This window comes from Mya arenaria, chromosome 17 (assembly GCF_026914265.1).
Source record: "Mya arenaria isolate MELC-2E11 chromosome 17, ASM2691426v1".
Classification (NCBI taxonomy): domain Eukaryota; kingdom Metazoa; phylum Mollusca; class Bivalvia; order Myida; family Myidae; genus Mya; species Mya arenaria.
In genome coordinates, this window is record NC_069138.1 from 1,589,583 (window position 1) to 1,652,500 (window position 62,918).

General features: G+C 34.8%; 1 protein-coding gene, 2 long non-coding RNA genes and 4 other non-coding genes across 7 annotated transcripts; 5 read left to right on the plus strand and 2 right to left on the minus strand.

The window, feature by feature from the left end:
- Positions 1-2,592: 2,592 nt before the first annotated feature.
- On the plus strand, positions 2,593-4,623 carry LOC128223743 (collagen alpha-1(X) chain-like). Its single transcript, XM_052933106.1, has 3 exons — positions 2,593-2,789; positions 3,148-3,335; positions 3,944-4,623. The coding sequence occupies exons 1-3, from the start codon at positions 2,609-2,611 to the stop codon at positions 4,157-4,159; spliced, it is 585 nt and encodes a 194-aa protein (XP_052789066.1). The 5' UTR covers positions 2,593-2,608; the 3' UTR covers positions 4,160-4,623.
- A 7,403-nt stretch (positions 4,624-12,026) lies between these two features.
- LOC128223749 (uncharacterized) lies at positions 12,027-14,938 on the minus strand. Its single transcript, XR_008259343.1, has 5 exons — positions 14,863-14,938; positions 14,071-14,235; positions 13,076-13,194; positions 12,675-12,750; positions 12,027-12,348 (listed from the first exon to the last, which is right to left on the minus strand). It is a non-coding gene; the product is annotated as an uncharacterized LOC128223749 (long non-coding RNA).
- A 10,216-nt stretch (positions 14,939-25,154) lies between these two features.
- Positions 25,155-25,227, plus strand: Trnas-uga (transfer RNA serine (anticodon UGA)). Its single transcript has one exon. It is a non-coding gene; the product is annotated as a tRNA-Ser (tRNA).
- Positions 25,228-26,478: 1,251 nt separating this feature from the next.
- On the plus strand, positions 26,479-26,551 carry Trnas-uga (transfer RNA serine (anticodon UGA)). The gene has a single exon. It is a non-coding gene; the product is annotated as a tRNA-Ser (tRNA).
- A 16,464-nt stretch (positions 26,552-43,015) lies between these two features.
- LOC128223748 (uncharacterized) lies at positions 43,016-46,310 on the minus strand. Its single transcript, XR_008259342.1, has 5 exons — positions 46,234-46,310; positions 45,442-45,606; positions 44,446-44,564; positions 44,044-44,119; positions 43,016-43,717 (listed from the first exon to the last, which is right to left on the minus strand). It is a non-coding gene; the product is annotated as an uncharacterized LOC128223748 (long non-coding RNA).
- Positions 46,311-56,517: 10,207 nt separating this feature from the next.
- Trnas-uga (transfer RNA serine (anticodon UGA)) lies at positions 56,518-56,590 on the plus strand. The gene has a single exon. It is a non-coding gene; the product is annotated as a tRNA-Ser (tRNA).
- A 1,247-nt stretch (positions 56,591-57,837) lies between these two features.
- Positions 57,838-57,910, plus strand: Trnas-uga (transfer RNA serine (anticodon UGA)). The gene has a single exon. It is a non-coding gene; the product is annotated as a tRNA-Ser (tRNA).
- Positions 57,911-62,918: the final 5,008 nt, after the last annotated feature.

The following is a 62,918-nucleotide window of genomic DNA, read 5'->3' on the forward strand; positions in this document are numbered from 1 at the left end:
TTTTGCTTTAATGTACTGAGCATAGTTTACTTGATTGCTTTATTTTCGAAGAATAACTATACATTCTCATTACGTCACAATTAATAACACGACACGCAATAGATACTGACATTAGCCAGGCAGTATGAGACACCGTTTAACCAATCTGCTCCAAGATCTTTACAACATGCAGCACCGCTAAATTTCCCCTGAAAACAATAATTGTGTTATCAATTATTCATCCAGTGTAAATCGTGGCCTCATTTTTATGGAGCAGTAAATCATGAATACATATTTATTATGGCTTATTATATAATGGTATTACATATTTCGTATTTTCATTGAGTTACTTATACAACGAAATGTATGAAAATATTGCCATAAACATATTTTGAATCGTAAATATTTACTTAAAGACAAACTCATCACTCTCTGAATAATGTATAATCAATAACGTCGAACTCAAAAACAAACAAGCACACTCAAAAACACGGAACAACAACACGAAAATCCACAAACAACACACTACATATATAATATATAACACTAGGGGTGTTAATCAAGGATTGAAGTCTTCGCAATTTGTATACCCTATACATGTCTGTTTTTGAAAAGATGGTGTTGAAATTTAATATCTGAACTTGTTCCTCAATTGTCCGTCTTAATCTCATTCTTTCTCATTTTTTATTGAATTTCATTTTAACATATGCTTCGATGGTATTCACGTTTTGTTATTAGCAATGAGACCTTAAAGGCTTTCAAACCCTGTTAACATAGGTTATAAATTGCCATAGTACACCATCAGTGTTGTGTACACCAAGTAATAAATTTCGACATAAATGCGTCGAATGATGAATTAAAACATTTGTTTCTTTTTCTTGACTACTTTAAATAAAGGGCAGTCTATGCCTCTTAAAGAGCCCTGCCTTCGTTTTGTTACCGGGGATTGATTGGATGATTAGTTTTCTCGACAAATCTGCATTCAACATAATGTTTTGACAGTTCTCCATCAGGCGGCGGTTTTGTGAAGAGTTATTTTTTGCCGTGTTATAAGAAAATAAACTCTCAATCAAACGATGGCGGGGTATGTAAGGGGAGTAGACTGTGCCATAGTTCATTTAAAATGGTAAATAAATAGTTAAGTTATATTGGTTTAAAGTCTGCATTTGAAGTAAAATATTGCCTTTAAAAAGAGCATTTACGGCGTAATTTACCAAGCGGTATACACACACGAAATATACAGCCATCTAAATCCAGACAAATCTTATTGTATTCATTTTAGTTTAACATAATTGATTTCACATGGTTGTCGTCGATACAAACACTATGAAATTATCTTATATACTCTGTTGATCCTCAACAGTACGAAACAAGTTCACAGATAGTAACATTAACAATACATGTGTCTCACTTTTGCTTACATCACCTAACAATTATAAGCCAATTAAAATTAACACTGATATAAAAAAATAATATGTTATAATGTTAATATTTTTGAATTACAATATATGCTATTATGCGTTCAATGCAATGACTCAGTATTATTACACTAAGACACAAATTTTGTTTGAAAAAAATATTCAAGGAATATATTAAATGAACAAAATAGATACCAATTGTTATAACTCGACATTGAACTGAAACAGGTTGCAAATACATTCGAATTGCTATTATTAAAATAACGGTATAAAAAGCATGCGGAAAACACGAACCCTTTAGCGAAATTACATGCTCCCGTGTTTGAAATCTAGGAAAATTCATAAACTTACTGACCTCTTAGGTCAAAATATCAGGTCATATACACTAACTTATTTTCTAATTGATCGGTTTTCACTCTAAAACAAAAATTAACAAACATAAATATTATTTAAGTAATCCTGTATATAGCTCACGTTTTATTGTGATATTGTTCAAATAATAAGGGAATATAAGAATATTTCACATATATGCGGAGAAGATGAAAAACATCCGACTCGAGCGCACGCGCAGAAGCCGTGAACGAGGCTTATTAAGTGAATATTGAATGAAATGAACGAAAATCGTATTTAGTACAGAAAAAGTGACTACTCGGTTAATAAGCAAACTAATGTAAAAATAATTGATAAAGAAAGTGTGGACAATTATGTTTTATTATGTTTCAGGTATATACACATCTTCTGATATATTGAAATCTAAAAACCAACAAATTACAGAAATTGGTAAATGTAAACGGAAGAAAGAGGCAAAAAAACAAACAAACGGCAATAGTGTTTGAAATGTTTTGTGTTTCCTCATATCTGTATGAATATGGCATTCAGTCTGCAATGATGTTACTGCTAACGGAAATTTGATGTTTAAATATTGTTTCGTTCTTATAAATTTAAATTGTATTAAACAGAAAACGCGATTCAACACACTCTTAAAATGCATGTAATCTTAATTTATTTAATAAGAGATGGCAAACGTGCTTGTTATACGTAATTGTTTAATTATGCGGACCAAAGTTAATTATGTAAATATTGTGACCAAAGTTAATTGAAGTAATGAATATAAACTACAAACTCAATGAGTAAGATAAGGTTGAATGTAATTTGTTTCACAACGAATGTAAAGCTTTAAACACATTGCGTCAAAACCTAGTTAAGCAAGGATGGCTACAAAACCTGTGATAATCTGTTTATGTCATTTTCTGGTTTTACTGTTGCATTTTGCTCTCTGTCAGGAACCTGGAATATGTACGTCAAGGTTTGATTACGAATATAAAATACTTAAAAAGCTTCACGACTTAGAGGTGGAAATTGAAGCCGTCAAACAGACACTATATGACAGAGGTAAGACAAAGTTATATCCTTGGATACTCGTAATTAGTTTTTCGTACTTTTCGTCGAAGTCGTAATTCATCAAATTCAATTATTTAGAGGATAATTGTTTGTTTCAGTTTAAGATATGCAATACATTTTACCGAGTGAGCACCAAAAGTAGTATTTACCTTTGGTGTTCACGAGGTATTACATATTGCAATCTTACACTTTTTAGTTGATGTTTAAGCATATAAATTCACAGTTTTATTGATATTCAAAATAGGAAATTCTAACAAAATGATAGCATACCGGAGACGTTATTCAAGTCTAGCCTTACCCGAAAAGTTGCTCTTTAAATACACATGTTGGGAGAACACTATTGTTTTAGTTTCAGTCGCATTTATGGCAGAACTATCGCGCGATTTGACGTCATTCACCAAAGGCGCAACGGTCATTTTTGACCACACCATTCTCAACAACGGCAGTCGTTACAACCCCAGCAATGGCGTTTTTGTTGCAAAAGGTTCTGGTCTCTACGTCTTCCACCTCGTTGCCACGTCAAGGCCCGGGAGTAATGTAAATGATTCAATTGATTATACACTGCTCTTCCATTTTGACATAATTCGTTACTCTGTTTCGTAGGTTTTATACTCAATGTGTTCTCATTTTCTTATTCCCAAGTCGTTTCTCTTTATAAGTTAAGTTTATTAAAACCATTTAAATGTTTAGTCAATCAATGAGTTTGTCTTTGATTCTTCAAAGTCTTGTATGTCATTCGCACGTTTTCGCAATGTATGTTCAAGTTAACATTGCATGTTAAACGTTACGCCATTGATATAAAAGAAAATGCTCCATTATATTAGTATATGTATAGATAGACGACCGTTAATAAGCATCAGTACAATTTCATGACAATAAGTCGTTACATTCGTAACATCTACAGTCGAACTCCGATGGCTCGAACTCATAGGACCGGCTGAAAAACTCGAGAATTGGATATTCGTGCCAAGCGGGAATGCTTACGTTAAAAACAAGTAAATCGGTCTTTTACATCCAGTTCGAGCCAATGAGGAAATCGAGCCAATCGAGTTCGAGCCAGCAGGGTTAGACTGTATTTGTAAATGAATAAGCGTTTTATAGTTGCTATGGAAATCCAATAGTATGTGTTGTTATGTCAATTCCAGATTTTTCTTCACGTCATGAAGAACAATGAACAGGTGAACTATCTGTTTCTAGAGAACAACGTGGATTTCTACCACCATCGTTCCGTCCCGACTGTCCTTGAGATCGCCGCAGGGGATCAGGTCAAGGTCATTATCCATGGAAGTAGCGGATCACCTAACCTTGTGGGCTGTTGTTTTCATACACACTTTAGTGGATATTCGCTCATTCTCAAATAAACAGGTTATGCGCATTCGAAGCCACTTGCAACTTATATGGTTACTGTTTTGCTTTGACCGGCATTGAAGCTTTGTTCATATTAAATATTCTTTAAAACCTTATATTCTTAAAAAAACAAATGGTTTGAACAGGTTTGAGAATACGTAATGGTAAGGTGATGCATGGCTGAACAGCAGATATGGAATGTATGCGGGAAATGTGATAATAGAACTTTCTTAATTTCAACTTTCGAAGGCATTTTATAACTATACACATTATTCTGTGTCGATTGTATTAAAAAGTGCTTTAATTTAATAATTTGATCGTCTTTCAACCGGAATTTGGCATTAATGTTTGCATTGCTTTATTAAAACCCCATAAATGTTGCATTTTATTTTTTGTTTAAAATTATACGAAGAAAATATCAATATCTCTTTTGAATTGTTATATATCGCCATCTGTAAGAAATTGTTTGAACTTAATAGAAAATTGCAGATACAACATTGTCGGGCGATGCTTCATACTTGCCAATGACTTGTTATGAGATATTCTTTCACATGCGGGTAATTGTTTCCAGTCATGTTACCTGCGCTGTAAAAGCCTGCAAGACGTTTAATCAATATTAAAAATTAAAAATCATCAATTTGAACACGATTTTCAGAGGATCTATTTGACGTCAATTGTGATCTAAAATTTAATGCGCTTAATGAAGTCAGTATACACCGTTTCACTTTGGTGAAATATAAAAAAAACAATGCAAATTCTGAGTCATTTTTTTCCACAAATTGATAATTTTAGGTATGAAAGTAAAACAATTATCAATTATGTGTATGTCTGGTCTGGATCGAAAACTCCGACTCTCGGGCGCGCTACGTTACCAGTAACTCGGCAAGTCTCGTAACCGACTTACGCGCGTGCTTTTGAGTCTTATTATTATATCCAGACCGGACACCCATGACATACACTTAAAAAAACCCTAACCCATTCCGCGTCTGTATTCAAATTAACGCTTTAAAATTAAATCTCATCAACATCCATACTACGTCAGGCAGTACATCGTTATGACTTAATATCATAAAGTACCCGACGGCCTTAACCTTCTGCAGTTTAATATTGTGCTAAAGCCAAGGAGAGCAAACAAATGAATGTCCAATGAATGTTCAATGATTTGTAATCTGATAATCGTATTTCTAACTTGCTTGTTCCAGTGCTTATAATTTATTTCGCTGATGAATCATCTATCGCACCGTGTATGTATATTGGAAACCAGTTTGGTATGTACCTGTTTGTACGCAGAAATACACGTTATTGTGATGTGTACTTGAGGTACCATAAGTTATTATTAATGCAAAAAAACTAAAGAAACAAGCTGAATAGTCAAACGTCTAAACATAAACCCCGTTTAATGGCACAGGGTAAGTCTAAAAGGTCCAAATTTTCACTGAGTTAAAAATAAACTTGTTTTTAGTCACAATTCCTCAAACAACCTGGTGTCGGAGCATACCCATCCCGTCAATCATTTCAGTCACAATCGCTCAACTATCGGTTTGTTTGGCAGGAGGGGCAGGAGGGGAAACCGTCCAACCTTTTTTGTAACACAAACATAATATTGCATGGTAGGAGGGGGTGCACCACACTGTCAAACTGTTTAGTTACCATCTTCACGCAAGAAAAGTTTGCTTGGCAGCATTGGGCATTCCGCTTCGCTATCTCCGTCTATTCTTAAATTTAAATAAATAAATCTCAACCAGCCGGATGGTTGACAGGTTATCGTACGACTTCCTGTCCATCCTTTTTCAGTTTCAGCATATTTAACAAACGGAATCAATGTTTGTTAAAGTAAAGGTTATGAAGTGATCGATAACATATCGCTTATAAATCGGGTATGTCCCTTAATGTTTTGAGGTAAAAATTTCTGATTAAATAAAGTCTATTTGGAGGTGATATTAAAAAGACATAGACCTTCCAAACTTACTGTGCATCATCCTTTTTAGTTCTTTAAACTGGTGGTATTTTAAAAAAGACATTGAAGCACAGATTCACATGCATGCAGTTTATGTATTATCATTACTGTAACTGCATTCTGCTAAGCTTAACCGAATTACAACAAGAAATTATACCATAGGACACATATGCCCCCACGCTAGAACGACGGGCCATAAAACACGTTTCCCACATGATGATTTACGTTTCTGTTTCGACTCATATACTTTAGGAGATATGTGTGCCCCAATATGGCATGCCTTGTAGGCTATGTTATAACTGTAGGTCTAGGGCCATATCTTTATACTTACTTGGCACAACAAAACATAAGTCATAAGTTGCATAACAACGAAATCTGGTTAACACTTTTGTGAAGTATTGTTACTCTGGGAATATGCTTGAAACAGACAGACGGACGAATATAAACCAGGCGCAAACTTAAACATACTGGTGAACATTCCTGTAAAGATTGACAACTCTGGCTCATTAACTGTTGGCAATATGTGTAACACAATAGTTTGTGACTGGCTGAAGGCCGAACATGAGCAATCTCAGAGGGTGGCGTACAAATGTTTTACTGCAGTATACAAAATTTGTATGAAATCAAACAATTCATATTTTGAACAATGTATTCACATTTATGATATACAATTATTTTTTTCAAATGCATCATGATAAGTTAATTACAGTTTGTGCAATGAAATGTACATGTATTGTTTACGAGAAGAAAGATTATTACCGAGAAAATGATATACACATGTGATAGATACACCATCAGTTAAAATGAAGCTGGTTCAATGCGATTTTTATTTCTATCGTACACTTTTTATATATAATGATAATAAATCTATATGCACAAAAATGAACGATCTATTTCTGTAAATATTTAAACATTTAACACATGGCTTTGTCATTAATAAGGCATTATCTTGTCAAAAACACATAGAGTTATATGCTATTTACCAACAGCATACTTTGATCCTGAACACACATGGACACTGCTTTTCATTTTTTATTTCTTTTGAATTACTTCAAAATAATATCGGTGTAATAAATATTGAAATTAATATCTTACGTGATAAATATGAGCTTCATCATTATATCTCTTGTTCTTTTCAACACAAGCTAATGGCATTTAATTAACAAGTCAATGTTATCAATTAGCATATAAACGCGTTCTTAACATACCACAGGTGCAAATTTGCATACGTGGCATAAAAACGCAACATATCGTAACGAATAGATGATATAACTGTTTCATGATGTACTTCATACGGACAAAAAATACCACGTTTTTCAAAATGCAGATCAAAATCATCATTTGAATGTGAAAATGCAAATATGAACAATATCGGCAGCGCTGTTTTGATAAAATCTTCTTTTTATTTGATGTCATAACATAAATACAACCACAAAACAGCTAATACATATATATTATTTTGTCCCCATTTTAAAGTCAAGTCAACCATGCATTCAGTGCAAAACAAGCTACATATGTTAATATTATAGTAACAAACAACCCAATAAACATCTTTCCCAAGGTCGAAACAATATTTAGAAAGCAAAAACGTATTTCTTTAAGTCCACTAAATTCCTCAAACCGCATTAGGACGCAATTTCAAATTGTGTCTTGTAGATAAAATAGGTCTCCAGCAGCCCTCTGCATCCTTATTGCGATTACAGACAAGTCGACTCTGATCAAACAAGCCCCAGACGGGCTTTAAAAAGTCAAGCCAGGACTCATTTATCCTCATTAATTATGGCAAACATCATGATAACGGTGATTTTAAAAACGGTATACCGGCAAAAATACCTCGAGCCTCGGAAAATTTGAGCCAAACGGGAAACTTACGCTCAGTGTCAAGAGATCGGTCCTTAACATTCAATTCGAGCCAACGAGGAATTCGAGCCAAGCGAGTTCGAGCCAACGGGGTTCAACTGTATTGATACGCAAAAGTTCGTAACAATTAGTTTGTAAAAGTCAACTTCATATGAGAACATTCCCCTTGTGTTATTTTTTTTTTAAATGGTTGGTTGTTGTTATGAATAAGAAAGGCAACATTATTGCAGACTTTATAGGTACGATCTGGATCAGTAAACTATAATCTTCTGATTGCGGTTTTTTGACAAAAGAAAGCAAATGGGTAAATAAATATTAACATGAAATAAATATGCGTTATTGTTTATGCAAATACAATGTATGGACATCAAAGTGATTTACAAAAGTACTGCTTAAAGGCCTGGTTTAAACCTTCTATAAATGACCCCCACCCCAAAAAAATAAATAAATAAATAAAACCGTGAATTGAACACAATGTCTGTGTATTGATCTTATCTAAATGCCTAATTGTCTTATCAGATATCTGATCTGTATATCCTGTTGTGCAGTTTGGAGGTTTTATTATAAAAATGGACCCTAAATGACCCTGAACCAATGCACAAATAAACAGGAAATTGGTCCCTACTGTGACATCTGTGCAATTAGGATGAGATGCACAGCAGGGGATTGCCATGCCAAACATTCTTTAAACTAGGCCTTTAAAAGTTGGTAACTGCGTTTCATCAACTATCAGAGGGAATTCTTTTTTTTTCAATCTTTGAATTGTAAGATGCGTTATTTTTTTTTTAAAAGGTACACTTACTTTGAATGTATCCCCAATGTCAAGTTCACAATAAACCATTGGTCGCAATTTAAAAAAAAACACAAACAAAGTGTGTCGGTTGCTTATGTATACACTGTAACCGTTTAATCAAGGAATTGAAACAAGACCTACCATTACGACAACACTTTCAGCTTGCTGGTTTACTTGACAAACATTTTTCTTTGGACTAAAAACGAGTTAAGATGGCGGTAAAACAAAAAAAAAATACATTTAGTGTAAAGAAATCAAGTCAATTCAGTGCCCTGTAAATCTAAATTATGTTGCAATGAATTTTATCTAGTGTCAAACATACCACAGTAAGGCTCTTCTACATCCAACACGTTCAAAATAATCACAAATGCAGCTACATTTAAGTCCATCATGTGTCATGCCAACACCTAAGCAGCTTATCAATCGGTATTCTAAACCACATAAGGCTTCTACACGAACCCTTCTAGGGTATGACGATTCCTTTTGTGGATACAGTCAAGCACTTTCATAGATAAACAAACTTCAGAGGGTCTAAACGTAAGCCAGCCCAGTTCTCCATTATTTTCACTATGCCTACAATAAAGCACATTCAGGGCCAAACAAACGCATGACCTTAATGTTAGGAGCACGGATCTTGAGCGCGACACAACCTCGTGCTATCGTGTTCAGTTCTGCAAAAAATCAGAACATGAATGAAAAACATATAGAATCGACAAAAAACGGGACGGAGGGACCGACTGTTGTACGGACAGACGTGATACGCGAGCAATTCCTAAATAATTCCCACCTGACTGTGAAAAGGGAATATAATGAACACACTGTTTTCTGTGACAATATTATGATAACTTCAACAAATCAGGTACATTGGTTTGTAAAAAAGTGCAAACAAAAAATGCAGCAAAGTTATGCATATTCCACCCTTTTATTATAATATCAAACACAAAAACCGAAAAGAAAACATTGTGAGATCATGATCATCTTTAACTTTTAATTCTCCAATTTGTGTAGGCGAATTAGGTGTTAAATTGCCCTAAAAGGGTTTGTGTATATATGTTTTGTATACAAGCATGTACCTCTTTTTAAAGAACGTTTTTAGGCTTTGAGTTGAAAATCATACTCGAAAGTACCTAATTTCAATGAAAATCAGACTCTGAAACATTCCTGAACTAATGTTTGATTTACAAAATAAGTTCATGCACAAGTATGTAATATGTTGTGTATATTAACAGTAAACAATTTATACACTCGGATATGAATGGGAAGGAGAGGACATTCAGATGTACAATCCATAATTAATCCAGTGCTGGTTTCTCCCTTCTGCCTGCACTTTTCTAGAAGTGAAACAAGCTAAATATACCAAATTACATTCGTAAGCTGGGTCATTTTCCTCTGTTCATGTATGTTTTTGTGTGTAAGATCAAACAATATCTAGACTTGCGCGTTATCTCTAAAAAATGTAGTTGATAGGCATACTAGAATAACATACTAGTATAAAAGTTTAGTTAAATCTGAATATGTGGATGGGAATGGGAATATGATCATTCTGGCCCAAAAATGACATTTTGAGATATTGTAACCTTTATGATGCCAAGTATTTCAAGAACAAAAATCCAAAGTTTCAAGTCAAAATTCACAAAAACTAAAAAAATATAGTATTTTTCGTAACACAGGTGTAGAAATCGAAATGAACAAAATGTATGGTCTAATGTGTTTATTAAGAATGAAATATCCATGTCAGATAAGTATCATGTCAAGGACTATTTACATGTAACATATAAGTTTTAGCATAGAAACAATAAGCACTCATAGTTTGATTACAAAAGTTAACGAAAAGTTCATAAGTGCATTTGGTTGCTATGGTAACTATTGATAATGCCATTTTCACTCATTTTCTAAATGTTTCTCAAAAAATAATGTTTTTCATAAAGTTGTGTTTTAAGTTATTGACATTTTTATGATACCAAGCAATTGCAGAAATAAAATCTGAACTAGTCAGTCAAATATTAAAAAAACAACACTGGATATGGAACATTTCGTAACAGAGAGCTTTAACACAATTTGAACGAAATGTTCGCTAAATCTGTTCTTATTTTGAATGAAGTACACAAGTCAAAATATTAAAATATAAAACTATCTTTACTAGTATCACATTCACTACAAAAGGAAAATAACAAGTATACATTGCTAATGTCCATAATGATAAAGAAACTTACAACAAAGGTCAAAGCAAAATTCAGTTGCTATGGTTACTTATGAAAATGCTATTACCAATCATTTTTGAAAGTCCGCATAATTTTTTTTTATTTATAAGTTATTGACATCTTTATGATACTAAGTATTTACAGAAATTAACTCTAAAGTTTCACGTTAAATTTCACAAAAGTTATAAAACATATGAAACATTATGAAACACAGGGATAAAAAACAATGTGAACAAAACTGTTCTTATTTTAAATATTATATATATGTCAAGATACCTGTTTAAATATATCACTTATCTTTACTAGTGTTACATAAACTTCAACATTAAAATAGCAAGTACACATTACTAATGTCTATAATGACATAGAAATTGGCCACAAAGGTCAAAGCAAAAATCGGTTGCTATGGTTACTAATGAAAATGCTATTTCCAATCATTTTCAAAGTCTGCCACAAATAATGTGTTCTCAATATACAATGCGTTTTAAGTTATTGGCATGTAAATGATACCAAGTATCTTAGGTATAAAAACTAAAGTTTCTAGTCATTTTTGTACAAAGAAATCAAAAGATATGGATCATTCTGTTATACATTGGTAAGCCAGTTTGAAAACAATGTCCACTAAAAATGTTCTTATTTTAAATGCAGTGTCCATGCCGAAATACTAACTTAACTGTCTGTTATAGCTAACACATAAACTAATTCATAGACACAAAGAGTACACATTGCTCATTATATGTACAAAATGACATAAAAGAACTACATAAAACAACAGCCTGTTGCTATGGTTACATGTGATAATGCCATTTTTTACTCATTTCTTTCATATTTGCCACAAACATTTGATCTACAATCGACATTTCACCAACAAATGAGTAAACTTCGACTTTACACAGAGTTTGTTTAGGGCATACTGCAGATCTTGATGACTCAGATCTAAAGAATGGACCAAAAGAATATTGAAGGTACAATTGACGTTCAGCATCTAGGCACGTTGCGTGCTTTATTTCAGCCAAAAAACCACATTCTTGACTCATCCTCAAAAGAATAACTTCAATTTCTGAGGAATCTACAAACTCTTTGCATACTAAACTCCTGGTTTATGTTTTGATACATAGAAATGGTGGTATTTGGTAATATTCTTTAGAGTTTTGAAATATGTATCTAGGAATGATATCCAACTGTGAACTGTGATTGGCTGTTGAGGGTCATAAACCAAGTGTGGGATGTTGTGGCCGGACTTTGAAGAGGTGAAAACAGTGTGGGCAATTTCTTGAAGATTCTCGGCATTACAACATCGCCACTGGACCTTCCAGTTGCCGAAGTGACAGTCAGGAGCAAATTTGGTGTGCCCAGCCAACATAGTGTTTAGTGTTACACTCTCATGCAATCCTGAAAATTGTTGGAAGATCTGTTTAGTGTAAATAAAACTTATCTATATTCACAAAAAATATAACTAAGCAAATGATTTTAACTAGGGTATAATAAAGTTTTCAAGACATATAAATCTTACAATAATGGAGTGTTAACATATGTTTATTTAGTTAACATATTCCTCATATCAAATTACTGCCAACTACACTTTAACTTCATCCAGTTCTGCATCCGTTAAAATTAAAGCACCAATCGCAGATATCAATGATGTGATTGATTTCAAAAGACAGTGCATTTGTCCTAAAAAATCAGACAAACAATTATTAACAGATAAGAAAACTTACCTGTCATTACAGGTCACATGGCATACCAAAGCACAGCATTGTTCTTGTTTTGGCCGACAGCATTATCGAAATAAACCTGGAAAATTTAATACATTTTTTTTCTTTTTTAAGCTATATGCAGTACATGAAGAAAGCAATGTTATATTGATGGACACGTTTCATAAGCCATGGTTGAATCCAAATATCCAATCGTTATCAATCATCGAATGTGAAATGGAAAAAAAAATCTGAGTAAGAATGTGTTTCATGGTGTAAAATATGTTAAGTTTCATCATCTTTTATATTCACTATTGATTCTCATAATCTCTTCTCAGCAATAAGGATAAAGTTTGCATAAGCTGTTAGAACCTTTAATCCATTAAAATTCTATAGATAATTTTAATGGGTGAAGCATTAAATACCTCAGCATGTTTTTCACCGACACCATAGTGCTGAAAGTAGTGGTGGGCCAGGCTCACGACACTGTCACTTCCTTTCCCCGGCAATTCGGCCTCGTCCACCAGATAAAATGTCTACTTTCCTGTACAAATAAATGTTAACTATTGTTAAAGGGACTATACACCAGATTGGCACCAAAAACAGTTTTTTTTCTGTAACAAATCTCAGGACAATTATTTAATAAAATGTTTTACTCTTTGATATCATAATTGTAAAAAAAATACCAAAATGTAAATGTTCGATCCGGATTCACCAAAATTGCAGTCCAATGTTGTATCTACTGTGCTACGAAGGCTTACTCTAAACCTTTGGAATATCTAAGCTATATACCTAACTTGGTAACATCAGGTGATAACATCGACAAGCCAATCACGCATACAAATGAATTCTACTAGGTATACATACCTAGTAATCTTTTTTAATGGTACAATACGAAAAAACTGCAAATATATAATTGTAAACTATGTGGTACTTCAGTTACATGTAGTTAGTTTCAATGCATTGTACTCATTGATACCAAGTTTATGTCAGTTTTCGACAATTTTCTTCTTTTTTTCCCGCTATTTCATCATATGGTGTATAGCCCCTTTAATTGATTTCAAAAATAATAATAAAATTGTACTGAAATAGTCAGCAAGAAGATAATGTAGACAACCCAAAATGACACTAACAGATAGCTGTATTACTTTTACAGATCTTTATTTCTAATTAAAATTCATTTTTAAAACCCAAGCTAAGATCAAGAGTGTTTAACTTGTTTACGTTGAATCTTTTAAAAGGATTTCTAAGTATAGCCAAGGTAAAAGTTTTTGAACAGGAATACAAAACTGACAACATAAAAAATCTAACCTAAAAAAATTAATTCTGACTTGGAAAGACAATTTTTACAGGTACATCATTATTGTATAAGATCTGTCTTATTCTGTTACTCCATGTTTAATTCAGAGTGACATCTTACCATAAAAACATAGCTGAACCTAAGGCACACATGCGAAACACATGACATTTCTGTGGGGTGGCGAAATATATCGGCCCAACTTGTTGGCATGATGTGGATAGTGGACTTGCTGGGCAAAATCCCATGAGTAGTGGTAGTGCATATCTTGGCTACATGGTTCAGCACCTTCAAAGACAATAATGATAGCAAATAAAAAATCAAATAGTATTTTACTTTATGAAAACAGGTGATCCGAACCGTTATTCAGTAACATTCAAATGATAGTAGTATGCACACTGCAGTTTGTTAACATTTTGAATCTCCTTGACATCTTCAGTTCTCAGAGTACCATCATAATTATTTTACAAAGTAATAAATCATCGTTGAAATTAGTCTCAGAAACATCATGTCCACTATCAGACTCTTGTTCATTTCACAATCATTATTTATCAAACATAAAATTGACCTTTCATCTGAATCTTTTATATTTTGACTTTGAGAAGACTGCACAAATTCATTTATAATAAAGATTGTCAAGTTAAAGTTGTTCATTTGCAAAATCTGGATCATCATTTTGAATATATTCTTTTTCATAAGGTACCGTCGAGGCCTGTGACAACGTTAAACATTTAACCTTGGCGGTCATTATCGGTTGCTAACAACAAAACAATTCGCAGAATTCACTTCCGGATTTTGACAATTACTTTGATTGCCATGTGAAAGTACTGTCAAATTACTTATCAAGCTTGTAGATTGTGTTATACTGATTAAAAATAATCATTAATGATTAAATAACATTTTATTTGTACTTACCACTTGCAATTCCACAATTTAAACCAAGAAACGTTGAAGTTTAACACCGGATGTTCCTCGTGATAAACTGGGAAACGGTGTCTCGGTTACTACGTTATTTGTCAGAATGTAACAAATATCGGTTATAAACAACCATTTCATGATCAAGCATATTCTGATCAATGTTCTTTCGTTTCAAAAAAATAAAATAATACTGTTTTTATTTCAAAAACGCCTCACATCATCGACCAGAAATGTTTGCACCTTACCGTCATACAAACGTAGTTACCAAAGTCCAAAAGCCGAACAGCTGACCAACTCTTTCGGTAAATTAAACACACGTTAAAAGGTTATGATCAACTAAACGTCAATAAATAGTGTTGCAGAGGGTTTATTGCTGAAATTGACGTGTTTTTTTATGTTGACAACAAATAACTAAGTTTTAAGCTCGAAAATACCATGAAAAATCAAGGGGAAAAGAGTGCGCGATTTGATTCTCGCTTTTTCTCGTTATTCACGTTAGCGCCACAATGATCAAAATCGCGTTCCCATCCACATATAACCTTTTGCTATGATGCCCGTTTTATTCTACAGCTCATGGAATACACCGAATAAGTATGGTGGGTGGGGTGGGTTTTGAGTGGGTTTTGAGTTGTGAGTGAGTGAGTGGATGGGCCAGTGTGTCGAAAAGTTGGATGAGTGGGAGTGAGCGAGCGAGTGCCATGTTATCAGTCATATGTTGTTGTTTTTTTTATCTTATTATCACATAAAGGGAATCATCGTTCAAACCGTTCAGCACTATCAGTGCTTTGATTATACATACAATTACTTCATGACAAACTCAATGCGAACATACTGAAATTGGGCAGTACAAGAAACATCTGGGAATGCACACAGGGCATGTTCTAAAACCTGGCCTGGAATGTTATACATAATGAGAGTTCAAGCCCTGAATATACGCAAACACAATGATAGACCTTTATTTGAAAATTAATCTACATGTTCAATATAATATCTTTTTTGAGATTTATCTAGATAAACAATGTAGTTTATTTGAATGCATATTTAATTAATTTTCTTATACATTTTTTTTTTCAATTAAACTATGCATGTAGTTTTGAAAAACATGGTTGTTCAGCTATATATGAACTGTAAGATGGAATGTATACACCTTAAATAATAACAAACAAAAAAATCATCACAAATAAAATGTATAATTTGTTTATGTATGTGAAAAATAAATTATTATATATATATATATATGTATGGAAAACTTGAATTTGAACACATGTATTATAAGATTTGATTTGTAAACCAAGATCTATGCACTTATTTCTTTTAATCCGCTAAGTGTTTTAAATACAGTGCATTCCCATGCAGTCAATTAAACTAATGTTTTATCTAAATAAAACTCAGAAAAAAATCATAACATTAACATGCAGCTTTATTCCTAAATAAAGGTTTATCATTGTTTTCCTGTATATTTAGTGTTAATACTCTCAATGTGATCACATATGGACTGGCCTGGCCTGGCCCGGCCTGGCCCGACCCAAAATGCTGAGTCAGCAGGTCAGGTCGGGCCAGGCCAGGCACGGCCAGCTTTTAGAGCATGCCCTGTGGCATCTCTTCAAGTCTAACCAAAAGATAATATCTAACATTGCAGTAATACCTGATCATTCAAACCCCAATTTTTTCAGGATTTCACAGATTTCTTAATTGGAAATAAATAGTCTCTAGAGAAAATTAAAACAGTTTATGACCAAGAGCAAATCACCGAAAGCTAAACACAGGTCAATGGTGTAAATTAAAAGTTAATCTCCAGGAGAACCAATGTCGGTCAATGAAGAGAAGTAGCATTCAATACACAGATTATCTATACTTTCATAATTTCCAACAAAGACTTTTGTCAGTCATTCTAATTACAATTGCGTGTTTTGACATTAATGATAAGATTTTGACTTCTTCCTCTTCTTAATTATTATCAGTTAATTATCTCAGATCATAACCAGAAACTTTACTTTGAGAATTTGACACTTCTCAATTATCTCGGATTTAATCTAATTGTAAATTTTACTTTTTGACATTAACTTTTTTGAGTGACATTTCCTAAAATCTTCATTATCTTTTTATCACCTAATTTTTATTGGTAACTTCTACTCTTCAAGTTAGTACATAAATCTGTATATATATATATATATATATATATATACAGAGAGACAGAGAGAGATATAGAGAGAAAATTACCAGGAACTTTGTACTTCTTCTTTAACTAAGGAAATATCTTTGAACTACTTTTATTGTGACTGTATAATAAATTCACCTACTTTCATAACTTAATATATCACATGTACTATTGGATGTTTCTTGTTGAATAAGTCTTTGGATTTATCATTGTTAACTATTTAACTTAAATGAGGAATTAATAAAGGACCAACTTTTAAACATCTTAAATGGACTTGAGTTGTTAATCTAATTCAAAGTTTAAACGTGATTTGAAATAGAACGGCGACTCGCAGTTGTGCTAGCTAATTACCCAAATGAATGGCCACCGGTCACCACCGCTACTATACAGGAGTATATATTTTGGCACTTTCCCACGGGGTGCACGGTCCCATATCAATAAAGAAATCTGCCTTGGACAGTCCTGAGGCTCAATTAATATGTTTGGTGTTCAAAATTTAAGAAACATTAAAAACATACTGTTTTTTTTTTTACTAGTGATACAGTCGAAACCCGTTGGCTCGAACTAGCTTGGCTCGAATTCCTTGTTGGAATGAAATTGATTTATAGGACCGATTTCTTTATACTGAAGGTTAACGCTCCCGCTTGGCTCGAATTTTCCGACGCTCGAATTATTTTGCCGGTCCCTGGGAGTTCGAGCCAACGGGGTTTGACTGTATATGATGTAAATATATGTTTTCTATCTTAGACTAATCATAGTATTTACCCGTATCTCTAAGTTTTTATTTTTTTCATTTATCAATTTATTGAACGTTTTGTGATCTGCACGTTGAAAAGTTACAACTTTTACAGAAACAGTACACAAATAATGACTCAACAGTGAGTACCTGACACTTATATAATATATCTATAGTTCTTCACCATCAAGAGTTATCATTAATGTTTAAATACTCATGCCTGGTTTTGGACAGAGTAATAGCCAAATATTAAAACACCAAACGAATGAATGGCCAATGCTTTCTTGACGAATGATTTTAATTCAACACTGTTTAAAGATTTATATCGATTTTCAGTGAGTGGTGAATATGATTTAGTTGAAAAACACACGTTAATTCCAATTAATATTCGTTTACATTAAATAAAAATCAACACGTAATAAAACACAAATTCTGGCTAGCCTCAGCAATTCTTACTTTTAAATATGACGGCAACCTATTAAATAAAAGATTTACATTGAACTGCCATGGATTAAAAGTGTTTGCTCAAAATTTAAAATGTTTACTTTTTTGTTATTACATTTAGCTTAATGGTCTTATGTCATTGGTAATTATTAAACATTGAACAATAAGATAAATATGAAGGAAAATATTTTCAACATCAATATCAATAGAATGGACTCAAACTGAAACATATTTCGAAAGTTATCAACGTTTGAAATATATTTGCGAATGTAAATAAATACAATGTATGTTTATATGTGTCTAAGATTCAAACAGTTCATAAATGTCATAAAATTATTCTTTGTACATTTTTCATTTTTTGACAGATTAGCAAATGTCTTTTAGGTGACGTCAAAAACAAATTACTAGTATTTATTTTCAAGGCTATCACAAAGAGATGAAATAAATATTATTATTATAAAAAAAATCACGTTACATTCTGATCATCAAACTGTTGGTTTTTGTTTAAATCAAAATTTCTGGAAACGGGATATGACATAAGTGTTCTTTAATCAAATAATACATAATTTTAGTTAATTTAAAATAGTATTTAACACAGTTCGAAATATTCAAAAAGTTATTCAATCCGGGACTGCAGGTACACATTTTAAAATAAGCTAATATTGATGCGGTCATGAATCAAATGTTTTATAATATTATCACTTAAATAAATGCTTCGGTTCTTTGTGTATTTTAAGTTGATCGGTCCGTAAATCACTTTACTTGAATAAAAAATAAAATTATGACGTCAGTGGTCCATATCATTTTTGGCTGGTCCGGACATCGCCCAAAATATAAAAAGGACCGCTGACGTCATACTATATGGACTGCTGACGTAAAAAACCGGTGAGGACTGCTTCCGATTTTTAAACAGGCAAACACAATTCACTCACTCACTCACTCACTCACTCACTCACTCACTCACTCACTCACTCACTCACTCACTCACTCACTCACTCACTCACTCACTCACTCACTCACTCACTCACTCACTCACTCACTCACTCACTCACTCACTCACTCACTCACTCACTCACTCACTCACTCACTCACTCACTCACTCACTCACTCACTCACTCACTCACTCACTCACTCACTCACTCACTCACTCACTCACTCACTCACTCACTCACTCACTCACTCACTCACTCACTCACTCACTCACTCACTCACTCACTCACTCACTCACTCACTCACTCAGTCAACCCACCCACCCACCGCATATATTCCTACGCCAAAGCAAACAAGTCATTTTTTTTTCTTCAGGCAAAACCTTTAAGTCCTTTAACGTTTTCCGCTGTTTCTTGTGTAGCGTAAACGGTTTTCGCCCAAGCGTCCTAACAATACCGCTTACCCACCCTAACGCAAATTAGTGATACGCAATACAACGCCGTAACCATGCGAAACGCTATGTTCTTGGCAGTTTGCCACATTAGCTATAATACCAAAATAATGCGACGTCTACACAACAGAATACGATAAATTTATTTGTTTGCACCAGCGACATAACTGTTGGTTCGCTTTGCAGTACAGTGATCACTGCGAATGTAAATCACGTGATAACGTGATCATGATCATATGTCTTCATTTAAACAAACACTATTCTTAATTATTTCAATTAAATGCAAAATTGTAGCTTAAAAAACAACTGAATTTAATGGGACTAAATAAGTCATTGCATTAATGTGTTTACTTGTTTGTCAAAAGAGCTAATAATTTATATATGTCGGCAGGGTTATACTCTTCACGACTAAGGAGTTCACTGCTTAAAGGCCCAGTTTAAGTATTTTTGGCATGCTTATTCTCTGATATGCATCCCTTGTTTATTGCACTGGTCTCACAGCAGTTGTCAATTTTCTGTGTATTTGTTTATTGGCTTAGGCCATTTAGAGTTGACAAATTTAGAGCGGATAATCTCATTGTCTCACCAATACATCTCCAATTTTACATGTTTATGCAAAGCTAAAAGAATGTATGTACTAATTAGAAATAATAAACAACTCAGAGCCTACTAAATACATGGTCACTTTTGTAATATCCAAACTATAAAGCATCATGTATAATCATATTAATAGGCTATTATATATGGCATTACTCTTCTTCTAATTCTAAAGCATTCACTTTGTTATAATAATTGTACCATAATTTGATAAAGTAAACCAACACACTAGTATATGATCATTTGTTCATGTCTATAATAAAACTTTTAAAACTGCACAGACAACGGTGGGGTCATTTAAAGAAGGCTTACACAAAGCCTTTTAGACAATACATGAACACGTCACATTTATGCCACATAAAACACTCAATCATCTTTAATAATTCATCTCATTAATTTATTGCTAATTCGTTTTTACTATTGGTTAGGATATTCTGGGTCATTCTGTATGGAGACAAACGATTGTATCGACGAGGGCAACCTGGTTTGCGTGAAAAATATGTGAATATGGCTTGAACCGCAACGGAACAGACTGTGCGGGTAACCTAGGAATTTCTGTTTTATACATTTTATTGTGCATTATTAGGTGAAATTTAATTGATATGTCACAGTTTGAATAGAAACATCACTGGATAGAAATGAAGTGCACTGAAGGTTTTCACGATTATCTAATTATAATATGCAAGTATCATTTGATGCAAAGTACCACTTGAACTTGCTTGCTTCATATTTCTTTTACAAATTTAGGAGTTTTCTTAATCACTGGTTCGTCACGATACGCGGGAACTGTTGTTGGAGATACTGGAATCTTTTGTGCTCTTGGTTTTAGAAAGGAAGCGGCCAACGTAACCTGCACTAGTCTTGGATTAGGGTGAGCAATATGAAGATAAGTAAATGACCTAAATGACTTATTTCTATGTTATCTATAAAAGGCTTATAACACACCAGTTTGTCCAATCCGTAAACTCAAGTTATACTTCATTCCATATAATCGTTCGTTTTTGCAGGAATATATACGTATTTAAATTCATATAGGATCGCGCAAACGCCATAACGTACGCTAAGACATTTCTGAAACAGAGATAGACGGTTGTCAGCGAGACAATATTGTTGGCATTGCATGCAAATGTAAACCCATAAACTTTCCCAATATGTTCCAGTTAAACTTGTTCAAAATTAAGAAAATGGTACAATTGTACAATGGTACAACTTCACAGGACAAAACGATAAGGCACAATGCTAAGGCCTCACAATAAGTAAAGACAAAGTGCTGGGGCCCACAGCTACTAAAAGCAAAAATTCTTAGGCATAAATGCCCCAAAAGGTGGCAATTAACTGAGGCATATCAGGAAAGAGAACTTAAAAAAAATCTTAGGAAGGAGACATTGATTTCGAATGGCTAGTTGATTATTGCCTTTGTACAATATTTAGTTTGAAACACCGTTAATCTGATCTTTACTGCTTACTTACTTACTTACTTATTTAAGGAGTACGCTCTGACTGCTCCATTGAGAAACTATTTTATGCCTAGAGACACAATATGATTATAATACCAATTGAAGATATTTGAGTTTCAATTGCTTGCTCTGTAATTATATGGTAAAAACTGGACTGGACGACCAATGCTTTGCACGTAAATTCATTGCAGTTGGTATTTTTACTCATTGTTTAAACAAGCTCGGACGTGAAATGACCTTCTTTTCTAAACTAGTATGGTGTAATTTGTGCATATACTGTTTTGTAGACAATACCCTTTCAAATGAAACAGGAACTATAATGAGTCACTTTGCATATCGGACACCTTATACTATCTGAACAACGTAGAATGTTGAAAGTAAATTTAAAATTCCTTCATAAAAGTTTTGAATCTACAAATAATTGTGATCTTATCACTAAAGGCAAAATGCTTAGGCCTTACTGTCAAATTATTGGGGACATTTTCATTGATAATATTTTGTTTATAAAATTCTTGTAATGAAATGTGACATCGCACATATGTTTGCAAGTAGTGCAACAAAGCTCAAGAATTGTATGGATTATTTAATTTTGTTCATATTGCAAACTTTTGGTTTAACTAATTCAACTGACAGCTGGATCTATCATATTGAACTTCGACTCTAATGCAAAAGAAGGAGAGTTCCAATTTTTCTCAATTTCATAAAAATGAGTCAACTCAGGTTTTTGTCTACTCCCTAATATAGTATGTATATAAAAGAAGAGAGCTACAGTACGACACAAACTTTCACCTCTGGGAATTCGTGCGGTCGCCGTTTACCCTACACTAACGCTCAGTCTGTTTCTGCGGGATTTTGCCGCGGTCATCCTGTGCCTAAGCAGCTTGCAAACACGATACAATGCAAACTATTCTTAGATAACTTATAAAGAACGCTATACGGAGTACATATTTAAAATGTTATTGGTCGTTTTGGGTTTGTGGGATTAAATTTCGAGCAAGAGTACCTGCACATGGGCATATATTTTTTTCAGTGGATTGTAACGGAACTGAGACAGACATTTCACAATGTCAGTGGACAAAGAAAAATAATGACAGAGAATATCAAACGCTACACCTTTCCTGTTTGGGTATGAATTATTTCATATATTGGAAAGCTTTTGTGTATCAATATCTCTATTATGTTTATTTTCAGATGTTATTTAACATTTAACGTGGTAAGTAGTTTACATATAATTTTTGAATTGCTAACGTAATGGCTAGAACTGTAGGCGTCACAGAAAGTCCGTCGCCGCTTAGAGAAGGGGCAACAAAGAATGTTGACAATATGCCCTATGCATTACTAAAAACCAGCATTTAATAGGAAACATGAAATTGCTTAAGAATAAATCAACCTTATGTTAGCGTGTCTGTTATTCATAATTTAAACGTCGATATAGATTTACAATGATGTGGTTATAGGCGGTCGTCGATTAAAATGTTGTCATTCGATACGATAAAATGCTTTTTAAAATGTACCTCTTTTGCCATTTAAGACTATGAAATAAAGAATGTCCGCCTTATTGGTCAGTCTGATGACGTCGGGCTAGATGAAGTCTTTGTAAACAGCACAACTGGCAGACAGTTTGTAAGGCTGACTTTACTAATAACTCTGCAAAACTAATATGCCAAGAGCATGGATTCAGGTAAAATGTTCAAACAATCTGATATGCCAGAGCTTGGATTCAGGTAAATTGTTCAACCAATCTGATATACCAAGAGCATGGATTCAGGTAAAACGTTCAGCCAATCTGATATGCCAAGAGCTTGGATTCAGGTAAAATGTTCAACCAATCTTTTTGTACTCTAGCTGGTCATGTTATCCGTGTTATCCATGCATGAAGCTATCTACTGTACACTATTAAATAGTTTTCTCTTGTTTAAATCTTATGAACTTAGACAAAAGCATTATACTTTATAACGTAATTATCTGTGCCGACTACCGATTGGTATACATTTCGGACATATAAATATAGATTTTCGCAATCCGAGTTTTAATGACCTGATAAGGGCTTTATTTCTTCAAGTCGCATATCCTTTTGCTAAGCGTTGCTTTGTAAAACATGACACCTGTATATGTTTTCAGCAATTAAAAATGGTATACAACTATACTTTCAGTCGAACAGTGATACTAAAGTCGGGTCATTGATTTGCGACCAAAATTATATATTATTACGAGATTGTGAATTTATACCATTTGTATATTATACTTATGGATCTGGTGATTGCTCTGGCAACGGGGTATCTATCGCATGTTCGAAAGGTTTGTATCAGTGGCATCTGCACTATAAGTAACATTTTTGGGATATGCTCTTCGAATAAGCATTTGCTGTTGTTGTATTGAAACGTATAATAGCTACCAAAATATAAAATACTGCTATACGTCCGAGTAGTAGTTGATCTTACCTTGAAGTACTTTTTAAATATGTCAGGAAGTAAACATGTTTACTTTCCAGCAAGGATAACGTTGCTTACTTGAACTAGGACATGTATCTTTATTCATAATGTTTGCAGATCAGCCAACCAGCACCGTTTCGACAGTAACACAAACTAACAATGAAGGCCTGGATATGTATCTAGTTGTGATTTTGATGTCCGTCATTTTGGGTATTGTGCTATGTCTTCTTGTTGGAGGACTGTTCTATTGCAAGCTGACAGGTATGTATCATTGGTGAAAATATCGGTCAGCTGATGAAATTATGTTTTAATATGAATTTGTAATTGTATTCAAACATATGTGTAGTACGAAGGTATTCCGGACCGTGTTAACCACTTTCCTTAAAAAAAATAAAAAAACACTTAGTAAAAGCAATCGCATTCAACACGGTATGTTGTTTTGTATCTATTTTCACAAATAAGTTAAAGAATACGCTACTCCGTATGGACCGTAATATTTTATTCAATACAAATTTAAAAAAAATACTTTTCCAAGAAGGTAGACTTTGTTTTTCAAATAGAAACCAAAAGGCCAACGAGGAAAGGTATGATAACAATTCATTTATATTGATGTTTAGGGGATAATATACAAGTAAACACTCATCATTGACATGGTACATTACTAACATTTATGTATTGAGCAAATAAGCACAGTTAAAATGCCTTACGCAAATGCATTGGCTCCAAATTCAGTTACGTCTTGTGTATGGGATTGTGCGTCTAAACAGAGTTTATATTTGAATGTTCGACTTCAGGTCTTGTCTGGGTAGGTTTCATTGAGTCTCAACACTAAAAACTGTCATAATCGATGTTATTGTGATATTGTGAGTAGACACTAGCAAAACGTTGAAGGTGGCAATTGCTTAGTATGACATACACGAGCTCTATGGTGGTTTGTCAAAAGATAAGATAGCATATTGACGCCGTTTCAAAATATTTAAAAAATAATGATTCCGAATATCAAGACCCGAATCAATTCGTAAGTGTATACTTTCCCTGTGTCACGGTACCGATACCTACACATGTGGTGAGGAGGTGTGTAAGCGGTCCGGTAGCTCAGTCGGTAGAGCACTCGCCCTGATAGCGAGGGGTCCCGGGTTCGAGCCCCGGTCTGGCTGCACACTTTTCTCACCCTGTGACATTTGGCACATGTTATAGGTCTTCCGGGACGAGACCGGGAACCAGTGGTCAACAGTGAATGGTTGTAAACATCCGGTTTTAAATTGACAGACGATTTTGGTGACATTTCGTCTTATTTATATTTCATTTGACACTTATATAATAAGTGCGTGGTTGTGTTTGATAGATAAACGTGTCTTGTGAGAATATTGACACTATTTAGTGCATTATTTCATTGGAAGTGAAACTTAGACTGTTTAAATAGCAGTTTCCTTGATTTGACAGCTGATTAAATCAACATAAGCATTTCATCGGTGACATTCTACATTAATCAACATTACGCATTGGGACTTCAGACTTCATACTACATGGACAATTTATTTAGTGTTTTGAATATTTAATTAATTACTTTTGATTTTTTGATTGATTGCTTTATGAATTTATTTTTCAATTGTTTAAATTTTTGATGTATTGTTTCAGATAGTATTTTGAGTGAACATACCTGGGCACAGCACAGCATGCAGCTCTTACACATCCTGTTGCAGTTGTAGCATAACAAAGGTGTTGGTGAGCAATTAACATCGCATTTCATTCATTTACTTAACAACTTATTGGTAATATAAAGGCATTTGATTGACTTGAATAAATCCATTCTTCTCTTTCTTTCTACAAGTCCCTTGTGTCTGTTTTTCACTTTGTCTTTGAGTCCACCGGTATATTATAGCCCTATTATACCCCTGTGTTATTTATATATTTTGTAAAAAAAAAAAAAAAAAAAAAAGCATAAATCTTGGTCAGATTTACTAGGTTCTTTTTGTCTTACTTCATACAGATAGACACATAGTTGTTTAGCTTTTAGCAAAGTTTAGTGTTTACACTGTGTACGTAGAGGAGAGATTGCAGTTGAACATAGTAGCAGTAATGTATGTAGTATGTAGGTCTCTTTAGTAGTCATTTTTATTGCCATATTTTTCTAGGTAATGAATTTTGCGTTCGCACCGACAATAACCCCTTGACCTATGCGTTCAAATCAGCGAAACTTGACGCTTTGTCACACAGATGGTTAGCAGCGTTGTCAGCCTTCAATTTCAATATTGTCTACCGTTCAGGAAAAGAGAATATAGATGCAGATATTCTTTCCCGTCTTCCTGGTGTTTCGCGGAGTGAGGAGAACGTTATGTTTCCGGACGTCATCAAAGCTTTGTGTCACGGTACCGATACCTACACATGTGGTGAGGAGGTGTGTAAGCGGTCCGGTAGCTCAGTCGGTAGAGCACTCGCCCTGATAGCGAGGGGTCCCGGGTTCGAGCCCCGGTCTGGCTGCACACTTTTCTCACCCTGTGACATTTGGCGCCCAACGAGGGACCGTGGCAGCACTGTTTGGCAGCATAATGCGCTCTCAGTGTTAATTATGTGCATTCCTTAGCACTGGTGTTCCTCAAATTCGAGGACGGATTTCCAGTTTGCGTGGAAGTATTTGATTACCATCTAGTGAGAGTTTGTCCTATTATTGAGTGTTTGTCCTTCTCACAAACGGCAGCTCAGACACCAAGGGACGAGGTTGATCTTGACACTCCATTAGCTGATATTGATTGGAAGGTTGAACAGGCTCGGGATAGAGCTATCAGTAGGGTGGCAGAGATTTTGAAGTCAAGTTCTAGACTGACTCGGCGCCAGATGTGCTTAGAAGATGAGTCAGTCAGGAAGTTGCTGAGGGAGCGGAACATGTTATTCTTTCGGGATGGTTTGTTGTACCGTCATGATATGTCAAATGGTCATCCTGTAGACCAGTTGGTTGTTCCAGACGTATTTTACGATATTATATTTGCGGGTCTACATGATGAGGCAGGTCACCAGGGCAGAGAACGTACACTTTCTTTGATAAAATCTCGATTCTTTTGGCCAGGTCTCGACTCGTTTGTTGAAACACGTATCAGGCTTTGTGAAAGGTGCATTTGTCGTAAGACAAGAGAAAAGGTATCTGCAGAATTGGTTTCCATCGAAACCACGTACCCTCTCGAACTTGTATGCATTGACTTTCTTACCTTTGATATGTCCAAAGGAGGATTTGAGAAAGTGTTGGTCATCACAGACCATTTCACTCGGTATGCACAGGCCATACCAATGAGAAATGAAACAGCTCGGTCCACTGCCAAAGCGCTATTTGAGCAGTTCATTGTACATTACGGGTTCCCAAGTCGTCTACATAGTGACCAGGGACGCAACTTTGAGAGTGCTATTATAAGGGAACTTTGCGACATTGCAAAGCTCGAGAAAAGTCGTACGACCCCGTATCACCCGCAATGCAACGGCATGGCCGAACGTTTCAATCAAACACTTATGAACATGATTGGGACACTCGATGATGAGAGAAAACAGAACTGGAAAGCCCACTTACCAACATTGGTACACGCTTACAATGCTACTCGGCATGAGAGTACCGGCATGACGCCATACTTTTTGATGTTCGGGAGACATCCGAGACTAGCTATAGATGCGCTCTTGGGCATTGAGCCAGATTTTTCTTCTTCAGATAGGTCAGTTTTTATTCAGGGTATTCAGGAGCGTCTTGGGTTTGCCTACAAAGCTGCGACTCGCGAGGCTCGACGCCAAGCACGTCGTCACAAGAGACGTTACGATACAAGAGTACGGGAAGCGAAAGTAGCGGTTGGCGATAAGGTTCTTGTCAAGATGGTTGGTATCAGGGGTCGCCACAAGCTTGCGGATCGGTGGTGCAGGGACGTGTATGTCGTCATCAGTCAGCCGAATCCTGATATCCCCGTCTTTCGAGTGAGGAAAGAGTTTGCTAGAGGTCCAGTGCGAACCCTTCACAGGAACCTTATCCTGCCTTTGTCTGGCATTCCACTTCTTGCACCTCTTAGTTCCCCTGATTCAAGGGATCTGTCTGGCATCGATGTAACCGACGATACAGATTGTTCTGGCAATATAAGTGAGGCTCAGCAAGCGTTACCGTAGAGTTCATTGTCACCTACTGCAGCTGTAGCTAATACTGCCGTTCTATGCGACAACTTACCGGATATGACACATGCGGATGTATTACCTAGTTTGTCAACGCCATCGCCAAGGTATGTGATACCACAGCGGAGGACGAGACGCATCACTCAGCGCCCTGCTTGGATGCAGAGTGACACGTGGGTCACATAGTCACCATTTACCGTTACACCAACAATGAAATAAAATAGTGACATAAAAGGATTCACATCATTTACAATAAGAGTGTTTTTTTGTGCGGATTGAGATTTTTTTTAATACACTTGAAGAAATTTTGGTAAAATCTTCTGACAAGATTTTCCGTGATATGTTTTTATACAACTATTGTGCCAGTTGTATAATATATGATGATTACATTATGTGCATCATTCTGTTTAAGACATTGAGCATGTCTTAATTCAGACTACGCCATAAAGGCAGGGTCTGGTATTGCATGGAAATAGGCCTATTTCAGTTTTGTTTTTTTTGTATGATTATTTAGTTTGTATGTATATGTGTAGCTAGTGTTTAACAGTGCACTTAAGTATAGAATGTAGTAGTAGTTACTGTATGGAATGTTAAGGTATTCATTTAGCTTGCAGTTGCTAATTACGGTAAACCTAAGTAGACAAGCTTGTGCTCTGACAGCATTTGTTTTCATGTTAGTAACTATGGACAGTAAACTATGTACTGAATTTGATATGTCGGGACGCCATTTACCCGAAGGGGGAGGGTGTCGCGGGGTCAATTTGCCCTGCTCTATATGTTTGTGTTAGTGTCATATGTCTACATGTATGTTTATCCAGTACACGTACTTTCCAAGTCCATCTTTCTTGTGATAATCCATTTTCCTATTCTTCCATTCCTTTCAGTCATTCCTATCATTCACTAATTCATATACTAATTTCACTTTCATTTTCGCTTTCACTTTCTATATTTATTAAAGTAGTTCGCCTCGTGCACAGCTGGTGGCGGTATTTTCCTCGTGCACAGCGCACTCATATTTTGTCGATGGAGACGTAAACATCATTGGATAAATTTGGAAACTTTATTGTTTCATTTCTTTATAAAAGTGTATTTGGATAATTCCAGTCGCCCCGAGAGACGAACCATTTTCATTCGCGACACCTGGTCATATGAGCACCAGAAATGGTTAATATTTATCTCATCTTCATCATCATCATCATCATCAACATCATTATCATCAATATTATCATGTATCGCTTGATTCGAACCAGGGTGTTTATTTACCAACGCTCTGAGACTAAGTTTGAGATCTAGGACTCGAATGCAACCATCTTCATTTTCTTCTTAATCGGTGATAACAAAAGTGCTGTAAAGGTCAAATATATCATGCTTTTCTATTTTCAACTTTACGAATTCTTTATGTGTTTTCAAAATGCTAAAAAACATGATATAGCAGCTATATGGCATCGGTAATTCGTTACATAGACAGTTTTAATTATTTGATATTATTTTTGTTACAGTAGTTGGTTATCACTGTCGTATTACAGGATTATCAGTATTATATTTTAGGATTACTGTTCGAATTGGGTCTCAAGCACATGGAACAAGTCTTAGCCTGCCCTTGTTGTGAAACACACAATGTAACAAGAAGACATACCAAGGGCATAGGGCAAATCTTTTGTATCGTCTTCTATTTATCTATTTAGGATAGTATTTCACTAAGCACGTAATACCCTTAATGTTTGAATAAAATATCGTTGTCAATAAAAGATGGAGTTACGTCTAGAAACGGTAAAAAAAAAGCTTCTTGACCTAAAATATCAACTTCATGTTTTTAGTCCCCAACCGAATTTGCAGAATAAAACACAATCTGGAGGACGTTCGCCGGTGTCTGTTGTTAACAAAAGTGGTGAATGCAAAAGTGATGACGTAGAGTACACGACAATTGATGACTCTGATGAACTTGGAGAGAATCCCCAGAATGAATACTATCAACTCAGGTATACAAACGACGGTAAAGTACATACGAACGATTCGAGAACAAAAAACTTTTGATGATTATTTGCAACCGGTCATGGGGAAAATCACATCGGATGCAGATGACAAGCTTGATGACGACGGCTACTTGGAACTCGTTCCAAAAGTTCAAGCGGATGGCTATATTCTTGGAAAGTTTTCTGGTTGAACCCGGATACGGTTGTTAACTCATTAAACATGTGAAATTAGATTTTTAACAGAAATGCATGTATTTGACTTGCTTTAACAATTAATATGGAAAATAAGATTCATTTGCGCATACCCAGGCATGGAAAAACACAACTTATATTCAACAGTTAAGCATACCTTTACTATCAAAGCGGACACATGCTAAGCCTATATGTAATGGATATCTGTGCAGAAACAATAGTACGTCCTGTGCGCTTCTATGTTTATATAGTTTCATTGAAATATAGACACAAAAGAGATGAAACATCGCTTTATTCCAAAATGATATTGTTGACTAGTTTTGATTATTAATAAGTATCTTATTTTTTATATATACTAATGATTCTGTGCGTTTTAATATAACGTCTGTATTATGCTTATATATTGCTGTCTGGTTGTTTAGTTCATGTCAAATGCTCATCTATAGAGCCTTGATGTTGAATGTAACCTAATCTCTTAAGAACTGATAATGCAAAACATGTATATATTTTGTCTAACGACAGATCTGCGGAGCCATATTTAATCCCTGTTAGCTTGTCAAGTAAGTCACGTGCAATCCAATAAAAAACATGTACAAACTAGTATAAGTGGATGATGTTAGGTGAATCCAAACAAACATTAAACTAACAAAATCTAATTATTTTTATTTAGTTGTTGCCCTTGTATCATCAACATTTAGAAGTTGCCATGTATATCTTCTGTTTGATAATATTCCTGGGTGTTTAAATATTGAATAACTTCATTTCATATGCTCATATATAGAGCAATAAAAAAATGCTGAATAAAACTGGCGAACTTGCTTTCTTCAATTTATAGAGAATACAATGTTAGTGCCGTGGATGGAAGATATTTATCCGGCAAGGAGGAAGAATCGGGTGAGCCGAGGCATGAATTACCTTGAAATTATCAAGTATCTTTTAAACATAAGCAAGACAAATGATTTGCCTGTTGACATTGACACACTAGGTGTCTAAATACCCATGTTTAGATGTGTCCAAAAATATTTCTGAAAACTATTTATTTGTATTCAATACGTGTATAGTCACATTTATTGCATTTTAATACGTCAAGATCTATTCAAAACATTAACATTTTTGAAAGTGCATACATGTGGTTTAATCACGAAACATTATAAGATCATGTAACACTTATTCCTCAAGTCACAGGCTTGAACGTTCACGAGTGTTTAAAAGTAATCGCTACGTGTTCAATGAGACTGAGAAGAATGGTTTATGTTTTAAAAAAGGTCACCTGATATGATTAAATTATTCAAATAGAATCAAAAAGAAAGGGCTAATAAAGCGATCGGTTAATGTTGAGGTATTTCTTAAGAGCAGAAAAGATTGCCATTTGCTTATTATAACATATATACTACACAAAGGGACCTAAATAATGCATATTGTAAAAATACTTCAACTTTCTTTATCATTTTTGTTGGATTTGTTTGTTTAATTCTAATGCAATTCATATTTTGAATTAAACTTGTTTTTGATCATTTTATGGTGTTGTAATCAAAATATCGTAATTCGTGTATCTCTATAATCCAATATGGTCGTTGATAAAATGCCGAACTGTCAACTAAATAATCAATTTAGATGTAATCTCTTATGATAATCGTATATGTTCAGTTTATCTAGTAATCAATATTGAAAACATAATGATAAAACCATGTCTTTGTTATACAATATTTGTGGTTTTTATATATTTGTTAATTGGAGAGTTTTGCTCTATAAAGTCATTAAAAAATCTCATTTGTTAATAGCACAAACTTTTCGAGGCAATATCACTGCCCTTCTCTCACTATTTTTTTTAAACATTACACTACATTACTTTACAACTGTTAAAATCATATTTCGTCGCAGACTCAGCTAAGTTTACATTTTTAAAATTAGCGCTTAAGGGTTTCCTAGCTTATAGTGTGCCCATCTAGCATGTAAAAGTCGCGTTATACATAGCGATATTAGTTTTATGTCAGTTTTTGACAGCTTCTCTTCTCTTGCAAGTGTATCATCTTTTGACTTGTCCCTTTAAGCACTTCACCGCAAACAACTATACTGGTGAGAACCGATCACATTTCCTACTCCTGAAATATTCCTTTACAACATAACACCGCCTAGATAAGAACGTTAAAATGACCTATTTCTATAAACTACCCTTTTTAATTATACAACTTCTGGTTTTAAACGATAACATCGCCATTTTCCCATCCATCATCTGCTGGTTTGAACCGATAACATCGGTATTCCTAAAAATAATTACATATGCTGGTAACAAGAACATTAAGTGGTTGAACATAATATGATCCCCAAGGATCCGAAATCAGGTAATGGTCCACTTATATGTTGCCATCCTATTAAAAAGCTCACGTTTTTCAGTGCCCAATGATATCACCAATGGTCAATAAGGTGCACAATTGCATGCAGAGTATATAGTGTCATAATCTGTTTGGGATTTACTTGTGTACTAGTGGTATACATATATTTACTGAGACTGAACAATGGTGTTTGCAGAAAGGTAAAAGTTTAGTGTATTATTGCAGTAAAATGCTGCAACATTACTTAACTAATGAACATTTTAAATTTCAGAATACATCATTAATACAGGTCAGTATGCATCGGTAAGGTCTGCTTAAAATGTATACATCACTGGTATCGAAGTACACTAATGTCTGAAAATGATTTATTATTATGCAAAGTCATAATCAACGATGGTCAAAAATTCATTCAAATTGCAAGCTGTTTAAATTGTGTCACAAACAGATTTGGATTTACTTTTGCATCAGTTGTATATATATTTTAACAAGGGTGAACAATGATGTTGGCTGAAAGGTAACAGGTTAGTGTATTATTGGAGTAAAATGTTGTAACGCTGTTTTGTATATTATTTTGTGGTGTTTGACGACGTTAAAATTTATAAGTTTGGAGGTCAATTTTTGAAACATGTCTTTAAATACTAATTTTGAAAAATGACTTGAAATTAATTTATCCGTTTATATGTTAGTTTTACTTTGTTCTTCATTATTTTCAAGTTGATGCTAGCTCCTTATAATTTTAACCTTAATAATACATATAACTGTTTGGACAAGTATGAGGTTATGTGCGCCAATTTCTCTATGTAAATAGGAAATGACGTCCTGATCATATTACAAAATTATGAAGTCATTTAATTACTTATGTTGATGTTCTAACCTTTGATTATGTATACAACTGCAATATATTAGCGTTTATTTTTTTTTTGATAGACATTTAAAATAATCAATCATTCTTGTTTCATTAATTAAATAATCAGACAATAATTAAAAAATACGTTGACTAAGCTGTCTGAAAAAAAAAATTTTACAAGTCAGGAATACTTGTTTTAACCAGTCTACAATAAAACAAATACCTGTATGTAGTGCATGTTTCAAGGTCGAACGCGTCAGTTCTGAATACGAAACGACTATTTAATCTTCGTCCAAGATATAAGCCAAGCCAATTAATTCAAACGGATATCTGCTTTATCTAGTTATAGAATCGTTAAAATCAAACCAGGGGAGAAATATTTTTAATTAGATATAAATATTTATAATAACTTCTGGTCACGAAAAGTTTGATTGTATAAAAGGCCAGACCATTTTAATCTTTTCGTCCGACGGATTTACATAAGGAAAGAAATGGAGCTAGCAAGCGGGGAAAGGGTAAATTTTCCATTTCACTTAAAACAGTAGCCAGCGTAGGTGCACTCATTTACTTTCAATAAAATTAATACTAAGAAGGATGGTCATGAACAGTTACTACAGTATTGTCTCTCATAAGTATAAGTTAAATGAACCACCCAGATAAAAAACAAGTATGCATACAGCCTTTTGGAAGTTGTCAGTGGCATAACTAAGCATTCTTTTTGCAATGATACATAAAACATGGATTCACTTAAAATTAATATTAAAACGCTGGTCGTGAACAATTACAACATAATGCACCCTTAAAAGTATAAGTGAATTCCACCACCAAAGAAGCATTTATTTTTTACACGTACTTTAGTCTTGTGGAAGTCGCAGGGTTTTAACGAAGTATCTGCTTGCTTTACTACTAGCATGGCTTTATTTCGAAGCATTTTTAAAGAATTTGTGGAAGGAAAAAAGGATAGGTCGCTAAAACAAACTAATGATTTTTCTTCATGTTCTTAGTATGGTAAATACATAGAGAATACATTAATTTTGGTGTTACCAAATTCCATTCGTGTTGCACCTTGCTTATTAATTGCACAAATTGACCTTTGGCCATTATTAAAGTTGCAACAGTTTAGAAAAAAAACACAATGTGGGCCCAGTGTTCAAAAATTGAATTATACCCTGTTAAGGATAGAGGATAAGATAAGGTCAAAAAACTATTGGACGAACAAACACAAAAGAAAAATAACTCCACAAACAGAGTCAATTACAAATGCCAAAAAGAGAAACAGCGCAACAATAAACTCAAGCATCAATACCTCAAGCAAATTCAAAACAAGCGACACAGCACTGCAATAAAACACACTGATCAAGGTTAATCAAACACAAAACAAGAGATACAGCACCTCAATTCAACACAGGGATCAAGGTCTATCAGACACCAAACAAGAGAGAGAGAGAGAGAGAGAGAGAGAGAGAGAGAGAGAGAGAGAGAGAGAGAGAGAGAGAGAGAGAGAGAGAGAGAGAGAGAGAGAGAGAGAGAGAGAGAGAGAGAGAGAGAGAGAGAGAGAGAGAGAGAGAGAGAGAGAGAGAGAGAGAGAGAGAGAGAGAGAGAGAGAGAGAGAGAGCACAGCAATGCAATACAAGGATCAAAGCTTAGCTAATACCGCAACCAAGATACGCTGAGCTGCAATACAACACAAGGATCAGAGCCTAGCTAATACCGCAACCAAGATACACTGAGCTGCAATACAACACAAGGATCAGAGCCTAGCTAATACCGCAACCAAGATACACTGAGCTCCAATACAACACAAGGATCAGAGCCTAGCTAACACCGCAACCAAGATACACTGAGCTGCAAGACAACACAAGGATCAGAACCTAGCTTACACCGCAACCAAGATACACTGAGCTGCAAGACAACACAAGGATCAGAGCCTAGCTAACACCGAAACCAAGATACACTGATTCAAGACAACACAAGGATCATAGCCTAGCTAATACCGCAACCAAGATACACTGAGCTGCAAGACAACACAAGTAACAATGCCTTGCAGATACCATACAACAGATATAGCGCTTCAATACATACATATATGGGGATAAACCAGTTTCAGGGTGTTCACCATAGAAATATAAATACATTCAAACTGAACATTTAAGCCTCATGAAGCCCAAAATCAACCTTTTTTGTCATTGTGTCATTGTTATTTGCATGTTTTCTTCAGATGGCTTGTGTTTATATCTGCGTTTCTGGCGAACTTAATATCGCCGGGAGTAATTTTCTCCATGGGGACATTATTGTCACATATTTAGCTTGTTAATTAATAAACAATGACAATTATAACGTCACATCCAGTGGCCTTGGGGTTGCGTTTAAAGGCACAGTAATAACGTAATAACAGCCAAACAAGCATCCTGCAACAGCCTCTCATTATTCGTCATTGTTAAATAACACGATAACCTCATTGGCTCTCTTGATAATCAGAACTCAGAAATCTTGAGAAAAAACAGTAAAGCTTACGTCTTTTATGTTCCAGGCGTCTTCCACGGAGCTCTGCTTCAAAAGTTTGGTGTACGAAACGTTGCGCTGTGTCTTTCCTGTATCATATCTATAAGTTTTGGCATCAGCTTTTTTGCTACGTCAATAACATTTCTAGTGATATCAATTGGATTATTTGGAAGTAAGTACTGGAGAAAGGGAAAAATCGGGTAATAAGCTTCTTTCAATATTTGTTCATCCGTGTTCCGTATATATGTCAAGGACGGCATTGGTAAAGCGCTATTCAGTATTTAACACAAATACGATATCTATTTCATAGGTTCATCATCCATAAAAAGTAGAATTATTCCTTGTGGTGTCCAAACCTTGATACGATTAATATTAAAAAGTATTGCTAAAATATTTTAAAAGAAAACATGTAAATAACACATTCAGCTATTGCCAAGTGATCGTTTTAGATGTTTAAGTTATGTTTGCACATAGAATGGTTTAAAGAGACCCAAAAGTGTCTGGTTACTAGGCATAACATTTACATATGAATGGTCGGTTAAATACCTTAAAAATATGTGTAATTGCATTTCCTCTGCTTAATTGGTATAGGTATTCCAGTCAGTGGTATTTTCATATCAACTGCCGCCGCTACCGGTCGTCATTTCCATGGCAAACAGGGAATATTTCTCGTATCTATTGTCAATGTTGGATCAGGCCTTGGTGGAGTCATTTTCCCTTACGTCTTTAATTATATGACGTAAGTGTTTACGTATTCATAGTATGTTTTATTGGCTTGATTGGAATATGCAAAATCATTTTACCTATACACCTGTAATTAATTAAAGGAACAATAACAGGATTATAGTACAAGCATTATATGACATGACCTCACACAAATTACAATAGAATTTCTTTCAACTGGTTTATTTACATAAATATGTCATGTATAACAAAAGTCTTAAGGAATCCTAGTAATGGAAAGTATTAAAAAATACGAAAATCGGTGATTGCATTTTCCCCCCTTGCCACCCATGTTGAAAAGTGGGATTTTTGCATATCTGCATAAATGGTCCAGCACTATCCACAATCTACAAGACACTGATATGATATGATTTTGGATGCAGTACAGTGCATGTCCCGGTTTTATTTTTCCAGTCAGCTCCTTCTGTAACACTTGTCTGATTTATTAAAAATATATTAGCACGATACTAAAATGACTTGCATTGCATTTTGAATAGGCACCACTCTAAGTTCATAGCTTCTGTATTTTATACTATTAAATGTTGTTTCAATATGTTTCTAGCTTCTTGTCAATGCATTATGTTTAAAAGATAGATAAGTCTTTACGACATATTGTACTTTTGTATCCGTATATTTGGATATCCATACTTTTCGGATTATTTTTCTTATACATTCAATTAAACAGTTGGTTCATTTGTGTTTTAAATATGCAAATGATACTTGTTTGGTTCTTTATGATACATACTTCATGATTTTACTAGATTTTCATTCAAACCTTTTTACTTTGTGATCTTAATGACCTATCATTTTTGGATATTATGAAAGAAAAGTTAAATTGTCTTCTTTATACAAGTTTATATTTTTTATTGCAGCAATCACAAAATTGTCATTTTGGATGATGCCAGTACCTGGCAACTCAACTAAAAATTCGGAAAATAAACTTGGAATGTTCCAATGGCATTTTTGTTATCATATATTTTGAATAAGCATGTGTTTTATACGTAATCTACTCGGATCTATGTGCAGCAAATGTGCAAGCTTCAGGTGGAACATTCAAATGTCTACCAGAGTTTTGAATCGGGAAACCATGTTGTCAGAGGAAGTGATCACCTTTGGCTGACAGTAAATCTTATCATTGAGCTGGTGCTTATGAGGAGTATCAAGACCTGTTGTGGCATCACAAGAGGGATAACAGAGCAGCAGCGTCTTACATGTCTCTTTGCATTGCCAGCTTGTTTTGAAGTCAACGATGCCAGACAAGAACTAACAGGAGTAAACTTCAACACTGGTGAGAATAACAAGAACATGACAAATGCATGACAAGCACGTGACATGAAGGACACACACTTAGTTCTGAACCATCACCTTAAAAGAAACCCCTTCTGCCAAGATCCAAGCATGCTAAGTAGTGTCTAGACTGGGGTCCATGCACAAATTACTGTGAATGTTGACAAAGCGGAAACTATCGAGAACACCATCTTGGCCAGGATGGTTGGACAACCACTGCACAATCAGGATGAAGGATAAAGCAACCACCTTAAGCACTCAATTCTCAGTGAAGATTTTCGGCGAAGCAATACAGGTGGATCCCCGACCTCTTTTCCAGCGACTCACAGTTACTGCAAAAGCATCACAAGATCTGGCATTAGTGTTCAAGTATGAGCTATGCAGTCACCAACCAGCACTGTTTGATACTTCACTGCTGCTTCGATGGCCACAGAAACTACTGACTTTTGATGAGGACTGGCCTATTGCAATGAAGAAAGATAAGTTCCTCGGAAACAACACGAACAAGCAACAGTTCATCACATGCTCAGTTGGCTGCCTGAAGAATAAAACCTGTCGAACGTTTTATGCCCAAGGTGATGCTGATCTTCTCATATAGCTGTAAAGAGTAGAGTCTGCCACCTCAACAAACACTGTGCTCACTGGTGATGATACAGATCTGCTCATACTCCTCATCTAGCATACCAACCTCATTCACGTGACATTTTCTTCCAACCTTAGCTAAAGAAGAGCACGAATAATTCAGATGTATGGAACTTTACAGTTCTCAAGCAGTATCTCTGTCGCAGTGCGTGCACTCACATACTCTTCATGCATGCGATCCTTGAGTGTGACACGACTTCCCGCCTGTATGGTATTGGTAAAGAAGCCGCACTCAATAAAGTCATAACCAGTTATTACTTTCGTGAGGAAGTAACAGTGTTTGGCACACCGTCAGCATTAAAAGCAGATGTTATGGCAGTAGGAGATAATGCTTTGGTGCGTTTGTACAATGGGAAGCCGGGTGACTCAACTTTATACGGAAAACCGTTTTAATGGGGAGGTGGCTGCTACAATTTCTCATTAACAGCAACAGAGCCTAACACGTACCTCAGGAACATACTATCACAGTCTCCGTGTAACATAACAGGTATAGCAGAGGAAGGGAACCGTTGATGATCTTCTACCACAAAACTGGGAACGGAAAGAGAGTAATAGGGTACTTTTCCTGTCCGAACTGACTTACCACCAGCTCCAAAGTAACTCCTGCAGGTCATCAGATGCAGCTGCAAGGAAAGATTGCAGCAGTCTGAGGGGCACATACAAAAAAACCCATAAAATTGCGTGTTCTGCTGTATGTCGCTTCTGCAAGGGATCAGAGTGTGCTAATTTATTTCAAGAGGCTGAATGTGATTCCGGTGAATTTGACGATCATGAAAACAGTGACTTAGCAACCAGGCAATGTCTGACATTTTAACAATTTATGCTGCCATATTATTGAGTATAATAGTGATGTTTCTTTAATATATTGTTTTTGGATTACGACTCCTTATCGTTATGTATTATTATTTGTGTTGAACATCAGTGCATCCACTACGGAAGTATATAAGTCAGGCTTTTGTAAGTGGAAGTCATCTATAGGTCTTATCTGAAGTCAATGGTCACCTAGTTAAACCATCTTCCTCAGCAGCTATGTTTTTTAGCTATAGATATATTGTTAGAAAGTCGCTAAATATCCAATTATAATGTAGCAAAGAGTGGTACCGAAGTAGGGTTAAGAAACACTTTTTGAAATACTTTCATCCACTTGGATTCCGTGGGATTTTTTATTGGTTATAGATGACATATTGAGTTATAAACACATGCCAGATAGTCTGTTGCAATTTGTGGTAGGTTCAGCCCTTATTTGTAACAAAATGACTGTATTTTTATGGCTGTCGCATTATACGTCAAAAGGGAATGCAAATGATATAATTCTTACCCTTCTCTGAACGATAAATAATATGATAACTAATGTCAAAATCTGTTTGAAAACTTTGGAACACACAAATCCTTGTTTCAGGGACAACTTTGGGCTACGGGAAACATATCTCATCACTGGTGGGATTTTCCTGAATATAATACCATTGACATTGTTATGGAAGCCACCTATAACAACAAAATCGAGGCCGTCAGCTAATTTGAAAGATTTAACTGGTGTAGAAAATAAGGCTTATAAGGTCAGTAGCGGTGAACTTGATAATATACGAACGAACAAAGGCGACGTTATTGCTATTGAATTAAAAAAAGTAACATTTACTTCTGTAAAAAGCGAAAATAATACAGGCAAATGCGAAGAATATACGCTTTTCACAACAATGAAGAAACTTGTTACAGACAAAGCGTTTATGTGTTGTGCATTTGGACTTGCAGCAGCATACTCATGTAACACAGTGTTTTTGGTGTATGTGGTCGACGCACTTCAGGACTCGGGGCTATCTGAGACCAGTTCTACTCTAGGTCTACTTTTATTGAACCTGGCAGGCATTCTTGGACGTTTTCTTCCAGGCTCTTTGACACAAATTAAACATATAACTGTGTTGACAGTTCCAATAATTGCATGTATAATGATTATATTATCGCAGCTGGGATTAACAGTACTTAATAGTACTTATACACATTTCCTGTCGTGTATAATAGCGGGAACAGCAATTGGAATGTTTGTGTCTACTTTTGGTGTGGTTACTTTGAAACTGGTTGGTATTGAGCGACAATCAAATGCAATGGGACTATGTTTAAGTCTCTCGGGGATAACAAACGCCTTTTTGGGACCATTAGGAGGTATGTGCTATTATAGACCAGAGAGGGGTTTCTGATAAGCAATAAGACCGACTGTGAAATTGCTCCCCTTTTAATTCTACGTAAACGCAAAATGAAAAAAGCAATACTTAACAGTGTGTGTCTTTTACATTTTGGTTAACATTATATTATGTGAACATCTGATAATAATTAAAATACTATGTGTTTCCAGTCGGATTAGTTTCTTGTTAAGGTATTCTATGTAAAATAAAGTTCTGTGTCTGGTAATTCCATATTTTTTTAATAGCATTAGAAAGGCTAAAACGATGTCTATTTAACTATTGTTACAGTTGTGCTATACACATCATTATGTCGCTATTTTGGCCTAAAATATTGCCAACCCGTTCATTCACTTCAGTTCAGTTGAAACAAAGAACAACAAATGCAAATAGCCATAGTTTTATAATATTCTTTCGGTCATTTTTAATACTATAAATCAGTAATATATTTCGGTCATTGTATTTTTATACTAGAAATCAGTAAGCACTAGACATTCAATTGAAACCAATATTACCAAGCATCAAAATTGAACATTGCTGCCAATGGCTGGATATTACAAGAATATTTGAATATCTGCTATCATAAATGTAATCAAATTGGTTTTCAGGCTGGATCCGAGACAATTCAGGATCTTATACGATTCCCTTTCTACTTTCGGCCTCCATGGAAGTCCTGGCGATCATTCTACTGATTATGGCTCAGTTTTTCCGATCCAATGATCGAAATAAAAGGACAGTAAACAGAAAGAAGTTTGTGTTCTATAACACACGGATATGATATGCATTGTCACTAGTTTGACGTCCTTATTTGTGTTTTGAATAATCAAACGAACACTTAAACAAGGAAAATCTAACTAGCCAAACACTAACCAGACAAACTCGTGCAGCAAAGATATAAGTGATACGCAAACACATCATTTCATAACATTCATACATCGGTTATCACTTAATTTAATGTTAAACATACTTAACATGATACGTGTAATATCGTTTGAATGCCAATAAACGAGCTTGAATTAACTTCTTGTTCATTATTTAACTTCAGGACGGCGGAATGTGATTATTGTTAATACTTAGTCGGTCAAGAAATAACAACTGGACATTGATTGTCCGTTTACTAACAATTAATACATTACGTATTGTAACACGTACATATAATTTACATAGATTGTTTCTCAAAAAATAATGTTTTTCATAAAGTTGTGTTTTAAGTTATTGACATTTTTATGATACCAAGCAATTGCAGAAATAAAATCTGAACTAGTCAGTCAAATATTAAAAAAACAACACTGGATATGGAACATTTCGTAACAGAGAGCTTTAACACAATTTGAACGAAATGTTCGCTAAATCTGTTCTTATTTTGAATGAAGTACACAAGTCAAAATATTAAAATATAAAACTATCTTTACTAGTATCACATTCACTACAAAAGGAAAATAACAAGTATACATTGCTAATGTCCATAATGATAAAGAAACTTACAACAAAGGTCAAAGCAAAATTCAGTTGCTATGGTTACTTATGAAAATGCTATTACCAATCATTTTTGAAAGTCCGCATAATTTTTTTTTATTTATAAGTTATTGACATCTTTATGATACTAAGTATTTACAGAAATTAACTCTAAAGTTTCACGTTAAATTTCACAAAAGTTATAAAACATATGAAACATTATGAAACACAGGGATAAAAAACAATGTGAACAAAACTGTTCTTATTTTAAATATTATATATATGTCAAGATACCTGTTTAAATATATCACTTATCTTTACTAGTGTTACATAAACTTCAACATTAAAATAGCAAGTACACATTACTAATGTCTATAATGACATAGAAATTGGCCACAAAGGTCAAAGCAAAAATCGGTTGCTATGGTTACTAATGAAAATGCTATTTCCAATCATTTTCAAAGTCTGCCACAAATAATGTGTTCTCAATATACAATGCGTTTTAATTTATTGGCATGTAAATGATACCAAGTATCTTAGGTATAAAAACTAAAGTTTCTAGTCATTTTTGTACAAAGAAATCAAAAGATATGGATCATTCTGTTACACATTGGTAAGCCAGTTTGAAAACAATGTCCACTAAAAATGTTCTTATTTTAAATGCAGTGTCCATGCCGAAATACATAAACTAATTCATAGACACAAAGAGTACACATTGCTCATTATATGTACAAAATGACATAAAAGAACTACATAAAACAACAGCCTGTTGCTATGGTTACATGTGATAATGCCATTTTTTACTCATTTCTTTCATATTTGCCACAAACATTTGATCTACAATCGACATTTCACCAACAAATGAGTAAACTTCGACTTTACACAGAGTTTGTTTAGGGCATACTGCAGATCTTGATGACTCAGATCTAAAGAATGGACCAAAAGAATATTGAAGGTACAATTGACGTTCAGCATCTAGGCACGTTGCGTGCTTTATTTCAGCCAAAAAACCACATTCTTGACTCATCCTCAAAAGAATAACTTCAATTTCTGAGGAATCTACAAACTCTTTGCATACTAAACTCCTGGTTTATGTTTTGATACATAGAAATGGTGGTATTTGGTAATATTCTTTAGAGTTTTGAAATATGTATCTAGGAATGATATCCAACTGTGAACTGTGATTGGCTGTTGAGGGTCATAAACCAAGTGTGGGATGTTGTGGCCGGACTTTGAAGAGGTGAAAACAGTGTGGGCAATTTCTTGAAGATTCTCGGCATTACAACATCGCCACTGGACCTTCCAGTTGCCGAAGTGACAGTCAGGAGCAAATTTGGTGTGCCCAGCCAACATAGTGTTTAGTGTTACACTCTCATGCAATCCTGAAAATTGTTGGAAGATCTGTTTAGTGTAAATAAAACTTATCTATATTCACAAAAAATATAACTAAGCAAATGATTTTAACTAGGGTATAATAAAGTTTTCAAGACATATAAATCTTACAATAATGGAGTGTTAACATATGTTTATTTAGTTAACATATTCCTCATATCAAATTACTGCCAACTACACTTTAACTTCATCCAGTTCTGCATCCGTTAAAATTAAAGCACCAATCGCAGATATCAATGATGTGATTGATTTCAAAAGACAGTGCATTTGTCCTAAAAAATCAGACAAACAATTATTAACAGATAAGAAAACTTACCTGTCATTACAGGTCACATGGCATACCAAAGCACAGCATTGTTCTTGTTTTGGCCGACAGCATTATCGAAATAAACCTGGAAAATTTAATACATTTTTTTTTCTTTTTTAAGCTATATGCAGTACATGAAGAAAGCAATGTTATATTGATGGACACGTTTCATAAGCCATGGTTGAATCCAAATATCCAATCGTTATCAATCATCGAATGTGAAATGGAAAAAAAAATCTGAGTAAGAATGTGTTTCATGGTGTAAAATATGTTAAGTTTCATCATCTTTTATATTCACTATTGATTCTCATAATCTCTTCTCAGCAATAAGGATAAAGTTTGCATAAGCTGTTAGAACCTTTAATCCATTAAAATTCTATAGATAATTTTAATGGGTGAAGCATTAAATACCTCAGCATGTTTTTCACCGACACCATAGTGCTGAAAGTAGTGGTGGGCCAGGCTCACGACACTGTCACTTCCTTTCCCCGGCAATTCGGCCTCGTCCACCAGATAAAATGTCTACTTTCCTGTACAAATAAATGTTAACTATTGTTAAAGGGACTATACACCAGATTGGCACCAAAAACAGTTTTTTTTTCTGTAACAAATCTCAAGACAATTATTTAATAAAATGTTTTACTCTTTGATATCATAATTGTAAAAAAAATACCAAAATGTAAATGTTCGATCCGGATTCACCAAAATTGCAGTCCAATGTTGTATCTACTGTGCTACGAAGGCTTACTCTAAACCTTTGGAATATCTAAGCTATATACCTAACTTGGTAACATCAGGTGATAACATCGACAAGCCAATCACGCATACAAATGAATTCTACTAGGTATACATACCTAGTAATCTTTTTTAATGGTACAATACGAAAAAACTGCAAATATATAATTGTAAACTATGTGGTACTTCAGTTACATGTAGTTAGTTTCAATGCATTGTACTCATTGATACCAAGTTTATGTCAGTTTTCGACAATTTTCTTCTTTTTTTCCCGCTATTTCATCATATGGTGTATAGCCCCTTTAATTGATTTCAAAAATAATAATAAAATTGTACTGAAATAGTCAGCAAGAAGATAATGTAGACAACCCAAAATGACACTAACAGATAGCTGTATTACTTTTACAGATCTTTATTTCTAATTAAAATTCATTTTTAAAACCCAAGCTAAGATCAAGAGTGTTTAACTTGTTTACGTTGAATCTTTTAAAAGGATTTCTAAGTATAGCCAAGGTAAAAGTTTTTGAACAGGAATACAAAACTGACAACATAAAAAATCTAACCTAAAAAAATTAATTCTGACTTGGAAAGACAATTTTTACAGGTACATCATTATTGTATAAGATCTGTCTTATTCTGTTACTCCATGTTTAATTCAGAGTGACATCTTACCATAAAAACATAGCTGAACCTAAGGCACACATGCGAAACACATGACATTTCTGTGGGGTGGCGAAATATATCGGCCCAACTTGTTGGCATGATGTGGATAGTGGACTTGCTGGGCAAAATCCCATGAGTAGTGGTAGTGCACATCTTGGCTACATGGTTCAGCACCTTCAAAGACAATAATGATAGCAAATAAAAAATCAAATAGTATTTTACTTTATGAAAACAGGTGATCCGAACCGTTATTCAGTAACATTCAAATGATAGTAGTATGCACACTGCAGTTTGTTAACATTTTGAATCTCCTTGACATCTTCAGTTCTCAGAGTACCATCATAATTAGTTTACAAAGTAATAAATCATCGTTGAAATTAGTCTCAGAAACATCATGTCCACTATCAGACTCTTGTTCATTTCACAATCATTATTTATCAAACATAAAATTGACCTTTCATCTGAATCTTTTATATTTTGACTTTGAGAAGACTGCACAAATTCATTTATAATAAAGATTGTCAAGTTAAAGTTGTTCATTTGCAAAATCTGGATCATCATTTTGAATATATTCTTTTTCATAAGGTACCGTCGAGGCCTGTGACAACGTTTAACATTTAACCTTGGCGGTCATTATCGGTTGCTAACAACAAAACAATTCGCAGAATTCACTTCCGGATTTTGACAATTACTTTGATTGCCATGTGAAAGTACTGTCAAATTACTTATCAAGCTTGTAGATTGTGTTATACTGATTAAAAATAATCATTAATGATTAAATAACATTTTATTTGTACTTACCACTTGCAATTCCACAATTTAAACCAAGAAACGTTGAAGTTTAACACCGGATGTTCCTCGTGATAAACTGGGAAACGGTGTCTCGGTTACTACGTTATTTGTCAGAATGTAACAAATATCGGTTATAAACAACCATTTCATGATCAAGCATATTCTGATCAATGTTCTTTCGTTTCAAAAAAATAAAATAATACTGTTTTTATTTCAAAAACGCCTCACATCATCGACCAGAAATGTTTGCACCTTACCGTCATACAAACGTAGTTACCAAAGTCCAAAAGCCGAACAGCTGACCAACTCTTTCGGTAAATTAAACACACGTTAAAAGGTTATGATCAACTAAACGTCAATAAATAGTGTTGCAGAGGGTTTATTGCTGAAATTGACGTGTTTTTTTTATGTTGACAACAAATAACTAAGTTTTAAGCTCGAAAATACCATGAAAAATCAAGGGGAAAAGAGTGCGCGATTTGATTCTCGCTTTTTCTCGTTATTCACGTTAGCGCCACAATGATCAAAATCGCGTTCCCATCCACATATAACCTTTTGCTATGATGCCCGTTTTATTCTACAGCTCATGGAATACACCGAATAAGTATGGTGGGTGGGGTGGGTTTTGAGTGGGTTTTGAGTTGTGAGTGAGTGAGTGGATGGGCCAGTGTGTCGAAAAGTTGGATGAGTGGGAGTGAGCGAGCGAGTGCCATGTTATCAGTCATATGTTGTTGTTTTTTTTATCTTATTATCACATAAAGGGAATCATCGTTCAAACCGTTCAGCACTATCAGTGCTTTGATTATACATACAATTACTTCATGACAAACTCAATGCGAACATACTGAAATTGGGCAGTACAAGAAACATCTGGGAATGCACACAGGGCATGTTCTAAAACCTGGCCTGGAATGTTATACATAATGAGAGTTCAAGCCCTGAATATACGCAAACACAATGATAGACCTTTATTTGAAAATTAATCTACATGTTCAATATAATATCTTTTTTGAGATTCATCTAGATAAACAATGTAGTTTATTTGAATGCATATTTAATTAATTTTCTTATACATTTTTTTTTTTCAATTAAACTATGCATGTAGTTTTGAAAAACATGGTTGTTCAGCTATATATGAACTGTAAGATGGAATGTATACACCTTAAATAATAACAAACAAAAAAATCATCACAAATAAAATGTATAATTTGTTTATGTATGTGAAAAATAAATTATTATATATATATATATATGTATGGAAAACTTGAATTTGAACACATGTATTATAAGATTTGATTTGTAAACCAAGATCTATGCACTTATTTCTTTTAATCCGCTAAGTGTTTTAAATACAGTGCATTCCCATGCAGTCAATTAAACTAATGTTTTATCTAAATAAAACTCAGAAAAAAATCATAACATTAACATGCAGCTTTATTCCTAAATAAAGGTTTATCATTGTTTTCCTGTATATTTAGTGTTAATACTCTCAATGTGATCACATATGGACTGGCCTGGCCTGGCCCGGCCTGGCCCGACCCAAAATGCTGAGTCAGCAGGTCAGGTCGGGCCAGGCCAGGCACGGCCAGCTTTTAGAGCATGCCCTGTGGCATCTCTTCAAGTCTAACCAAAAGATAATATCTAACATTGCAGTAATACCTGATCATTCAAACCCCAATTTTTTCAGGATTTCACAGATTTCTTAATTGGAAATAAATAGTCTCTAGAGAAAATTAAAACAGTTTATGACCAAGAGCAAATCACCGAAAGCTAAACACAGGTCAATGGTGTAAATTAAAAGTTAATCTCCAGGAGAACCAATGTCGGTCAATGAAGAGAAGTAGCATTCAATACACAGATTATCTATACTTTCATAATTTCCAACAAAGACTTTTGTCAGTCATTCTAATTACAATTGCGTGTTTTGACATTAATGATAAGATTTTGACTTCTTCCTCTTCTTAATTATTATCAGTTAATTATCTCAGATCATAACCAGAAACTTTACTTTGAGAATTTGACACTTCTCAATTATCTCGGATTTAATCTAATTGTAAATTTTACTTTTTGACATTAACTTTTTTGAGTGACATTTCCTAAAATCTTCATTATCTTTTTATCACCTAATTTTTATTGGTAACTTCTACTCTTCAAGTTAGTACATAAATCTGTATATATATATATATATATATATATATATATATATATATATATATATATATATATATATATATATATATATATATATATATATATATATATATATATATATATATATATATATATATATATATACAGAGAGACAGAGAGAGATATAGAGAGAAAATTACCAGGAACTTTGTACTTCTTCTTTTACTAAGGAAATATCTTTGAACTACTTTTATTGTGACTGTATAATAAATTCACCTACTTTCATAACTTAATATATCACATGTACTATTGGATGTTTCTTGTTGAATAAGTCTTTGGATTTATCATTGTTAACTATTTAACTTAAATGAGGAATTAATAAAGGACCAACTTTTAAACATCTTAAATGGACTTGAGTTGTTAATCTAATTCAAAGTTTAAACGTGATTTGAAATAGAACGGCGACTCGCAGTTGTGCTAGCTAATTACCCAAATGAATGGCCACCGGTCACCACCGCTACTATACAGGAGTATATATTTTGGCACTTTCCCACGGGGTGCACGGTCCCATATCAATAAAGAAATCTGCCTTGGACAGTCCTGAGGCTCAATTAATATGTTTGGTGTTCAAAATTTAAGAAACATTAAAAACATACTGTTTTTTTTTACTAGTGATACAGTCGAAACCCGTTGGCTCGAACTAGCTTGGCTCGAATTCCTTGTTGGAATGAAATTGATTTATAGGACCGATTTCTTTATACTGAAGGTTAACGCTCCCGCTTGGCTCGAATTTTCCGACGCTCGAATTATTTTGCCGGTCCCTGGGAGTTCGAGCCAACGGGGTTTGACTGTATATGATGTAAATATATGTTTTCTATCTTAGACTAATCATAGTATTTACCCGTATCTCTAAGTTTTTATTTTTTTCATTTATCAATTTATTGAACGTTTTGTGATCTGCACGTTGAAAAGTTACAACTTTTACAGAAACAGTACACAAATAATGACTCAACAGTGAGTACCTGACACTTATATAATATATCTATAGTTCTTCACCATCAAGAGTTATCATTAATGTTTAAATACTCATGCCTGGTTTTGGACAGAGTAATAGCCAAATATTAAAACACCAAACGAATGAATGGCCAATGCTTTCTTGACGAATGATTTTAATTCAACACTGTTTAAAGATTTATATCGATTTTCAGTGAGTGGTGAATATGATTTAGTTGAAAAACACACGTTAATTCCAATTAATATTCGTTTACATTAAATAAAAATCAACACGTAATAAAACACAAATTCTGGCTAGCCTCAGCAATTCTTACTTTTAAATATGACGGCAACCTATTAAATAAAAGATTTACATTGAACTGCCATGGATTAAAAGTGTTTGCTCAAAATTTAAAATGTTTACTTTTTTGTTATTACATTTAGCTTAATGGTCTTATGTCATTGGTAATTATTAAACATTGAACAATAAGATAAATATGAAGGAAAATATTTTCAACATCAATATCAATAGAATGGACTCAAACTGAAACATATTTCGAAAGTTATCAACGTTTGAAATATATTTGCGAATGTAAATAAATACAATGTATGTTTATATGTGTCTAAGATTCAAACAGTTCATAAATGTCATAAAATTATTCTTTGTACATTTTTCATTTTTTGACAGATTAGCAAATGTCTTTTAGGTGACGTCAAAAACAAATTACTAGTATTTATTTTCAAGGCTATCACAAAGAGATGAAATAAATATTATTAGTATAAAAAAAATCACGTTACATTCTGATCATCAAACTGTTGGTTTTTGTTTAAATCAAAATTTCTGGAAACGGGATATGACATAAGTGTTCTTTAATCAAATAATACATAATTTTAGTTAATTTAAAATAGTATTTAACACAGTTCGAAATATTCAAAAAGTTATTCAATCCGGGACTGCAGGTACACATTTTAAAATAAGCTAATATTGATGCGGTCATGAATCAAATGTTTTATAATATTATCACTTAAATAAATGCTTCGGTTCTTTGTGTATTTTAAGTTGATCGGTCCGTAAATCACTTTACTTGAATAAAAAATAAAATTATGACGTCAGTGGTCCATATCATTTTTGGCTGGTCCGGACATCGCCCAAAATATAAAAAGGACCGCTGACGTCATACTATATGGACTGCTGACGTAAAAAACCGGTGAGGACTGCTTCCGATTTTTAAACAGGCAAACACAATTCACTCACTCACTCACTCACTCACTCACTCACTCACTCACTCACTCACTCACTCACTCACTCACTCACTCACTCACTCACTCACTCACTCACTCACTCACTCACTCACTCACTCACTCACTCACTCACTCACTCACTCACTCACTCACTCACTCACTCACTCACTCACTCACTCACTCACTCACTCACTCACTCACTCACTCACTCACTCACTCACTCACTCAGTCAACCCACCCACCCACCGCATATATTCCTACGCCAAAGCAAACAAGTCATTTTTTTTTCTTCAGGCAAAACCTTTAAGTCCTTTAACGTTTTCCGCTGTTTCTTGTGTAGCGTAAACGGTTTTCGCCCAAGCGTCCTAACAATACCGCTTACCCACCCTAACGCAAATTAGTGATACGCAATACAACGCCGTAACCATGCGAAACGCTATGTTCTTGGCAGTTTGCCACATTAGCTATAATACCAAAATAATGCGACGTCTACACAACAGAATACGATAAATTTATTTGTTTGCACCAGCGACATAACTGTTGGTTCGCTTTGCAGTACAGTGATCACTGCGAATGTAAATCACGTGATAACGTGATCATGATCATATGTCTTCATTTAAACAAACACTATTCTTAATTATTTCAATTAAATGCAAAATTGTAGCTTAAAAAACAACTGAATTTAATGGGACTAAATAAGTCATTGCATTAATGTGTTTACTTGTTTGTCAAAAGAGCTAATAATTTATATATGTCGGCAGGGTTATACTCTTCACGACTAAGGAGTTCACTGCTTAAAGGCCCAGTTTAAGTATTTTTGGCATGCTTATTCTCTGATATGCATCCCTTGTTTATTGCACTGGTCTCACAGCAGTTGTCAATTTTCTGTGTATTTGTTTATTGGCTTAGGCCATTTAGAGTTGACAAATTTAGAGCGGATAATCTCATTGTCTCACCAATACATCTCCAATTTTACATGTTTATGCAAAGCTAAAAGAATGTATGTACTAATTAGAAATAATAAACAACTCAGAGCCTACTAAATACATGGTCACTTTTGTAATATCCAAACTATAAAGCATCATGTATAATCATATTAATAGGCTATTATATATGGCATTACTCTTCTTCTAATTCTAAAGCATTCACTTTGTTATAATAATTGTACCATAATTTGATAAAGTAAACCAACACACTAGTATATGATCATTTGTTCATGTCTATAATAAAACTTTTAAAACTGCACAGACAACGGTGGGGTCATTTAAAGAAGGCTTACACAAAGCCTTTTAGACAATACATGAACACGTCACATTTATGCCACATAAAACACTCAATCATCTTTAATAATTCATCTCATTAATTTATTGCTAATTCGTTTTTACTATTGGTTAGGATATTCTGGGTCATTCTGTATGGAGACAAACGATTGTGTCGACGAGGGCAACCTGGTTTGCGTGAAAAATATGTGAATATGGCTTGAACCGCAACGGAACAGACTGTGCGGGTAACCTAGGAATTTCTGTTTTATACATTTTATTGTGCATTATTAGGTGAAATTTAATTGATATGTCACAGTTTGAATAGAAACATCACTGGATAGAAATGAAGTGCACTGAAGGTTTTCACGATTATCTAATTATAATATGCAAGTATCATTTGATACAAAGTACCACTTGAACTTGCTTGCTTCATATTTCTTTTACAAATTTAGGAGTTTTCTTAATCACTGGTTCGTCACGATACGCGGGAACTGTTGTTGGAGATACTGGAATCTTTTGTGCTCTTGGTTTTAGAAAGGAAGCGGCCAACGTAACCTGCACTAGTCTTGGATTAGGGTGAGCAATATGAAGATAAGTAAATGACCTAAATGACTTATTTCTATGTTATCTATGAAAGGCTTATAACACACCAGTTTGTCCAATCCGTAAACTCAAGTTATACTTCATTCCATATAATCGTTCGTTTTTGCTGGAATATATACGTATTTAAATTCATATAGGATCGCGCAAACGCCATAACGTACGCTAAGACATTTCTGAAACAGAGATAGACGGTTGTCAGCGAGACAATATTGTTGGCATTGCATGCAAATGTAAACCCATAAACTTTCCCAATATGTTCCAGTTAAACTTGTTCAAAATTAAGAAAATGGTACAATTGTACAATGGTACAACTTCACAGGACAAAACGATAAGGCACAATGCTAAGGCCTCACAATAAGTAAAGACAAAGTGCTGGGGCCCACAGCTACTAAAAGCAAAAATTCTTAGGCCTTAATGCCCCAAAAGGTGGCAATTAACTGAGGCATATCAGGAAAGAGAACTTAAAAAAAAACTTAGGAAGGAGACATTGATTTCGAATGGCTAGTTGATTATTGCCTTTGTACAATATTTAGTTTGAAACACCGTTAATCTGATCTTTACTGCTTACTTACTTACTTACTTATTTAAGGAGTACGCTCTGACTGCTCCATTGAGAAACTATTTTATGCCTAGAGACACAATATGATTATAATACCAATTGAAGATATTTGAGTTTCAATTGCTTGCTCTGTAATTATATGGTAAAAACTGGACTGGACGACCAATGCTTTGCACGCAAATTCATTGCAGTTGGTATTTTTACTCATTGTTTAAACAAGCTCGGACGTGAAATGACCTTCTTTTCTAAACTAGTATGGTGTAATTTGTGCATATACTGTTTTGTAGACAATACCCTTTCAAATGAAACAGGAACTATAATGAGTCACTTTGCATATCGGACACCTTATACTATCTGAACAACGTAGAATGTTGAAAATTCCTTCATAAAAGTTTTGAATCTACAAATAATTGTGATCTTATCACTAAAAGCAAAATGCTTAGGCCTTACTGTCAAATTATTGGGGACATTTTCATTGATAATATTTTGTTTATAAAATTCTTGTAATGAAATGTGACATCGCACATATGTTTGCAAGTAGTGCAACAAAGCTCAAGAATTGTATGGATTATTTGATTTTGTTCATATTGCAAACTTTTGGTTTAACTAATTCAACTGACAGCTGGATCTATCATATTGAACTTCGACTCTAATGCAAAAGAAGGAGAGTTCCAATTTTTCTCAATTTCATAAAAATGAGTCAACTCAGGTTTTTGTCTACTCCCTAATATAGTATGTATATAAAAGAAGAGAGCTACAGTACGACACAAACTTTCACCTCTGGGAATTCGTGCGGTCGCCGTTTACCCTACACTAACGCTCAGTCTGTTTCTGCGGGATTTTGCCGCGGTCATCCTGTGCCTAAGCAGCTTGCAAACACGATACAATGCAAACTATTCTTAGATAACTTATAAAGAACGCTATACGGAGTACATATTTAAAATGTTATTGGTCGTTTTGGGTTTGTGGGATTAAATTTCGAGCAAGAGTACCTGCACATGGGCATATATTTTTTTCAGTGGATTGTAACGGAACTGAGACAGACATTTCACAATGTCAGTGGACAAAGAAAAATAATGACAGAGAATATCAAACGCTACACCTTTCCTGTTTGGGTATGAATTATTTCATATATTGGAAAGCTTTTGTGTATCAATATCTCTATTATGTTTATTTTCAGATGTTATTTAACATTTAACGTGGTAAGTAGTTTACATATAATTTTTGAATTGCTAACGTAATGGCTAGAACTGTAGGCGTCACAGAAAGTCCGTCGCCGCTTAGAGAAGGGGCAACAAAGAATGTTGACAATATGCCCTATGCATTACTAAAAACCAGCATTTAATAGGAAACATGAAATTGCTTAAGAATAAATCAACCTTATGTTAGCGTGTCTGTTATTCATAATTTAAACGTCGATATAGATTTACAATGATGTGGTTATAGGCGGTCGTCGATTAAAATGTTGTCATTCGATACGATAAAATGCTTTTTAAAATGTACCTCTTTTGCCATTTAAGACTATGAAATAAAGAATGTCCGCCTTATTGGTCAGTCTGATGACGTCGGGCTAGATGAAGTCTTTGTAAACAGCACAACTGGCAGACAGTTTGTAAGGCTGACTTTACTAATAACTCTGCAAAACTAATATGCCAAGAGCATGGATTCAGGTAAAATGTTCAAACAATCTGATATGCCAGAGCTTGGATTCAGGTAAATTGTTCAACCAATCTGATATACCAAGAGCATGGATTCAGGTAAAACGTTCAACCAATCTGATATGCCAAGAGCTTGGATTCAGGTAAAATGTTCAACCAATCTTTTTGTACTCTAGCTGGTCATGTTATCCGTGTTATCCATGCATGAAGCTATCTACTGTACACTATTAAATAGTTTTCTCTTGTTTAAATCTTATGAACTTAGACAAAAGCATTATACTTTATAACGTAATTATCTGTGCCGACTACCGATTGGTATACATTTCGGACATATAAATATAGATTTTCGCAATCCGAGTTTTAATGACCTGATAAGGGCTTTATTTCTTCAAGTCGCATATCCTTTTGCTAAGCGTTGCTTTGTAAAACATGACACCTGTATATGTTTTCAGCAATTCAAAATGGTATACAACTATACTTTCAGTCGAACAGTGATACTAAAGTCGGGTCATTGATTTGCGACCAAAATTATATATTATTACGAGATTGTGAATTTATACCATTTGTATATTATACTTATGGATCTGGTGATTGCTCTGGCAACGGGGTATCTATCGCATGTTCGAAAGGTTTGTATCAGTGGCATCTGCACTATAAGTAACATTTTTGGGATATGCTCTTCGAATAAGCATTTGCTGTTGTTGTATTGAAACGTATAATAGCTACCAAAATATAAAATACTGCTATACGTCCGAGTAGTAGTTGATCTTACCTTGAAGTACTTTTTAAATATGTCAGGAAGTAAACATGTTTACTTTCCAGCAAGGATAACGTTGCTTACTTGAACTAGGACATGTATCTTTATTCATAATGTTTGCAGATCAGCCAACCAGCACCGTTTCGACAGTAACACAAACTAACAATGAAGGCCTGGATATGTATCTAGTTGTGATTTTGATGTCCGTCATTTTGGGTATTGTGCTATGTCTTCTTGTTGGAGGACTGTTCTATTGCAAGCTGACAGGTATGTATCATTGGTGAAAATATCGGTCAGCTGATGAAATTATGTTTTAATATGAATTTGTAATTGTATTCAAACATATGTGTAGTACGAAGGTATTCCGGACCGTGTTAACCACTTTCCTTAAAAAAAATAAAAAACACTTAGTAAAAGCAATCGCATTCAACACGGTATGTTGTTTTGTATCTATTTTCACAAATAAGTTAAAGAATACGCTACTCCGTATGGACCGTAATATTTTATTCAATACAAATTTAAAAAAAATACTTTTCCAAGAAGGTAGACTTTGTTTTTCAAATAGAAACCAAAAGGCCAACGAGGAAAGGTATGATAACAATTCATTTATATTGATGTTTAGGGGATAATATACAAGTAAACACTCATCATTGACATGGTACATTACTAACATTTATGTATTGAGCAAATAAGCACAGTTAAAATGCCTTACGCAAATGCATTGGCTCCAAATTCAGTTACGTCTTGTGTATGGGATTGTGCGTCTAAACAGAGTTTATATTTGAATGTTCGACTTCAGGTCTTGTCTGGGTAGGTTTCATTGAGTCTCAACACTAAAAACTGTCATAATCGATGTTATTGTGATATTGTGAGTAGACACTAGCAAAACGTTGAAGGTGGCAATTGCTTAGTATGACATACACGAGCTCTATGGTGGTTTGTCAAAAGATAAGATAGCATATTGACGCCGTTTCAAAATATTTAAAAAATAATGATTCCGAATATCAAGACCCGAATCAATTCGTAAGTGTATACTTTCCCTGTGTCACGGTACCGATACCTACACATGTGGTGAGGAGGTGTGTAAGCGGTCCGGTAGCTCAGTCGGTAGAGCACTCGCCCTGATAGCGAGGGGTCCCGGGTTCGAGCCCCGGTCTGGCTGCACACTTTTCTCACCCTGTGACATTTGGCACATGTTATAGGTCTTCCGGGACGAGACCGGGAACCAGTGGTCAACAGTGAATGGTTGTAAACATCCGGTTTTAAATTGACAGACGATTTTGGTGACATTTCGTCTTATTTATATTTCATTTGACACTTATATAATAAGTGCGTGGTTGTGTTTGATAGATAAACGTGTCTTGTGAGAATATTGACACTATTTAGTGCATTATTTCATTGGAAGTGAAACTTAGACTATTTAAATAGCAGTTTCCTTGATTTGACAGCTGATTAAATCAACATAAGCATTTCATCGGTGACATTCTACATTAATCAACATTACGCATTGGGACTTCAGACTTCATACTACATGGACAATTTATTTAGTGTTTTGAATATTTAATTAATTACTTTTGATTTTTTGATTGATTGCTTTATGAATTTATTTTTCAATTGTTTAAATTTTTGATGTATTGTTTCAGATAGTATTTTGAGTGAACATACCTGGGCACAGCACAGCATGCAGCTCTTACACATCCTGTTGCAGTTGTAGCATAACAAAGGTGTTGGTGAGCAATTAACATCGCATTTCATTCATTTACTTAACAACTTATTGGTAATATAAAGGCATTTGATTGACTTGAATAAATCCATTCTTCTCTTTCTTTCTACAAGTCCCTTGTGTCTGTTTTTCACTTTGTCTTTGAGTCCACCGGTATATTATACCCCTATTATACCCCTGTGTTATTTATATATTTTGTAAAAAAAAAAAAAAAAAAGCATAAATCTTGGTCAGATTTACTAGGTTCTTTTTGTCTTACTTCATACAGATAGACACATAGTTGTTTAGCTTTTAGCAAAGTTTAGTGTTTACACTGTGTACGTAGAGGAGAGATTGCAGTTGAACATAGTAGCAGTAATGTATGTAGTATGTAGGTCTCTTTAGTAGTCATTTTTATTGCCATATTTTTCTAGGTAATGAATTTTGCGTTCGCACCGACAATAACCCCTTGACCTATGCGTTCAAATCAGCGAAACTTGACGCTTTGTCACACAGATGGTTAGCAGCGTTGTCAGCCTTCAATTTCAATATTGTCTACCGTTCAGGAAAAGAGAATATAGATGCAGATATTCTTTCCCGTCTTCCTGGTGTTTCGCGGAGTGAGGAGAACGTTATGTTTCCGGACGTCATCAAAGCTTTGTGTCACGGTACCGATACCTACACATGTGGTGAGGAGGTGTGTAAGCGGTCCGGTAGCTCAGTCGGTAGAGCACTCGCCCTGATAGCGAGGGGTCCCGGGTTCGAGCCCCGGTCTGGCTGCACACTTTTCTCACCCTGTGACATTTGGCGCCCAACGAGGGACCGTGGCAGCACTGTTTGGCAGCATAATGCGCTCTCAGTGTTAATTATGTGCATTCCTTAGCACTGGTGTTCCTCAAATTCGAGGACGGATTTCCAGTTTGCGTGGAAGTATTTGATTACCATCTAGTGAGAGTTTGTCCTATTATTGAGTGTTTGTCCTTCTCACAAACGGCAGCTCAGACACCAAGGGACGAGGTTGATCTTGACACTCCATTAGCTGATATTGATTGGAAGGTTGAACAGGCTCGGGATAGAGCTATCAGTAGGGTGGCAGAGATTTTGAAGTCAAGTTCTAGACTGACTCGGCGCCAGATGTGCTTAGAAGATGAGTCAGTCAGGAAGTTGCTGAGGGAGCGGAACATGTTATTCTTTCGGGATGGTTTGTTGTACCGTCATGATATGTCAAATGGTCATCCTGTAGACCAGTTGGTTGTTCCAGACGTATTTTACGATATTATATTTGCGGGTCTACATGATGAGGCAGGTCACCAGGGCAGAGAACGTACACTTTCTTTGATAAAATCTCGATTCTTTTGGCCAGGTCTCGACTCGTTTGTTGAAACACGTATCAGGCTTTGTGAAAGGTGCATTTGTCGTAAGACAAGAGAAAAGGTATCTGCAGAATTGGTTTCCATCGAAACAACGTACCCTCTCGAACTTGTATGCATTGACTTTCTTACCTTTGATATGTCCAAAGGAGGATTTGAGAAAGTGTTGGTCATCACAGACCATTTCACTCGGTATGCACAGGCCATACCAATGAGAAATGAAACAGCTCGGTCCACTGCCAAAGCGCTATTTGAGCAGTTCATTGTACATTACGGGTTCCCAAGTCGTCTACATAGTGACCAGGGACGCAACTTTGAGAGTGCTATTATAAGGGAACTTTGCGACATTGCAAAGCTCGAGAAAAGTCGTACGACCCCGTATCACCCGCAATGCAACGGCATGGCCGAACGTTTCAATCAAACACTTATGAACATGATTGGGACACTCGATGATGAGAGAAAACAGAACTGGAAAGCCCACTTACCAACATTGGTACACGCTTACAATGCTACTCGGCATGAGAGTACCGGCATGACGCCATACTTTTTGATGTTCGGGAGACATCCGAGACTAGCTATAGATGCGCTCTTGGGCATTGAGCCAGATTTTTCTTCTTCAGATAGGTCAACTTTTATTCAGGGTATTCAGGAGCGTCTTGGGTTTGCCTACAAAGCTGCGACTCGCGAGGCTCGACGCCAAGCACGTCGTCACAAGAGACGTTACGATACAAGAGTACGGGAAGCGAAAGTAGCGGTTGGCGATAAGGTTCTTGTCAAGATGGTTGGTATCAGGGGTCGCCACAAGCTTGCGGATCGGTGGTGCAGGGACGTGTATGTCGTCATCAGTCAGCCGAATCCTGATATCCCCGTCTTTCGAGTGAGGAAAGAGTTTGCTAGAGGTCCAGTGCGAACCCTTCACAGGAACCTTATCCTGCCTTTGTCTGGCATTCCACTTCTTGCACCTCTTAGTTCCCCTGATTCAAGGGATCTGTCTGGCATCGATGTAACCGACGATACAGATTGTTCTGGCAATATAAGTGAGGCTCAGCAAGCGTTACCGTAGAGTTCATTGTCACCTACTGCAGCTGTAGCTAATACTGCCGTTCTATGCGACAACTTACCGGATATGACACATGCGGATGTATTACCTAGTTTGTCAACGCCATCGCCAAGGTATGTGATACCACAGCGGAGGACGAGACGCATCACTCAGCGCCCTGCTTGGATGCAGAGTGACACGTGGGTCACATAGTCACCATTTACCGTTACACCAACAATGAAATAAAATAGTGACATAAAAGGATTCACATCATTTACAATAAGAGTGTTTTTTTTGTGCGGATTGAGATTTTTTTTAATACACTTGAAGAAATTTTGGTAAAATCTTCTGACAAGATTTTCCGTGATATGTTTTTATACAACTTTTGTGCCAGTTGTATAATATATGATGATTACATTATGTGCATCATTCTGTTTAAGACATTGAGCATGTCTTAATTCAGACTACGCCATAAAGGCAGGGTCTGGTATTGCATGGAAATAGGCCTATTTCAGTTTTTTTTTTTTTGTATGATTATTTAGTTTGTATGTATATGTGTAGCTAGTGTTTAACAGTGCACTTAAGTATAGAATGTAGTAGTAGTTACTGTATGGAATGTTAAGGTATTCATTTAGCTTGCAGTTGCTAATTACGGTAAACCTAAGTAGACAAGCTTGTGCTCTGACAGCATTTGTTTTCATGTTAGTAACTATGGACAGTAAACTATGTACTGAATTTGATATGTCGGGACGCCATTTACCCGAAGGGGGAGGGTGTCGCGGGGTCAATTTGCCCTGCTCTATATGTTTGTGTTAGTGTCATATGTCTACATGTATGTTTATCCAGTACACGTACTTTCCAAGTCCATCTTTCTTGTGATAATCCATTTTCCTATTCTTCCATTCCTTTCAGTCATTCCTATCATTCACTAATTCATATACTAATTTCACTTTCATTTTCGCTTTCACTTTCTATATTTATTAAAGTAGTTCGCCTCGTGCACAGCTGGTGGCGGTATTTTCCTCGTGCACAGCGCACTCATATTTTGTCGATGGAGACGTAAACATCATTGGATAAATTTGGAAACTTTATTGTTTCATTTCTTTATAAAAGTGTATTTGGATAATTCCAGTCGCCCCGAGAGACGAACCATTTTCATTCGCGACACCTGGTCATATGAGCACCAGAAATGGTTAATATTTATCTCATCTTCATCATCATCATCATCATCAACATCATTATCATCAATATTATCATGTATCGCTTGATTCGAACCAGGGTGTTTATTTACCAACGCTCTGAGACTAAGTTTGAGATCTAGGACTCGAATGCAACCATCTTCATTTTCTTCTTAATCGGTGATAACAAAAGTGCTGTAAAGGTCAAATATATCATGCTTTTCTATTTTCAACTTTACGAATTCTTTATGTGTTTTCAAAATGCTAAAAAACATGATATAACAGCTATATGGCATCGGTAATTCGTTACATAGACAGTTTTAATTATTTGATATTATTTTTGTTACAGTAGTTGGTTATCACTGTCGTATTACAGGATTATCAGTATTATATTTTAGGATTACTGTTCGAATTGGGTCTCAAGCACATGGAACAAGTCTTAGCCTGCCCTTGTTGTGAAACACACAATGTAACAAGAAGACATACCAAGGGCATAGGGCAAATCTTTTGTATCGTCTTCTATTTATCTATTTAGGATAGTATTTCACTAAGCACGTAATACCCTTAATGTTTGAATAAAATATCGTTGTCAATAAAAGATGGAGTTACGTCTAGAAACGGTAAAAAAAAAAGCTTCTTGACCTAAAATATCAACTTCATGTTTTTAGTCCCCAACCGAATTCGCAGAATAAAACACAATCTGGAGGACGTTCGCCGGTGTCTGTTGTTAACAAAAGTGGTGAATGCAAAAGTGATGACGTAGAGTACACGACAATTGATGACTCTGATGAACTTGGAGAGAATCCCCAGAATGAATACTATCAACTCAGGTATACAAACGACGGTAAAGTACATACGAACGATTCGAGAACAAAAAACTTTTGATGATTATTTGCAACCGGTCATGGGAAAATCACATCGGATGCAGATGACAAGCTTGATGACGACGGCTACTTGGAACTCGTTCCAAAAGTTCAAGCGGATGGCTATATTCTTGGAAAGTTTTCTGGTTGAACCCGGATACGGTTGTTAACTCATTAAACATGTGAAATTAGATTTTTAACAGAAATGCATGTATTTGACTTGCTTTAACAATTAATATGGAAAATAAGATTCATTTGCGCATACCCAGGCATGGAAAAAACACAACTTATATTCAACAGTTAAGCATACCTTTACTATCAAAGCGGACACATGCTAAGCCTATATGTAATGGATATCTGTGCAGAAACAATAGTACGTCCTGTGCGCTTCTATGTTTATATAGTTTCATTGAAATATAGACACAAAAGAGATGAAACATCGCTTTATTCCAAAATGATATTGTTGACTAGTTTTGATTATTAATAAGTATCTTATTTTTTATATATACTAATGATTCTGTGCGTTTTAATATAACGTCTGTATTATGCTTATATATTGCTGTCTGGTTGTTTAGTTCATGTCAAATGCTCATCTATAGAGCCTTGATGTTGAATGTAACCTAATCTCTTAAGAACTGATAATGCAAAACATGTATATATTTTGTCTAACGACAGATCTGCGGAGCCATATTTAATCCCTGTTAGCTTGTCAAGTAAGTCACGTGCAATCCAATAAAAAACATGTACAAACTAGTATAAGTGGATGATGTTAGGTGAATCCAAACAAACATTAAACTAACAAAATCTAATTATTTTTATTTAGTTGTTGCCCTTGTATCATCAACATTTAGAAGTTGCCATGTATATCTTCTGTTTGATAATATTCCTGGGTGTTTAAATATTGAATAACTTCATTTCATATGCTCATATATAGAGCAATAAAAAATGCTGAATAAAACTGGCGAACTTGCTTTCTTCAATTTATAGAGAATACAATGTTAGTGCCGTGGATGGAAGATATTTATCCGGCAAGGAGGAAGAATCGGGTGAGCCGAGGCATGAATTACCTTGAAATTATCAAGTATCTTTTAAACATAAGCAAGACAAATGATTTGCCTGTTGACATTGACACACTAGGTGTCTAAATACCCATGTTTAGATGTGTCCAAAAATATTTCTGAAAACTATTTATTTGTATTCAATACGTGTATAGTCACATTTATTGCATTTTAATACGTCAAGATCTATTCAAAACATTAACATTTTTGAAAGTGCATACATGTGGTTTAATCACGAAACATTATAAGATCATGTAACACTTATTCCTCAAGTCACAGG

Excerpts from the sequence above, each read along its gene's own strand:
- LOC128223743 (XM_052933106.1), top strand. The coding sequence starts at position 2,609 with ATGGCTACAAAACCTGTGATAATCTGTTTATGTCATTTTCTGGTTTTA. Across the intron at positions 2,790-3,147 it reads ACAGACACTATATGACAGAG|TTTCAGTCGCATTTATGGCA; the intron begins GTAAGACAAAGT and ends CTATTGTTTTAG. Across the intron at positions 3,336-3,943 it reads CGTCAAGGCCCGGGAGTAAT|ATTTTTCTTCACGTCATGAA; the intron begins GTAAATGATTCA and ends TGTCAATTCCAG.